Source organism: Convolutriloba macropyga, chromosome 5 (genome assembly GCF_964194025.1).
Source record: "Convolutriloba macropyga chromosome 5, txConMacr16.3, whole genome shotgun sequence".
Taxonomy (NCBI): domain Eukaryota; kingdom Metazoa; phylum Xenacoelomorpha; order Acoela; family Convolutidae; genus Convolutriloba; species Convolutriloba macropyga.
The window spans coordinates 73340322-73409909 of record NC_134472.1 but is presented as its reverse complement, the minus strand read 5'-3'; the positions used below and the strand labels follow the sequence as shown (position 1 = coordinate 73409909).

At 37.4% G+C, this 69588-nt stretch overlaps 3 protein-coding genes and 1 pseudogene across 3 annotated transcripts; 1 reads left to right on the top strand and 3 right to left on the bottom strand.

The window, feature by feature from the left end:
- Positions 1–18798: 18798 nt before the first annotated feature.
- On the bottom strand, positions 18799–25663 carry LOC142340497 (uncharacterized; annotated as a pseudogene).
- A 2821-nt stretch (positions 25664–28484) lies between these two features.
- Positions 28485–33417, bottom strand: LOC142340496 (uncharacterized). Its single transcript, XM_075391071.1, has 3 exons — positions 33310–33417; positions 32469–32573; positions 28485–28496 (listed from the first exon to the last, which is right to left on the bottom strand). The coding sequence occupies exons 1-3, from the start codon at positions 33415–33417 to the stop codon at positions 28485–28487; spliced, it is 225 nt and encodes a 74-aa protein (XP_075247186.1).
- Positions 33418–34797: 1380 nt separating this feature from the next.
- On the bottom strand, positions 34798–38968 carry LOC142340495 (uncharacterized; the record flags this gene model as incomplete). Its single annotated transcript, XM_075391070.1, has 5 exons — positions 38903–38968; positions 38258–38362; positions 36429–36497; positions 35652–35701; positions 34798–34909 (listed from the first exon to the last, which is right to left on the bottom strand). Coding segments are annotated over exons 1-5 (402 nt in total), but the record flags the coding sequence as incomplete, so codon positions are not given.
- A 4002-nt stretch (positions 38969–42970) lies between these two features.
- LOC142339629 (uncharacterized) lies at positions 42971–48549 on the top strand. The gene is made up of 7 exons (XM_075389811.1): positions 42971–43128; positions 43646–43845; positions 44535–44713; positions 45387–46497; positions 46688–47170; positions 47342–47844; positions 48024–48549. Exons 1-7 carry the CDS (start codon positions 43077–43079, stop codon positions 48433–48435), a joined length of 2940 nt encoding a protein of 979 aa, XP_075245926.1. The 5' UTR covers positions 42971–43076; the 3' UTR covers positions 48436–48549.
- Positions 48550–69588: the final 21039 nt, after the last annotated feature.

Genomic DNA, 69588 nt, shown 5'->3' with positions numbered 1-69588 from the left:
GTTCAGACAACTATTAGTGTCTAGTTTTGGTACAATCTCTATATTTACCGCACGTACAGTAAGGCATGTGAACAGACAACACCAACGCTTTTCGTTTTTTCGACCAATCTTTACTGTGAACGGTCCGAAATAGTCTACGCCCACATTCGAGAACACTGTTGATGCCACTGATCGTTCTTCAGGTAGATTTGCCATTACTGGTGCCTTTGTTTGGGCTCTTCCTTTTCGACATCTAATGCATTTGTTTTTTATCGATCTCAAAGCTTTTCGTATGCCTAGGATCCAGAATTTCTGCTGAACTATGTTTCTGACATGTTCAGTACCTTCGTGATGACTATTCTTATGTTCATTTTGCAAGAATAATTCAATTAAATGGTGCTTCCAATGAAACAGTATTGGATGCTTGGTTTCGAAGTTCAATTGACTTTTACCTATTCTGCCTTGGGCACGAATAAGTCCTTGCTGGTCTATGAATGGTGAAAACTGGAGGATTTTGCTGTTTTTTGGAATTTCCGTTTCAACGTTGAGAGATTTCATCTCTTCAACAAACTCTTCCCTCTCTTTCTTCAACACTTAGTGTTTTTGTTGCCGGTTTGGGTTTTTTGAACACTTGCTGCACGTATGCCATTGTATTTACTAGTCGATTGTAATTGCTGAATCGTTCCCACTGAATCATCCGCTTTTTCTCCTCAACCTTAGCTGAAAAGACCATTTGGTCGTTTTGTTTGTCTGAAGCAAACGTTAAATTCACCTGCTCAGGCCATTCGTTCTCTCGTTGTTTCAACCAGGCCGGCCCAGTGAGCCATTCACTTCTCTTGAGTTCGTCAACCTTGATCGCTCGTTTTCCTTTGTCAGCTGGATTGTTAATACCACTCACATGATTCCACAGTGAAACATTAGTTGTATCCAAAATCTCAGCTACTCTGTTTGCAACAAACACCTGTTGCTTACGGTGGGAGCTACGAATCCATTGCAGAACAGTAATGGAGTCTGTCCAAAAGTTACATCTGTGAATCTTCGTTTCGTGTTCCTTCACTATCTGTTCTTTAAGTCTCACCGCCATCACTGCTGCTTGTAGTTCCAAGCGTGGTATGGAAAGGTGTTGCATTGGTGCAACTCTGCACTTTCCGATTACAAATGCTAAGTCTGCTGAGTATTCTTTGGGCTTTGAACAAAGGTATGCCACTGCGCACATTGTATCTTCAGATGCGTCGGCAAACACATGAAGTTCCCATTTTTCCTTGGCTGTGCTTAAGTATCTTCTATCAACGCTGGTTTCTGCTACTTCTGGAAGCTGCGCCTTCCACTTCAGAAACTCTTCTTCTTCGTTAGGTTCTACTGAGTTGTCCCAATGTTGTCCATTTTTGATCCAGATGCTCTTCAGCAGTCGTCTCATATGGACACTGAATGGTGCAAACAGTCCAAGAGGATCAAACACTGAAGAAACTAGAGATAAGATCTTCCTTTGAGTGATTGGGGTCTCAACTTCTTTGCTTGTACCTCTACAAACCTGTAGACTATCATCGGTAATTGTCCACTGAAGCCCAAGCACGGATGAACCTTCCTTGCTGGGTTCAACTTCAACCTGCTTTGTGTTACTGATTGATCTCAAGTCCTCTGGGATGGCGTTGATTACCGCGTCGCTGTTGGTGATCAACTTCTTCAGTTCAAATCCATGTTTTGAGAGAAGAGGTTGCAATTGTTTGAAAACCTTGATTGCTTCTTCAGGTGTTTCGACTGACTTAATGAAATCGTCCATGTAGAAGTTGCTTTGGATTGTTTTTGCTGCAATTGGGAACTTGTCCTCGTTATCAATCGCTACTCGCTTCAGAGCGTAGTTGGCACATAATGATGAACTATTTGCTCCGAAAACATGACGTTGATACCCGTAAATTTGCACAGGTTCGTTCATTGTTGGTCTCCACAAGAATCTCAAGCAGCTTTTATCCGGTTCAGGAACTTGCACTTGCAGAAACATTGATTCAATATCTGCGGTTAGGGCAATTGGTCCTTCTCGAAATCTGAATATGGTTCCGATCAACCCGTGTAGTAGATCGGGTCCGGCCAAAAACTTGTCATTTAGGCATATATCCTTGTATATTGCTGCAACGTTGCAAACACGGCGACCTTTACCCGGTTTGTTGGGGTTTAGTACTGGATGGTATGGCAAATACCATTCCTTTCCGAAAGTGCCTTTGACTTCCGATTTACCAAGGATCTTCACAAATCCTTTTTCAACAACTGTATCAATTGACTGTTGATACAATTCTTTTAAACTTGGGTCCCGTTGGAATCTTCGTTCCAGTGAGAAGAGCTGACCAAGGGCCGAGCCGTAGTTGTTTGGAAAATTGGGTTCTGGTTCACTCCAGAGCATGCCCACTTCGTACCGCTCGCCCGCAAAATTTGTTGTGCTCTCTAAAACTTCTGAGCTTGCTGTTGTTTTTTTGATTGAATTACAACATTTATTTTGGATGCATAAATTTCTATGTCCCACCATGATTGTATATTTTCGGCCACTTTCACATCTTCTGTGGAGGCGAAATGACAAACACTTTGACCTTTCTTGCCTGTCATGGGACCACTGACTACCCATCCTAATTCTGTTAGGACGGCGAAAGGCTCACTTCGTGTACCAATCTTATAGTCCAATGGACGTTGAATTTCGCAAGCATCTTGTCCAAGTTTGATGCCTACTTCCATCAAGTTGAATGTTCTGTTACTGAGAACATTTAGATGTCTGAATTTGTTCTTCAGTTCCTTGTAATCATATGTGGCGTTTCCTAATGAGAATGATGGGTATGCAAACGCTTCAATTGAACGCGCCTTTGAATGTAGTCCCTTTATTGTGATAGAAACCTTCTCTGTCCTCAAATCTTGCGTCCCATGAATGCCAGCTATGTTCAGGGTAACGTCCGTGCCTTTGGCTTGTAGTTGATCCTTAACACTTTGATCGATGAATGATACTGTTGAACAACTATCGGGGAAAGCGTAGGTAGTCAAACTGTTACCACCACTCTGAACCAATACCGGAACTTTTTGAATAAAACTAGTAACTTGGTTACTCTGGTTGATTGTTGCTGCGCGTACGTTAACTGCGTGACTACCCTCGTCCGTTTGGTTTACTGAGTGTAGCAGTCTGTTGTGCTTTTAGGTACATCCATTTATACCGCACGGGTGGACTTTACAATCTTTGACTGCATGCCCTTTCCCCAGACATCCATAACATAAGCGCTCTTTTCTCACTGCCGCATAGCGATCGGTGACATTCATACTCTTAAATATTGGACAGTTCCATATTTCATGAGTGCCATCCACTAGTGGACAGTTGTTGTTATGCATTTGCTTCGTTTCGTTCGCATTCGAGCTGGCACTAACATTTGACGATTATAGGAATCGTTTTTCCTTGTTAGCTTTTGGTCGATCATCTTCCTTTCGTTCGCATTTGGTTGATGGCATTCCTTTATGGACAAAAGCCACTCGAGCTAACCACTTTTCAAGGAGAATGAGGTCGGGTCTATCTTCTTGGCACTCGTCAACGAAGAAAAACCACTTTTCCTTCAAGTTTGGAGGCAGTTTTTTAGTTGCCACTTGCAGTGTTGAACTTGAACGCAGGTCGCCCTCATAATTGTATTGCTTCAGTACAATAACTAGGTTGCTGATTGTTATTGAGTAACTAATTATAGCCGCTGAGTCGTGCATTCGAATTGGTTGTTGTTTGCGCAATGTGTTAAGCTGAGCGTCGACAATTAAGTAAGGTCGCCCAAACTTCCGTCCCAGGAGTTCCCACGCTTGAGTGTAAAACTCTCCCGAATAGCCCATTCCTGTTACAGCTGACTTTGATTTAACTGTCAACAAGGTTTTCAAGTGGCTCATTTTTTCTGAGTCAGATATATCGCGATGGTGAACCGTTGCTTTGTACATATTCGACCACTCCGGCCACTCTAGGGGGTTTCCGTCGAATGAACTCAACTTCAACTTAGGTAGCTGACTACTACTGCTTGTATTATTACGCTTAAACTTGTCTTGTTCCCGGGCTAAGCTGGCACGCTCTCCACTTGGTGACCGTGACTTAAATACACCTTCGCGATTGAAGCTTACCCTGGGATAATTGTTGTCGGTCCTGGTTTTCGCACGCTCGAAACTATAATCGTGCAAGTTGGAGAATTTATCCGAGTTATCGAGCCAAACGGAAACATCTTCAATCTTCGGGGTTTCCCAGTTGAATGGTGATCTACTTCGAATACTAGGGGCTGCACTATCATCAGAATCTGGTGCTCTTGCGTCAAGAGCTTCTTTCTCGTATTCCAGTTTCAGTGCACCTTCTTCTTCAAAAAGTTGCATCTCCATTTCAAGCTCCTTCCTTTTCAATTCGAATTCAATTTTCTTCAACCTCATTTTTGACGCAAAGTCTTTCTCTAGAGCCGCAAGCTTTTCTGCCTTTTTAGCTCGTTTATCAGAGGAGGCCTTCGAATTGTTGTCTTTGTTTTGGTTTCCATTTTCAACAGTTTTTTGAGAAACTCCTACAACACACTGTGAAGACTTAGCGGTAGTTGGTTCTGCATCGCTTGTCAGTTGTGTGGTTTGATTCTGTTGATACGTCATGTTTGTTTCTCCGTGAATGTATGGTAACCAATCTGCGTTTATTGTTTGTGGGAATTTTAGTTGTTCGGCTTCGTAACGTTCAAACAATTCAGAATCACAAAAAAATTTGTTCGCTTTCGGTAAAGAATGCAAAGAGAGTCGTCCAGTTTCAGTACCTGTTTATAGATGGTCTTGAATTTGCTTGATCTATCGTTGTTTCTGATTAGCTCCTGGCCCTCCTGAATTTCTGCTTCGATTTGTTTTTTGGAGTTACTAACCTGTCTATGCAAAATGTCTTGACTCTGTGACGGAGTCACTGCGTTTGTACTTTGGGACTACAGCTTGAATCTCTACAGTGCCTTTTGTTTATTTGCTTTAATTATGCCTTGCTATTCAACTTCTAATGCACTTTGCCTAATTGGCTTTGCGTCGTTGAATTGCCTGTTGAGTTTTGTCTTATTCGTTGATGCCTTTGGCACTTCACTTGTGAGTTGGACAGCAGTTTATTCCACTGTCCGGGTCGGCGGACCAAATGTAATGGCTGCTCTCCTTGGGTTTCACAAAGAAAGTTTTACACCGCCCAGTTCGTTCTGAGTGGTTACAAAATCTGTCCGGATACTTCGTTTATGCAGTTTGCTTTTGTAACTGTATATGCGTTCTGCTGTACTTACCGTTGCATTAACTAATTCATTTAGTAACTATTGGCTAATCTTAGTTTTTTCAACTATCAATTTGAACTGGATTGCTACAGATCACACAATACAGGATCTCTTTATGTATACCAGTTCAATCCGATAGAAAAAACAAATCGAAGACAAAGATATTTGTCTAAGACCTGTTTGTGCAAAAAATAATTAAGCTTAGACTTAAGTTGGCTTTTGCTGTTTGTACTCACAATTTGAGAATGCCAGAATTTGGGGTTGTAACAGTTGAATTTCAGCTCCAATAATTCGTAGGTACAAGACACAATAACAGAATTTACTGCTCAAGAATAATATTTTGAATACAAGACACAGTAACAATTTACTGCTCAGGAATATTTCTAGTTCAAGACACAGTAACACGTTTTTTACTGCTCTAGACAATTTGTTTTGCAATATTTTTCTGAGTTACACTTTAAGCCGTTTTCTGCGGCTGCTACGTTGAGTTCTGTGTGTTGCCTTTTGTTATTTCCCCCTTTTTCTCTTTTTTCTCACGTGACAAACTGTAACTAGAACTAGAACCATAACTATAACTATTAAAACACTAAGACAACAGAATGTGTTTTGTTTCTATTTTCCCCGCCTACGCAAGCTTAGCGAGCTCAGCTCCAACACTGTGAAAGTTTTGAATCCCGTCATGGTTGACGTTATTACTAAATCAGCTAATTTTGATTAAAATACAATCGTGAACAACCTGTTTTGATGACTACACCAATGGTCTCTTTTGGCATGAACAATGATGGCCTGGTTTATAACCTAGGGTCTATTTGGTTTGAAACCATTTGTCCGGAACTAAATTGCGTCTGATCAAAACTTATTGCGGGACGCAGCCGCATCCTGGGTAGCCCCAGTATGTGATCAACTCTGTCCGAGAAAACCAGAGCACTCCGGATTATGTTAACAGCAGACCGACATCGTTTGATCAATTATCTGCTTCAGAATGTACACAACTGAGTTAACTCAACTTGTCTCGGATGTGCTCCTCGCCAGCTCTCATCTATCTCAAAGTTTGTTTTTTTTTGCAAATAACTTCTATACAAGCTTTTTGATACGCAATTCTTGACCAATAGAATGAGTTTTCTTGTTTTCACGATCGCTTGAAAAATTTCTAAATCAATGAAGTGAGTCAACTTCATAATTATTTCTCAAACTCTGGTTTACATGAGAAAGAGAAAAAAGAAAAAGAGCGCAATATTTTCAAATGAATCACATCATAAACCAATTGCAAAATGGAGTAACCATAACAAACGAATGTAGAAAGATATTGCAATTCTACCTCTTTCATTTTCATTTTTTAAATGATCACCTAACGCAAAAAAATTGCAACTAGAAACCTTTTTTGATAAGCACGAACAATAGAAGGGAAAATGTTTAATTTTATACGCAAAGCTGATTTTTCGTAAGATCATTACTTCCTTCCAATGAACAATTGTATAAATACAATTAAAAAAATTCTCTTCAATTTGAACAAAAATTTTATTGAATTTGAACCAATAGATTTTTTCAAAAAGCATGAAAAATATTTGGCAAAGAAACAGCAAAAATTCATGGCTATCCTTCCTTCTTTTTTTATTTTTGGTCTCTTTTTTGTTCATTTTTATTTATTTTAAGTTTCACCCTTGCAACAATAACAAGTGTTTTAAATAAAGCAGCTGGGCCAAAAAAAATTGTAATCAACCATCGCTACATTTTTGCTTTTTTATCAAATTTTTGAGCAGAAGATTTAATTTTATTCGCCACACTTAGCACGCTGGATGTTTAAAAAAACTGGCGACTAAAAATCTTTTACACGACTGGCGAATAAAATTTCAATTATCAACCGGTAATAAAAAAAATTGATTATTCGATTTTTTTCTTGCATGTTTTCAAAGTTCACTATTTGAAAGCAGAGCGTCTTTTTTGCAAATGTTTGAAACCTTTCTTAGTTTATACCCCAATTTTCCAACTGTTCTCAAAAGAAGTTTCCCTCTATATTTATTCAAAATACCAAAATTGCAAACTGCATGCAAAATTTAAGATATTTTTGCAATTTCTATGACATCAACTTTTCGAGACCTTTTCATAAATTTTTGGACATATTTCACTACGGCTACTAACTTCAACTGAACTTCAATGGGGGACATTCATACTCTTAAATATTGGACAGTTCCATATTTTATGAGTGCCATCCACTAGTGGACAGTTGTTGTTTTGCATTTGCTTCGTTTCGTTCGCATTCGAGCTCGCACTAACATTTGACGATTTTGGGAATCGTTTTTCCTTGTTAGCTTTTAGTCGATCATCTTCCTTTCGTTCGCTTTTGGTTGATGGCATTCCTTCATGGACAAAAACCACTCGAGCTAACCACTTTTCAAGGAGAATGAGGTCGGGTCTATCTTCTTGGCACTCGTCAACGAAGAAAAACCACTTTTCCTTCAAGTTTGGAGGCACATTTTTAGTTGCCACTTGCAGTGTTGAACTTGAACGCAGGTCGCCCTCATAATTGTATTGCTTCAGTACAATAACTAGGTTGCTGACTGTTATTGAGTAACTAATTATAGCCGTTGAGTCGTGCATTCGAATTGGTTGTTGTTTGCGCAATGTGTTAAGCTGAGCGTCGACAATTAAGTAAGGTCGCCCAAATTTCCGTCCCATGAGTTCCCACGCTTGAGTGTAAAACTCTCCCGAATAGCCCATTCCTGATACAGCTGACTTTGCTTTACCTGTCAACAAGGTTTTCAAGTGGCTCATTTTCTCTGAGTCAGGTATATTGCGATGGTGAACCGTTGCTTTGTACATATTCGACCACTCCGGCCACTCTAGGGGGTTTCCGTCGGATGAACTCAACTTCAACTTAGGTAGCTGACTACTACTGCTTGGATTATTACGCTTAAACTTGTCTTGTTCCCGGGCTAAGCTGGCACGCTCTCCACTTGGTGACCGTGACTTAAATACACCTTCGCGATTGAAGCTTACCCTGGGATAATTGTTGTCGGTCCTGGTTTTCGCACGCTCGAAACTATAATCGTGCAAGTTGGAGAATTTATCCGAGTTGTCGAGCCAAACGGAAACATCTTCATTCTTCGGGGTTTCCCAGTTGAATGGTGATCTACTTCGAATACTAGGGGCTGCACTATCATCAGAATCTGGTGCTCTTGCGTCAAGAGCTTCTTTCTCGTATTCCAGTTTCAGTGCACCTTCTTCTTCAAAAATTTGCATCTGCATTTCAAGCTCCTTCCTTTTCAATTCGAATTCAATTTTCTTCAACTTTATTTTTGATGCAAAGTCTTTCTCTGGAGCCGCAAGCTTTTCTGCCTTTTTAGCTCGTTTATCAGAGGAGGCCTTCGAATTGCTGTCTTTGTTTTGGTTTCCATTTTCAACAGTTCTTTGAGAAACTCCTACAACAGACTGTGAAGACTTAGCGGCAGTTGGTTCTGCATCGCTTGTCAATTGTGTGGTTTGATTCTGTTGATCCGTCATGTTTGTTTCTCCGTGAATGTATGGTAACCAATCTGCGTTTATTGTTTGTAAGAATTTTAGTCGTTCGGCTTCGTAAAGTTCAAACAATTCAGAATCACAAAGAAAATTTGCTCGCTTTCGGTAAAGAATGCAAAGAGAGTCGTTAAGTTTCAGCACCTGTTTATAGATGGTCGTGAATTTGCTTGATCTATCGTTGTTTCTGATTAGCTCCTGGCCCTCCTGAATTTTTGCTTCGATTTGTTATTTGGAGTTGCTAATCTGTCTATGCAAAATGTCTTGACTCTGTGACGGTGTCACTGCGTTTGTACTTGGGACTGCAGCTTGAATCTCTACAGTACCTTTTGCTTATTTGCTTTAATTATGCCTTGCTATTCAACTTCTAATGCACTTTGCCTAATTGGCTTTGCGTCGTTGAATTGCCTGTTGAGTTTTGTCGTATTCGTTGATACCTTTGGCACTTCACTTGTGAGTTGGACAGCAGTTTATTCCACTGTCCGGGTCGGCGGATCAAATGTAACGGCTGCTCTGCTTGTGTTTCACAAAGAAAGTTTTACACCGCCCAGTTCGTTCTGAGCCGTTACAAAATCTGTCCGGATACTTCGTTTATGCAGTTTGCTTTTGCAACTGTATATCCGTTCTGCTGTACTTACCGTTGCATTAACTAATTCAGTTCTCAACTATTGGTTAATCCTAGTTTTTTCAACTATCAATTTGAACTGGATCGCTACAGATCACACAATACAGGATCTCTTTATGTATACCAGTTCAATCCGATAGAAAAAACAAATTGAAGACAAAGAAATATGTCTAAGACCTGTTTGTGCAAAAAATATTTAAGCTCAGACTTAAGTTGGCTTTTGCTGTTTGTACTCACAATTTGAGAATGCCAGAATTTGGGGTTGTAACAGTTGAATTTCAGCTCCAATAGTTCGTAGGTACAAGACACAGTAACAGAATTTACTGCTCAAGAATAATATTTTGAATACAAGACACAGTAACAATTTACTGCTCAGGAATATTTCTAGTTCAAGACACAGTAACACGTTATTTACTGCTCTAGACAATTTGTTTTGCAATATTTTTCTGAGTTACACTTTGAGCCGTTTTCTGCGGCTGCTACGTTGAGTTCTGTGTGTTGCCTTTTGTTATTTCCCCCTTTTTCTCTTTTTTCTCACGTGACAAACTGTAACTAGAACTATAACTATAACTATAACTATTAAATGACTAAGACAACAGAAAGTGTTTTGTTTCTATTTTCCCCGCCTACGCAAGCTTAGCGAGCTCAGCTCCAACACTGTGAAAGTTTTGAATCCCGTCATGGTTGACGTTATTACTAAATCAGCTAATTTTGATTAAAATACAATCGTGAACAACCTGTTTTGATGACTACACCAATGGTCTCTTTTGGCATGAACAATGATGGCCTGGTTTATAACCTAGGGTCTATTTGGTTTGAAACCATTTGTCCGGAACTAAATTGCGTCTGATCAAAACTTATTGCGGGACGCAGCCGCATCCTGGGTAGCCCCAGTATGTGATCAACTCTGTCCGAGAAAACCAGAGCACTCCGGATTATGTTAACAGCAGACCGACATCGTTTGATCAATTATCTGCTTCAGAATGTACACAACTGAGTTAACTCAACTTGTCTCGGATGTGCTCCTCGCCAGCTCTCATCTATCTCAAAGTTTGTTTTTTTTTGCAAATAACTTCTATACAAGCTTTTTGATACGCAATTCTTGACCAATAGAATGAGTTTTCTCGTTTTCACGATCGCTTGGAAAATTTCGAAATCAATGAAGCGAATCAACTTCATAGTTATTTCTCAAACTCTGGTTTACATGAGAAAGAGAAAAAAAGAGAGCAATATTTAATTTCAAATGAATCACATCATTAACCAATTTTAAAATGGGGTAACCATACCAAACGGATGTAGAAAGATACTGCAATTCTACCTCTTTCATTTTCATTTTTTTTTAAATAATCACCTAACACAAAAAGTTTGCGACTAGATAACTTCTTTTATAATTACGCACAATAGAAGTGAAAAAGTTTAAATTTTATGCGCAAAGCTGATTTTTTGTAAGAGTATTACTGCCTTCCAGTGATCAATTTTGTAATCAAATGCATTTTAAAAAATCCTCTTCAATTTGAACACAATTTTTTTTTAATTTGACCCAACAAATTTTTTCTAAAAGCATGAAAAATACTTGGCACAGAAACAGCAAAAATTCAAATCCATGCTTCCTTATTTTTACATTTTGTTGTCTTTTTTACTCATTTTTATTTATTTTAAGTTTCACCCTTACAACAATAACAAGTGTTTTAAATAAAGCAGCTGGGCCATAAAAAAGTGTAATCAACCATCGCTGCTTTTTTGGATTTTTATAAAATTTTTGAGCAGAAGATTTAATTTTATCCGCCGCACTGGGAACTTTGGATGTTAAAAAAACTAGGGACTAAAAATCTTTAACACGACTGGCTATTAAAGTTTCAATTAATTACCGATAACAAATAAATTTGATTTTTCGATTCCTTGTTCTTGCATGTTTTCAAAACTCACTGTTTGAAAGCAGAGCGTCTTTTTTGCAAATGTTCGAAACTTTTTTAGCGTATGCCCCAATTTGCCAAATGTTCTCAAAAAGAGTTTTCCTCTATGTCTATTCAAAATATTAAAATCGCAAAACTGCATGCAAAATTTAAGATATTTTTGCAATTTCTATGACATCAACTTTTCGAGACCTTTTCACAAATTTCTGGACATATTTCACTACGGCTACTAACTTCATCTGAACCTCTATGCTGAACATTTGTTGTAGAATCTCCTCATCGAAAAGTTAAAATGAACACTTACGATACATTGATAGTTAAAAAAGTTATTTTCAGCGTCAAATTCTCTTTTTTAATCAACAGCTTTTGCTTTAGAAGATTTCACTGTACTGCAATGAAAAATTTTATTGAACGAGCAACGAATAGAAATCAAATCTTTGTTGGAAAAACTCTGAAAACAAGCGCAATCTGAGCAAAGGATGAGTCAAAACTGGATCTTAAACTGAAATCTGTGCCGTTTCAGCACATGATTTGAGTTCAACGCCAATTTTTTTGAAATGCTATTAGCATCTGATCATGCCCTGAAAACAGATAAAACCCATCACTTCTCCTTTTCACAATTACAATGTATATTTATGTACGCTGTTCCTATCGCGTTTCGTTCATTTTTCGTATATCAGCAAATTTGCACAAAATTACCGACCAAATTAGCATTCCTTCGTTGCTAATTCCAGTAGCAATTTCTAGCAACAGGAGCACAGCAAAAATTGACCATTAATACCCCAAAATCAAAGGATTAGATTAAAATCGGCGGCGAGATCAGAAAACTGGAGTCAACTACACTTGTCGCTAGTTTTCGCACACTATAAAAGGCAATTACTAGCTACCTATATGCCAAAACTGGTGCGTGTCAGACTTCTTCGTCCTTGCTTACTTTCCTGACCGTTATACATGTGCGTAAAAAGACGCATAAAACAGCGATTTGCCGAGTGCGTATACTCGAGCAAATGTGCTTTCTGCGATGTATTGGATAATTTTGTGTTTTTCTGAGAGTTATTGAGGTGCGCAGCTTTGTGAAAATTGAATGGATTTTCACTTATTGAGAAAATGGATCTTGTGCCTCCCCCTCCCCCAGCGTAATGGGTGCAAATTTTTTGTACCTTTCAGACGCACGTGCCATTATTTAACAAAAAGCTTTACTATGTATTGGAACGTGCTCTGTCAAGATCCGAGTGTTGTCCAGTGTTGAATTTTGTTAAAAAGCTATTGGTTTTCTTCTGAAAGGATCTGATTGTTTTAGAATGTGTTTTTGTTCGTTTTTTTTTAATTACAATCCGATTTTTTTGCATTTGCAAAAATTGTCCGAGACCTTTCGACCTATAGCGTACACCTCGCACTCAATCCTGAGAATGCCTCAAATAACCAATAAACAGGTACAAGCATTTTAATCAAAAATTTCAATCTTAGTGCTTGGGAACCCAGAAAAAACCTTTCCAAGTTTGTGCAAGTTGTCAGCATCCTATGTGAGATCTTGCAAGTCTTGTCGTGGATCATGGAAGATCTTGGAAATTTGTGCCTGGTTTTTTCGCACTGGGAACAAATTCTGAAAACTGTGGTAAGAATTCTTTTTTTACTAGTTTCTTTTTCTGTCAGATACCGCAGATAAGTTCTACAGAGTTCAACCACTAGAAAACTACTGCAACAAGTCCATCAAAAAGATATATGTTTGTTGCGGGTCAGAGCAAGACGTTTGGTTCACTTCCAAATCCATTTGGGCGTATTCAAAATACAAGGAGCAGTTGGGCAGCCGTCGGAAAATTAACACAGACCTCTCAACTCTCAAATAAAGTAGACAATCTATTGGTCTCCTGTGATTCCAGTCAGTTGAATAGCTCATATTTTTTATCTTTTTTTCCTTTTCGTTTGTTTTTTTCTCTTTCGTCTCTCTTTCTTGCATTCTCCTCTGTCTTTCGTTTCTGTCGTTCTTTTCTCCCTCCTGTTTTTTTCTCTTTCTTTTCGCTTTTTTCTGTTTTCTTCTGTCTGTCTGTTCTCTTCTTTTTTTTCTCTCTTTCGTTTATCTCTTGCTATTCTCTCTTGTTTTTCTCTCTCTTTTCTGTATTTCCTGTCTGCCCTTTCTGTCTTTCGTTTGTCTCTCTTTATTCTCTTTCCTCAATTTTTCTGTCTTTCTTTTCTGCCTTTCTTTTCTTTCGTTTCTTTCTTTTCTCTCTCGCTTTTCGCTCTTTCTTTTCTCTCTTGCTTTTCTTTTTCTTTTCTGTCTTTCGTCTCTTTTTTCTGTTCTTCTTCTTTGCTTTTTTTTGCTTCCGTTTTTTCTTTTCTCTCGGTATTTTCTCTCTTTCTTGTCTTCTTTTCTGTCTTTCCGTTTGTCTGTCTTTTTTTTTCTTTCGTTTCTGTCTTTTCTCTCTCTTTTATCTGTCTTTTTTCTTTGCTTCTGTTGAATCTTTCTTTTCTGTCTTTCTTTTCTCTTTCTTTTTTCTCTCCTTTTTTCTGCATTTTTCTTTCTTTCTTTTTTCTCTTGCTTTGCTCTTTCTTTTCTGTCTTTCTCTTCCTTCTGTTTCTTTCTGTTCTCTTTTGTTTTTTTTCTGTTTTCGTCTGTCGGTCTATTGTCTTCTTTCTTTTCCCTTTCGATTATCTCTTGCTTTTCTCTAGTGCTTTTCTATTTTTGTTTTTCCTGTCTGTCTTTTTTGTCTTTTTTTCCTTTTCGTTTCTTTTTTTCTCTTTCGTCTCTCTTTCTTGCATTCTCCTCTGTCTTTGGTTTCTGTCGTTTTTTTCTCCCTCCTGTTTTTTCTCTTTCTTTTCGCTTTTTTTCTGTTTTCTTCTGTCTGTCTGTTCTCTTCTCTCATTTCTCTCTTTCGTTTATCGCTTGCTTTTCTCTCTTGTTTCTCTCTCTCTTTTCTGTATTTCCTGTCTGCCCTTCCTTTATCTCTCTTTATTCTCTTTCCTCAATTTTTCTGTCTTTCTTTTCTGCCTTTCTTTTCTTTGACTTTTTTCTCTCTTGCTTTTCGCTCTTTCTTTTCTGTCTTGCTTTTCTTTTTCTTTTCTGTCTTTCGTCTCTTTCGTCTTTTTTCTTTGTTTCTGTTGTATCTTTTTGTTTTCTCTCTTTCTTTTCTCTTTCTTCTTTCTCTCCTTTTTCTGCTTTTTTCTTTCTTTCTTCTTTCACTTTTCTCTTTTTTTGTATTTTTCTGTATATATTTTCTCTCTTTCCGTTTTTCTTTTTTCTGTATATCTTTTCTCTCTTTCGCTCTTTTCTCTCCCCCTTTCTCTTTAGTTTTTTTTTCTGTATTTCCTGTCTTCTAATTTTTTGTCTTTTTCTTTTCTATATTTCGCTGTTGTCTTTCTTTTCTTCCTTCCTTTTCTTTCTTTTCTCCAATTCTTTTTTTTCTAGATTTCTTCTGTCTGTCTTTTCTCTTCTATCTTTTCTCTCTTTCACTTATCTCTTGCTTTTCTGTCTTGCTTCTCTCTCTTTACAGTATTTCCTGTCTGTCTTTTTTTGCCTTTGTTTTGTCTTTTTCTCCTCCGTCTTTCTTTTCTCGCTTTCTTTTCTCTTCTTTTTTCTGCCTTTCTGATTCCTTTCGCGCTCTTTTGCTCTTCTCTCTCGTTTCTCTCTTCAGTTTCCCGTTCCTTCTCATTTTTCTCCCTTCACTCTCGCTGTTCTTTCTCTTTTTTCTGTCTTTCTTTGCTGTATTTTTTGCTTTCTTGTTTTTCCTGTTCTTCTTTTCTGCCTTTTCTTCGTTTCTTTCTTTTCTCTTTTGTTTTTCTCTTTCTAATCTCTCTTGATTTTCTCTCTCAATGATTGTCTTTCTTTCCTGTATTTTGTTTTTTTTTCTATTCTCTCTTTCTCTTCCTCTAACTTTCTTTTATCTCTCTTGGTTTTTCTTGCTCTCATTTCTGTTTTTCTATTCTTTGTGCCTTCCTTCTGCTTTTTATTTTCTTGCTTTTTTCTTCTTTATCTTTCGTTTCTTCTTCTTTTCTCTGTTTTGTTTCTTTTTCACTACTTTTTTTCTGGATTTTTCTCTCTCCATTTAAATCCTGATTTTCTCTTCATTTTTCCCTTCCTTTCTGATTTGCTTTTCGCGCTTTCTTTTCTCTCCTGATCTTCTTTTTTAGTTTCTTTCTTTTCTCTCTTTTCTGTCTCTTTCTCCTCTCTCGTTCCTTTCTTTCCTTTCTGTCTCTCTTTTCTGTCTTTGTCTTTTCTTTCTTTCGTTTCTCTGTCTTTTCTCTATTTTTCAGTCTTTTTCTCTCTTTCTTTTGTCTGTTTCTTTCTGTCTTTCCTTTTCTCATTCTTTTTTCTCTTTGTTCCTCTTCTGCTTCCCTTTAGTTACTCGTATCTTTTTTCTTTTCTGTTTTCTCTTTCGCTTCTTTTCTTTTCTCTCGGTCCGTTCTCTGTTTTTTTTCTGTCTTTCCTTTTTCTCTTGCTTTGCTCTTTCTTTTCTGTCTTTCTCTTTCTTCTGTTTCTTTCTTTTCTCTTTTGTTTTTTTTTCTGTTTTCGTCTGTCGGTCTATTTTCTTCTTTCTTTTCCCTTTCGATTATCTCTTGCTTTTCTCTTTTGCTTTTCTATTTTTGTTTTTCCTGTCTGTCTTTTCTGTCTTTTTTTCCTTTTCGTTTGTTTTTTTTTCTCTTTGGTCTCTCTTTCTTGCATTCTCCTCTGTCTTTCGTTTCTGTCGTTCTTTTCTCCCTCCTGTTTTTTTTCTCTTTCTTTTCGCTTTTTTCTGTTTTCTTCTGTCTGTCTGTTCTCTTGTTTTTTTTTCTCTCTTTCGTTTATCTCTTGCTATTCTCTCTTGTTTTTCTCTCTCTTTTCTGTATTTCCTGTCTGCCCTTTCTGTCTTTCGTTTGTCTCTCTTTATTCTCTTTCCTCAATTTTTCTGTCTTTCTTTTCTGCCTTTCTTTTCTTTCGTTTCTTTCTTTTCTCTCTCGCTTTTCGCTCTTTCTTTTCTCTCTTGCTTTTCTTTTTCTTTTCTGTCTTTCGTCTCTTTTTTCTGTTCTTCTTCTTTGCTTTTTTTTGCTTCCGTTTTTTCTTTTCTCTCGGTATTTTCTCTCTTTCTTGTCTTCTTTTCTGTCTTTCCGTTTGTCTGTCTTTTTTTTTCTTTCGTTTCTGTCTTTTTTCTCTCTTTTATCTGTCTTTTTTCTTTGTTTCTGTTGTATCTTTCTTTTCTGTCTTTCTTTTCTCTTTCTTTTTTCTCTCCTTTTTTCTGCTTTTTTCTTTCTTTCTTCTTTCTCTTTTCTCTTTTTTTGTATTTTTCTGTATATATTTTCTCTTTTTCCGTTTTTATTTTTTCTGCATCTCTTTTCTCTCTTTCGCTCTTTTCTCTCACCCTTTCTCTTTAGTTTTTATTTTTTTCTGTATTTCCTGTCTTCTAATTTTTGTCTTTTTCTTTTCTATATTTCTTCTTTCTTTTGTGCTCTTTTTATCTGTCCTTCTTTTTCTCATTCTTTTTTCTCTTTCGTTCATCTTTAGCTACTCTTTATTTTCTCGTTTCTTTTTTCCCTTCTTTTCTTTCTTGCTTTCTTCCCTGTTGTCTTTCTTTTCTTCCTTCTTTTTCTTTCTTTTCTCCTATTCATTTTTTCTAGATATCTTCTGTCTGTCTTTTCTCTTCTATCTTTTCTCTCTTTCACTTATCTCTTGCTTTCCTGTCTTACTTCTCTTTCTTTTCAATATTTCCTGACTGCCTTTCTTTTGCCTTTGTTTTGTCTTTTTCTCCTCCGTCTTTCTTTTCTCGCTTTCTTTTCTCTTCTTTTTTCTGCCTTTCTGATTCCTTTCGCGCTCTTTTGCTCTTCTCTCTCGTTTCTCACTTCAGTTTCCCGTTCTTTCTCATTTTTCTCCCTTCACTCTCGCTGCTCTTTCTTTTTTTTCTGTCTTTCGTTGCTGTCTTTTTTTGCTATCTCGTTTTTCCTGTTCTTCTTTTCTGCCTTTTTATCGTTTCTTTCTTTTCTCTCTTGTTTTTCTCTTTCTATTCTCTCTTGGTTTTCTCTCTCGATTTTCTTTCTTCTCTGTATTTTGTTTCTTTTTACTATTCCCTTATTCTCTTCCTCTAATTTTCATTATCTCTCTTGGTTTTTCTCTCTCTCATTTCTGTTTTTCTATTTTTGTGCCTTCCTTCAGCTTTTTCTTTCTTACTTTTCTCTTCTTTATCTTTCGTTTTTTTTTCTTTTCTTTGTTTTGTTTCTTTTTCTCAATTTTTTCTGGATTTTTCTCTCTCCAATTGTAACCTGCTTTTCTCTTCTTTTTTCCCTTCTTTTCTGATTTGCTTTTCTTGCTTTCTTTTCTCTCCTGGTCTTCTTTTTTAGTTTCTGTCTTTTCTCTCTTTTCTGTCTTTTTCTCTATTTTTTCTCCTCTCTCGTTCCTTTCTTTCCTTTCTGTCTCTCTTCTCTTTCACTTCTTTCTTTCTTTTCGCTTCAATTTCTCTTTCCTTTCTGTCTATCTCTTTATTTCTTTCTTTTCTCTTCCTCTCTTTTCTCTATTGTTTTCTCTTTTTTGTTTCTTTTCTGCCTTTCTTCTCCCTTTTGTTTCTTTGTTTTTTCGTTGTGTTCTTTTTTCTATTCTTTGCCTTTCCTTCTAATCCTTCTCTCTAGTTCTTCTCTTTCGTTTTTTTCAGTTTTTCGTTCTTTTCGGTTTCCTCTCCATTTTTTTCTCTTGCTTTTCTCTTTCTGTTCGGACTATCTTCTGCCTTTTCTACTATCTTTTGTTTCTGTCTTTTTTCTCTGTATCCTTTTTTTTCTCTTCATTTTCTATCTTTCTTTTCTCTCTTTTTTTTCTTTTCTCTTGCTGTTCTCTTTTCTTCTCGTTTTCTCCTCTCAGTTTTTTCTCATCTTATTTTTCTCTCTTTCGCTTATCTCTTGCTTTTCTGTCTTGCTTTTCGCTTTTCTGTATTTCCTGTCTGTCTTTCTTTTGTCTTTGTTTTCTCTTTTTCTCTTCCGTCATTGTTTTCTCGGTTTCTTTTCTGTTCTTTTATCTGTCTTTCTCATTCTTTTTGCCCTCTTTTGTTCTTATCTCTCTTTTGTCGCTTCATTTTTTCGTTTTTTCTCATTTTTCTCTCTTTTCTCTCGCTGCTTTCATTTTTCTGTCTTTCGTTGCTGTCTTTCTTCTGCTTTCTTTTTTCCTGACCTTCATTTCTGCCTTTCCTTTCTTTCGTTTCTTGCTTTTCTATCATGCGTTCCTCTATTTCTAATCTTTCTTGCTTTTCTCTCTCGCTTTTCTTTTTTTTGTGTCTTTTGTCTCATTTTTTTGTTCTCTTTTTTCTCTTCTTCCGCTTTTTTTTATCTCTTTCTTCTTTTTTCCTCGCTCTCATTTCTGTTTTTTGCCTTCCTTCTGCTTTTTTTCTTGCTTTTCTCTTCTGTATCTTTCGTTACTTACTCTTTTCTATGTATTGTTTTTTTTTCTCAATTTTTTCTGGATCTTTCTCTCTCTAATTGTATCCTGCTTTTCTCTTCTTTTTTCCCCTTCTTTTCTGATTTGCTTTTCCTGCTTTCTTTTCTCTCCTGGTCTTCTGTTTTAGTTTCTGTCTTTTCTCTCTTTTCTGTCTTTTTCTCTATTTTTTCTCCTCTCTCGTTCCTTTCTTTCCTTTCTGTCTCTCTTCTCTTTCACTTCTTTCTTTCTTTTCGCTTCAATTTCTCTCTCCTTTCTGTCTATCTCTTTATTTCTTTCTTTTCTCTTCCTCTCTTTTCTCTATTGTTTTCTCTTTTTGTTTCTTTTCTGCCTTTCTTCTCCCTTTTGTTTCTTTGTTTTTTCGTTGTGTTCTTTTTTCTATTCTTTGCCTTTCCTTCTAATCCTTCTCTCTAGTTCTTCTCTTTCGTTTTTTTCAGTTTTTCGTTCTTTTCGGTTTCCTCTCCATTTTTTTCTCTTGCTTTTCTCTTTCTGTTCGGACTATCTTCTGCCTTTTCTACTATCTTTTGTTTCTGTCTTTTTTCTCTGTATCCTTTTTTTCTCTTCATTTTCTATCCTTCTTTTCTCTCTTTTTTTTCTTTTCTCTTGCTGTTCTCTTTTCTTCTCGTTTTCTCCTCTCAGTTTTTTCTCATCTTATTTTTCTCTCTTTCGCTTATCTCTTGCTTTTCTGTCTTGCTTTTCGCTTTTCTGTATTTCCTGTCTGTCTTTCTTTTGTCTTTGTTTTCTCTTTTTCTCTTCCGTCATTGTTTTCTCGGTTTCTTTTCTGTTCTTTTATCTGCCTTTCTCATTCTTTTTGCCCTCTTTTGTTCTTATCTCTCTTTTGTCGCTTCAGTTTTTCGTTCTTTCTCATTTTTCTCTCTTTTCTCTCGCTGCTTTCATTTTTCTGTCTTTCGTTGCCGTCTTTCTTCTGCTTTTTTTTCCTGACCTTCATTTCTGCCTTTCCTTTCTTTCGTTTCTTGCTTTTCTCTCATGCGTTCCTCTATTTCTAATCTTTCTTGCTTTTCTCTCTCGCTTTTCTTTTTTTTGTGTCTTTTGTCTCATTTTTTTTGTTCTCTTTTTTCTCTTCTTCCGCTTTTTTTTTATCTCTTTCTTCTTTTTTTCTCGCTCTCATTTCTGTTTTTTGCCTTCCTTCTGCTTTTTTTCTTGCTTTTCTCTTCTGTATCTTTCGTTACTTACTCTTTTCTATGTATTGTTTCTTTTTCGCTTTCTTTTGTCTTCTTTCTCTCCATTTTTATCCTGCTTTTCTCTTCGTTTTTTTCTCTTTTTCTGATTTCCTTTTCTCGCTTTGTTTTCTCTACCTTCTTTGAATTTTTTTAGTTTCTGTCTTCTCTCTTTTCTTTTTTTTTCTCTCCTCTCTCTCTCTCTCTTTCTTTTCTCATTCTTTTCTGTCTCTATTCTCTTTCGCGTCTTTCTTTCTTTTTGCTTTCTTTTTTCTTTCCGTTCTGTTTTTCTCTTGATATCTCTCTTTTCTCTTCTTTTCTTTTCTCTTTTGTTTCTTTTCACTTTTCTGTTCCTCTTTCTGCCTTTCTTCTCTCTTTTGTTTCTTTGTTTTTTTTCTTTTTCTTCTATTCTTGTTTTCCATTTGTTTGCTTTTCTTTCTAATCCTTCTCTCTTTTGTTCTTCTCGTTCATTTTTTTCTTCAGTTTTTCTTTCTTTTCGCTTTCCTTTTCTGTTTTTTCTTTCTCTTGCTTTTCTCTTACTGTTCTGAGTGTCTTCTGCCTTTTCTTTCTTTTCTCTTTCTTCTTTCTCCATCTTCGTTTCTGTCTCTTTTCTCTGTATCGTTTCTTATTCTCTCTCTTTTCTCTCTTTTCTCTGTGCCTTTCTTTCTTGCTTTTCTACTTTTTCCATTCTCTATTCTCTTCTTTTCTGATTTGCTTTTCTGGCTTTCTTCACTCTCTTCACATTTATTTTCCTTCGCTGCTTTTCTGTATTTTCTGTCTTTTTCTCTCTCTTTTTCTTTTCGCTTTCTTTTCTCTTTCGTTTTTGCCTATCTTTTATCTTCTTCTTTGCTCTTTCTTTGCTATTTTCTTTTCTATTTCCTTTCTCTCTTGTTTTTCTCTCTCTTGTCTTTCGTTTCTGTATTTCTTTGCTCTTCCCTCTTTTTTGTGTTTTTTTCGCTTTGTCCTTTCTGCCTTTCTTCTTTTGCTGCTTTTCTTCTCTTTTGTTTGTTTACTTTCTCCTTTTTCACCTTCTATTCTCCGTTTTTCTGTTCTTTTCGTTTTTTATCTTTCTCTCCCATTCTTTTCTTTCGTTCCTCTTTCGTTTCTTTAGTTTTTTGTTATTTTCCCTTTCCTCTTTGTTTTTTCTATATCTTTCTTTTCTCTTTCTTGCCAGCCCTTCTTCTTTGTTTTTTCTTTTTCTTTTCTGCCTTGTTTTTCACTTTATTTTTTGTCCTTCGTTTCCGTCCTTCTTTTCTCTCTTTTCTTTTTTTCTTAAAAGTTTTTCTTTTTTCTATTGCATCCTTCTTTTCTCTCTATTTCCTTCTTTTCTGCCTTTCTTTTTCTTTTGTTTCTTTCATTTCTCTCCCGCTTGTCTCTCTTTGTTATTTTCTGAATTGCTTTTCGCTTTCATTTCTCCGTTTCTCTTCGTTTTTGTATTTTCTTTTTCATTTGTCTGCTTTTTATTTTCTGTCTTTTTCTTTTCCTTTTCTCTCTTGTTTTGTTCTTTCCTTTTGGTCTTTCTTTTCTCTTTTCTTTCCTTCTTTTTATCTCTTGCTTTTCTCTTGCTTTTCTTTCTTTCTTCTCTCATTTGCTTTTCTCTTTCTTCGCTTTTCCTTTTTGTGTCTTTTGTTTCTGTCTTCTCTTTTTTTCCTCTTTCTTTTCTGCTTTTTTCTCTTCCTTACTTTTCTCTTTCGATTCATCTTTTTTCTATTCTGTTTTCTGCCTTTCTCTTTTTTGTTTCTTTTTCTCATTTTTTTCAGTCTTTTCTCTTTTTCTCCTTTGTTCTTTTTGGCCTTTCTTTCTCATTCTTCTCTTTTCTGTTCCTCTCTTTGTTTCCTCTCTTTCGTTTTTTCTTTAGTTTTTTTTTTCTCTTTCCTTTCTGTTTTTCCTTTCTCGTGCCGTTTCTTTTTCTTTTCTGCCTTTCTTCTCTTTCTTTTCTCCCTCGGTTTCCTGTCTTCCTTTTCTCTTTGGTCTCTGTCGTTTTTGTCTCACTTGTCTTTCTCTTTCTTTCGGTTTTTTCTGTTCTTTTTTTCTGCTTTTCTTCTGTTGCTTCGTTTTTCTCTTTTTCTTTTCTCTTCTTTGTCTTCTGCCTTCCTTTTTCTTTCTTTCTTCTTTCTTTCCTTTTTTTCTCTTTTTCCTGTATGATATGAACGCTCTTTAAACATGCAGCCTAACGTAGAACATGAGTTCCACTATGCCAGCATGTAGAATAGCGTTATCTGTACAAGTCCTAGCGCTCTTTAAAACTGCAAAAAAGTAAAGCAGAAAACGTTGTTGGACAAAAAATTGTTGGCACATAGGGTAATATACTCAAACCAAACACATCGGTGACGAAACATAATACCTACTGCTTTTGAATTAGGGGCATAGGTTCCAGCCCCAGGTGGTGCAAAAAAACTGATTTTTAACCTTCTATCTTCTATATATTAATTCTAACTAGCATGCTATGTCACCATGTTTAAGCTCTTAATCTTCACATGTTTTAAAGCACCTTAAACATGCCGCTTAGCGTTTTGCATGCATTTTGAGCGCTGCAAGGTGGATTCAAACCGGGGTCTGTTGAGTTCGATCAGGGTATAAAAACTTTTGCAAACCACTAGGCTAAATCCCTTGCTGTTAAGCATCTATTAATTGAAATGACAGAAAAGCTACCTATGCCATAAAAGTCAATGAATGATTAGCCGTGGATGCAAAAATAGGTCATTGACCGAAAAGTTGCCATTATCCGAAAAGCTGGCTCTGCCGAAAAGGTCAACGACCGAAAAACTGCGGATGCAAAAAGAGGTCAATGACTGAAAAGCTACCTATGCCATAAAAGTCAATGAATGATTAGCCGTGGATGCAAAAATAGGTCATTGACCGAAACGCTGCCATTATCCGAAAAGCTGGCTGTGCCGAAAAAGTCAACGACCGAAAAACTGCAGATGCAAAAATAGGTCAATGACTGAAAACCTGCTTATAGAAAATTATTCCATCGCTGAAAAATTTGACACCCAAAAACAGTCCCTGAATGACATGTGCGATGCATCACAGATATTGACCGAATAGAGATTCTTTAAGTAAAAGTCCGAAGTGAAATCGAAGTTGAAAAATAGCTTTTTCATTGATTTCGAAATATTGATTTTAATTGATAAAAAAAGATAAAGAAATTTGAATCACCTAGGTAGAACTGTAACACGGTCAAGATTTTGTGTAGCGTTTTTAAATTCTCAACAAAGATTGTTGCGATTTCTTTATTTTTGTATTTCTTTTCTCTTTCGCTCTTTTTTATCCCCCCTCTCTTTTGTCTTTGTTTTCTCTTTTTCTCTTCCGTCATTGTTTTCTCGGTTTCTTTTCTGTTCTTTTATCTGCCTTTCTCATTCTTTTTGCCCTCTTTTGTTCTTATCTCTCTTTTGTCGCTTCAGTTTTTCGTTCTTTCTCATTTTTCTCTCTTCTCTCTCGCTGCTTTCTTTTTTTCTGTCTTTCGTTGCTGTCTTTCTTCTGCTTTCTCTTTTCCTGACCTTCATTTCTGCCTTTCCGCCTTTCCTTTCTTTCGTTTCTTTCTTTTCTCTCATGCGTTCCTCTATTTCTAATCTTTCTTGCTTTTCTCTCTTGCTTTTCTCTCTCGCTTTTCTTTTTTTTGTGTCTTTTGTCTCATTTTTTTGTTCTCTTTTTTCTCTTTTTCCGCTTTTTTTTTATCTCTTTCTTCTTTTTTTTCTCGCTTTTCTCTTTTTCTCCTTTGTTCTTTTTGGCCTTTCTTTCTCATTCTTCTCTTTTCTGTTCCTCTCTTTGTTTCCTCTCTTTCGTTTTTTCTTTAGTTTTTTTTTCTCTTTCCTTTCTGTTTTTCCTTTCTCGTGCCGTTTCTTTTTCTTTTCTGCCTTTCTTCTCTTTCTTTTCTCCCTCGGTTTCCTGTCTTCCTTTTCTCTTTGGTCTCTGTCGTTTTTGTCTCACTTGTCTTTCTCTTTCTTTCGGTTTTTTCTGTTCTTTTTTTCTGCTTTTCTTCTGTTGCTTCGTTTTTCTCTTTTTCTTTTCTCTTCTTTGTCTTCTGCCTTCCTTTTTCTTTCTTTCTTCTTTCTTTCCTTTTTTTCTCTTTTTCCTGTATCGTTTCTTTTTTGTTTTTCCTCTCTTTTTTCTCTCCTTTTTCTCTTGTTTGTTTATCTTTTTCCTGTTCTCTTTTTCTGTGTTCGCTTTTTCTCTTTTCTCTGTCTTTTCTCTTTCGTTTCTATCTTTTCTCTTTTCTTTTTCACAGGTTTAGCTCCATATCATCGCATGATATGAACGCTCTTTAAACATGCAGCCTAACGTAGAACATGAGTTCCACTATGCCAGCATGTAGAATAGCGTTATCTGTACAAGTCCTAGCGCTCTTTAAAACTGCAAAAAAGTAAAGCAGAAAACGTTGTTGGACAAAAAATTGTTGGCACATAGGGTAATATACTCAAACCAAACACATCGGTGACGAAACATAATACCTACTGCTTTTGAATTAGGGGCATAGGTTCCAGCCCCAGGTGGTGCAAAAAAACTGATTTTTAACCTTCTATCTTCTATATATTAATTCTAACTAGCAAGCTATGTCACCATGTTTAAGCTCTTAATCTTCACATGTTTTAAAGCACCTTAAACATGCCGCCTAGCGTTTTGCATGCATTTTGAGCGCTGCAAGGTGGATTCAAACCGGGGTCTGTTGAGTTCGATCAGGGTATAAAAACTTTTGCAAACCACTAGGCTAAATCCCTTGCTGTTAAGCATCTATTAATTGAAATGACAGAAAAGCTACCTATGCCATAAAAGTCAATGAATGATTAGCCGTGGATGCAAAAATAGGTCATTGACCGAAAAGTTGCCATTATCCGAAAAGCTGGCTCTGCCGAAAAGGTCAACGACCGAAAAACTGCGGATGCAAAAAGAGGTCAATGACTGAAAAGCTACCTATGCCATAAAAGTCAATGAATGATTAGCCGTGGATGCAAAAATAGGTCATTGACCGAAACGCTGCCATTATCCGAAAAACTGGCTGTGCCGAAAAAGTCAACGACCGAAAAACTGCAGATGCAAAAATAGGTCAATGACTGAAAACCTGCTTATAGAAAATTATTCCATCGCTGAAAAATTTGACATCCAAAAACAGTCCCTGAATGACATGTGCGATGCATCACAGATATTGACCGAATAGAGATTCTTTAAGTAAAAGTCCGAAGTGAAATCGAAGTTGAAAAATAGCTTTTTCATTGATTTCGAAATATTGATTTTAATTGATAAAAAAAGATAAAGAAATTTGAATCACCTAGGTAGAACTGTAACACGGTCAAGATTTTGTGTAGCGTTTTTAAATTCTCAACAAAGATTGTTGCGATTTCTTTATTTTTGTATTTCTTTTCTCTTTCGCTCTTTTTTATCCCCCCTCTCTTTTGTCTTTGTTTTCTCTTTTTCTCTTCCGTCATTGTTTTCTCGGTTTCTTTTCTGTTCTTTTATCTGCCTTTCTCATTCTTTTTGCCCTCTTTTGTTCTTATCTCTCTTTTGTCGCTTCAGTTTTTCGTTCTTTCTCATTTTTCTCTCTTCTCTCTCGCTGCTTTCTTTTTTTCTGTCTTTCGTTGCTGTCTTTCTTCTGCTTTCTCTTTTCCTGACCTTCATTTCTGCCTTTCCGCCTTTCCTTTCTTTCGTTTCTTTCTTTTCTCTCATGCGTTCCTCTATTTCTAATCTTTCTTGCTTTTCTCTCTTGCTTTTCTCTCTCGCTTTTCTTTTTTTTGTGTCTTTTGTCTCATTTTTTTGTTCTCTTTTTTCTCTTTTTCCGCTTTTTTTTATCTCTTTCTTCTTTTTTTTCTCGCTTTCATTTCTGTTTTTTGCCTTTCTTCTGCTTTTTTCTGGCTTTTCTCTTCTTTATCTTTCGTTACTTACTCTTTTCTATGTATTGTTTCTTTTTCGCTTTCTTTTGTCTTCTTTCTCTCCATTTTTATCCTGCTTTTCTCTTCGTTTTTTTCTCTTTTTCTGATTTCCTTTTCTCGCTTTGTTTTCTCTACCTTCTTTGAATTTTTTTAGTTTCTGTCTTCTCTCTTTTCTTTTTTTTCTCTCTTCTCTCTCTCTCTCTCTCTTTCTTTTCTCATTCTTTTCTGTCTCTATTCTTTTTCGCGTCTTTCTTTCTTTTTGCTTTCTTTTCTCTTTCCTTTCTGTTTTTCTCTTGATATCTCTCTTTTCTCTTCTTTTCTTTTCTCTTTTATTTCTTTTCATTTTTCTGTTCCTCTTTCTGCCTTTCTTCTCTCTTTTGTTTCTTTGTTTTTTTTCTTTTTCTTCTATTCTTGTTTTCCATTTGTTTGCCTTTCTTTCTAATCCTTCTCTCTTTTGTTCTTCTCGTTCATTTTTTTCTTCAGTTTTTCTTTCTTTTCGCTTTCCTTTCCGTTTTTTTCTTTCTCTTGCTTTTCTCTTACTGTTCTGAGTGTCTTCTGCCTTTTCTTTCTTTTCTCTTTCTTCTTTCTCCATCATCGTTTCTGTCTCTTTTCTCTGTATCGTTTCTTATTCTCTCTCTTTTCTGTCTTTTCTCTGTGCCTTTCTTTCTTGCTTTTCTATTTTTCCATTCTCTATTCTCTTCTTTTCTGATTTGCTTTTCTGGCTTTCTTCACTCTCTTCATATTTATTTTCCTTCGCTGCTTTTCTGTATTTTCTGTCTTTTTCTCTCTCTTTTTTTTCGCTTTCTTTTCTCTTTCGTTTTTGCCTATCTTTTATGTTCTTCTTTGCTCTTTCTTTGCTATTTTCTTTTCTATTTCCTTTCTCTCTTGGTTTTCTCTCTCTTGTCTTTCGTTTCTGTATTTCTTTGCTCTTCCCTCTTTTTTGTGTTTTTTTCGCTTTGTCCTTTCTGCCTTTCTTCTTTTGCTGCTTTTCTTCTCTTTTGTTTGTTTACTTTCTCCTTTTTTCACCTTCTGTTCTCCGTTTTTCTGTTCTTTCCGTTTTTTATCTTTCTCTCCCATTCTTTTCTTTCGTTCCTCTTTCGTTTCTTTAGTTTTTTGTTATTTTCTCTTTCCTCTCTGTTTTTTCTATATCTTTCTTTTCTCTTTCTTGCCAGCCCTTCTTCTTTGTTTTTTCTTTTCTTTTCTGCCTTGTTTTTCACTTTATTTTTTTGTCCTTCGTTTCCGTCCTTCTTTTCTCTCTTTTTTTCTTTTTTTCTTAAAAGTTTTTCTTTTTTCTATTGCATCCTTCTTTTCTCTCTATTTCCTTCTTTTCTGCCTGTCTTTTTCTTTTGTTTCTTTCATTTCTCTCCCGCTTGTCTCTCTTTGTTTTTTTCTGAATTGTTTTTCGCTTTCATTTCTCCGTTTCTCTTCGTTTTTGTATTTTCTTTTTCATTTGTCTGCTTTTTATTTTTTGTCTTTTTCTTTTCCTTTTCTCTCTTGTTTTGTTCTTTCCTTTTGGTCTTTCTTTTCTCTTTTCTTTCCTTCTTTTTATCTCTTGCTTTTCTCTTGCTTTTCTTTCTTTCTCCTCTCATTTGCTTTTCTCTTTCTTCGCTTTTCTCTGTTGTGTCTTTTGTTTCTGTCTTCTCTTTTTTTCCTCTTTCTTTTCTGCTTTTTTCTCTTCCTTACTTTTCTCTTTCGATTCATCTTTTTTCTATTCTGTTTTCTGCCTTTCTCTTTTTTGTTTCTTTTTCTCATTTTTTTTCAGTCTTTTCTCTTTTTCTCCTTTGTTCTTTTTGGCCTTTCTTTCTCATTCTTCTCTTTTCTGTTCCTCTCTTTGTTTACTCTCTTTCGTTTTTTCTTTAGTTTTTTTTTCTCTTTCCTTTCTGTTTTTCCTTTCTCGTGCCGTTTCTTTTTCTTTTCTGCCTTTCTTCTCTTTCTTTTCTCCCTCGGTTTCCTGTCTTCCTTTTCTCTTTGGTCTCTGTCGTTTTTGTCTCACTTGTCTTTCTCTTTCTTTCGGTTTTATCTGTTCTTTTTTTCTGCTTTTCTTCTGTTGCTTCGTTTTTCTCTTTTTCTTTTCTCTTCTTTGTCTTCTGCCTTCCTTTTTCTTTCTTTCTTCTTTCTTTCCTTTTTTTCTCTTTTTCCTGTATCGTTTCTTTTTTGTTTTTCCTCTCTTTTTTCTCTCCTTTTTCTCTTGTTTGTTTATCTTTTTCCTGTTCTCTTTTTCTGTGTTCGCTTTTTCTCTTTTCTCTGTCTTTTCTCTTTCGTTTCTATCTTTTCTCTTTTCTTTTTCACAGGTTTAGCTCCATATCATCGCATGATATGAACGCTCTTTAAACATGCAGCCTAACGTAGAACATGAGTTCCACTATGCCACCATGTAGAATAGCGTTATCTGTACAAGTCCTAGCGCTCTTTAAAACTGCAAAAAAGTAAAGCAGAAACCGTTGTTGGACAAAAAATTGTTGGCACATAGGGTAATATACTCAAACCAAACACATCGGTGACGAAACATAATACCTACTGCTTTTGAATGAGGGCATAGGTTCCAGCCCCAGGTGGTGCAAAAAAACTGATTTTTAACCTTCTACCTTCTATATATTAATTCTAACTAGCAAGCTATGTCACCATGTTTAAGCTCTTAATCTTCACATGTTTTAAAGCACCTTAAACATGCCGCCTAGCGTTTTGCATGCATTTTGAGCGCTGCAAGGTGGATTCAAACCGGGGTCTGTTGAGTTCGATCAGGGTATAAAAACTTTTGCAAACCACTAGGCTAAATCCCTTGCTGTTAAGCATCTATTAATTCAACGTCCACAAAGAGCTACTGAGCACTATGCGCCAAATCGTTTTGCATGCATGCTTGCCATTGACAGAATACTCTTTCATGGAAATGCTACCTATGCCGTAAATGTCAATGACTGCTTAGCTGTGGATGCAAAAATAAGTCATTGACCGAAAAGTTGCCATTATCCGAAAAGCTGGCTCTGCCGAAAAGGTCAACGACCGAAAAACTGCGGATGCAAAAAGAGGTCAATGACTGAAAAGCTACCTATGCCATAAAAGTCAATGAATGATTAGCCGTGGATGCAAAAATAGGTCATTGACCGAAAAGCTGCCATTATCCGAAAAGCTGGCTGTGCCGAAAAAGTCAACGACCGAAAAACTGCAGATGCAAAAATAGGTCAATGACTGAAAACCTGCTTATAAAAAATTATTCCATCGCTGAAAAATTTGACACCCAAAAACAGTCCCTGAATGACATGTGCGATGCATCACAGATATTGACAGAATAGAGATTCTTTAAGTAAAAGTCCGAAGTGAAATCGAAGTTGAAAAATAGCTTTTTCATTGATTTCGAAATATTGATTTTAATTGATAAAAAAGATAAAGAAATTTGAATCACATAGGTAGAACTGTAACACGGTCAAGATTTTGTGTAGCGTTTTTAAATTCTCAACAAAGATTGTTGCGATTTCTTTATTTTTGTATTTCTTTTCTCTTTCGCTCTTTTTTCTCCCCCCTCTCTTTCATTTTCTTTTCTTTCTTTTCTGCATTCCTTTTCTGTCTTTTCTCTATTTTGTATTTTTCTGTATCTTTTTTTTCTTTATTTATCTCTCTTTGTTTTCTGTTCTTTTTATCCGTCTTTCTTTTTCTCATTCTTTTTCTTTTTCGCTTGTCTTCAGTTTCTCTTCCGCTTGTCTTTAGTTTCTCGTATCCTTTTTTTCTTTCTGATCTTCCCTATTGTTTTTCCCTTTCTTTCCAGTCGTTCTTTTCGCTGCTGGTTTTTTTCTGTCTTTCTTTTCTCTCTCGTTTTCCCTCTTTTTTCTGTTTTTCCTTTCTGTCTTTTTCTCTCTTGTTTCTTTCTGTTCTCTTTCTATTCGATTGTTTTTGTTGTTTTCTTCTGTCTGTCTATTCTCTTGTTTCTTTTCTCTTGCAATTATCTCTTGCTTTTCATTCTCTTTTCTGTGTTTCCTGTCTGTCTTTTTTGTCTTTCTTTTCTCTTCTGTTTTTTTCTCTTCCTTCTTTTCTCGCTTTCGTTTCTCTTGTTTTTTTCTTTTCTGTATTTCCTGTCTGCCTTTCTGTCTTTTCATTTGTCTTTGTCTTTTCTCTCTTTCTTTTCTGTCTTTTTTCTCTTTTTCAGTCTTTTTTCTCTTTCTTTTGTCTGTTTCTTCTCTGTTTTTCTTTTTCCCATTCTTTGTTTCTCTTTTTCCTCTTCCGCTTCTCTTTAGTTGCTCGCATAATTTTTCCGTTCCGTTTATCTTTTTTGCTTTTTTCTTTCCCTTCTGTCGTGCTTTTTTCTGTTGCTTTTTTCTGTCTTTCTTCTCTTGCTTTTCTCATTTGTTTTTCTTTTTCTGTATTTCCTCTTTCGCCCTTTCTTTTCTCTTTGGCTTTTCTTTCTTTCTTTTCTGAATTCCTTTTCTTTGTTTTCTCTTTTGTTTTTCTTTCTGTCTTTCTCTTCATTCTTTTTTCTCTTTGTTTCTCTTCCGCTTCTCTTTAGTTTCTCGCATCTTTTTTCCTCTCTGTTTTTTGTTTTTTTTTGCTTCTCGCTTTCTTTTCGGTTGTTCTTTTCTCTGTTGCTTTTTTGTGTCTTTTTTTCTCTTGCTTTTCTCTTTCGTTTTTCCTCTTTCGCTCTTTTTTTCTCCCCCCCCCCCCTCTTTGGCTTTTCTTTCCTTTTTTTCTGTCTTTTCGTTTGTCTGTTTCGTTTCTATCTTTCTTTTCTATTTCTCCCTCTTTCTTTTCTGTTCTTTTTATCTGTCTTTCTTTTTCGAAATATTTTTTCTCTTTCTTCTTCTTCCGCTTCTCTTTAGTTTCTCGTATCTTTTTTCCTTTCTGCTTTTCTTCTCGTTTGCTTTTCTCCTTTTTTTGTAGTTTTTTTCTCTGTTTTTTTCTGTATTTCTTTTCTCTTTTGCTTTTCTCTCTCTTTTCTGTCTTTTTCTCCATTCCGTTTCTTTCTTTTCTCTACTCTTTTTTTTGTCTTTTCGTCGGTCTGTCTATTCCCTTTTTTCTCTTTCGATGATCTTTTGCTTTTCTCTATTACTTTTTTTCTCTTTTCTGTTTTTCCTGTCTGTCTTTTTTGTCTTTCTTTTCCTTTTTGTTTGTTTTTTTCTCTTCCGTCTTTCTTTTCTCGCATTTTTTTCTGTCATGCGTTTCCGTCTTTGTTTTCTCCCTTCTGTTTCTTTCTTTTCCCTTTCTAATTGCCTTTTTCTGTTTTCTTCTGTCTGTCTCTTTTCTTCTCTCTGTTCTCTCTTTCGTTTATCTCTTGCTTTTCTCTCTTGCTTTTCTTTTTCTTTTCTGTACATCCTGTCTGCCTTTCCTGTCTTTCGTCCGTCTTTCTTTATTCTTTTTCCTCTTTTCTGCCTTTCTCTTCTTTCGTTCTTCTTTTCTCTGTTGCTTTTCTCTCTTGCTTTTCTCTCTTTCTTTTCTGTCTTTCTTCTCTTTTTTCAGTTCTTCTTTTTTGCTTTTTTTCTATACCGTTTTTTTCTTTTCTCTCTTTATTTTCTCTCTTTTCTCTTTTTTTCTGTCTTTTCATTTGTCTTTCTTTTCTTTCTTTCGTTTCTGTCCTTTTTCTGTTTTTGTTTTCTGTTTTTTTTCTCTTTCTGTTTTCTCTCCTTTTTTTCTGCTTTTTTCTCTTTCTTTTCTCTCTTTCGCGTTTCTCATTCTTTTGTATTTTTCTGTATATCTTTTCTATCTTTCCATTTTTTTCTGTATCTTTATCTCTTTCGCTCGTTTCTCTCCCCTTTTCTCTTTAGTTTTTATTTCTTTTCTGTATTTCTTTTTTTGTATTTTTTTGTCTTTTTCTTTTCTAAGTTTCTTTCTTTTTTTCTTTTCTGTTTTTTATCTGTCTTTCTATTTTTTCATTTCCTTTTCTCTTTCGTTCTTGTTTAGGTACTACTCTTTAGATTCTCGTTTACTTTTTTTCTTCTCTTGGTTGCTTTCTCTGTTGTCTTTCTTTTCTCTCTTCTTTTTCCTTCTTTTCTCCTTCTATTCTTTTTTCCTGTTTTTTTGTCCGTCTTTTCTAGTCTTTTTTCGTTTACCTCTTGCTTTTTTGTCTTGCTTCCCTCTCTTCACAATTTCTTTTGTCTTTTTCTCTTCCGTCTTTCCTCAATTTATTTTCACTTATTTTTCTGCCTTTCTGATTTCTTTCGCCCTCTTTTGTTCTTCTCTCTCGTTTCTCTTTTCAGTTTCTTGCTCTTTCTCATTTTTCTCCCTTTTCTTTTGCTTCTCTCTTTCTTTTCAGTATTTCGTTTCCGTCTTTCATTTTCTCTCTCTTTTTTCTGTCCTTCTTTTCTGCCTTTCATTTTCGCGTTTCTTTGTTTTCTCTCTTGCTTTTGTCTTTTTTTTCTGTCTTTCGTCTCTTTTCTGTTCTCTTTTTTCTCTTCTTCTACCTTTCTTTTATCTCTCTTGTTTTTCCTTGCTCTCTTTCCATTTTTTCTTTTTTGTGCCTTTCTTCTGCTTCTTCTTTTCCTTTTTTTCTCTTTCTTCTTTATCTTTCGTTTCTTTTTGCTTTCTCTGTTTTGTTTCTTTTTCTCTTCTTTTTCTCTTTTCCTTCTTTTCTGATTTGCTGCTTTTCTCTTCCTTTTCTCTTTTCCGTCTTTTCTGATTTGCTTCGCTCGCTTTCTTTTCTCTCCTTATCTTCTTTTTTAGTTTCCGTCTTTAATCTCTTTACAGTATGTTTCTGTTTTTTTTCCTCCTCTCTCGTTCCTTTCTCTCTTTCTTTTCTGTTTCTCTTCTTCTTCGCTTCTTTCTTTCTTTTCGCTTTCTTTTCTCTTTCCATTATGTCTATCTCTTTATCCATTATGTCTATTTCTTTTCTCGTCCTCTTTTCTCTATTGATTCCTTTCTCTTTTCTGTTTCTTTTTCTGCCTTTCTTCTATCATTTGTTTCTTTGTTTTTTTTTCTTGTGTTCTTTTTTCTATTCTTTTTTACCTTTCTTTGGTTTTTTTTTCTTGTGTTCTTTTTTCTATTCTTTTTTACCTTTCTAATCATTGTCTCTTTTGTTCTTCTCTTTCGTTTCTTCGTCAGTTTTTCGTTCTTTTCGCTTTCCTCTCCATGTTTTCTTTCTCTTGCTTTTCTCTTCCTGATCGGACTATCTTCTGCCTATTGTTCCTTTTCTGTTTCTTCTTTCTCTATCGTTCGTTTCTGTCTCTTTTCTCTGTATCGTTTCTTTTTCCAATTATTTTCTGTTTTTTATTCCGCTCTTGTTGTTTTTTTCTCTTTCTATTCTCTGTTTTCCGGTTTTCTTCTGTCTGTTTTTTCCCTCTTTCGTTTATCTCTTGATTTCTCTTTTGCTTTTTTCTCTTTTCTGTATTTCCTGTCTGTCTTTCTTTTGTCTTTGATTTGTCTTTTTCCCTTCTGTCTTACTTTTCTCGCTTTCTTTTCTGTTCTTTTTTCTGCCTATCTCATTCTTTATGCCCTCTTTTGTTCTTCTCTTTCGTTTCCCGCTTTTGTTTCTCGTTCTTTCTCACTTTTCTTTCTCTCGCTTCTCTCTTTCTTTTCTGTCGTTCGTTGCTTTCTTTCTTTTACTTTCTTTTTTCCTGTCTTTCTTTTCTACCTTTCTTTTCTTTCGTTTCTTTCTTTCCCCTCTTTCTTTTCTCTCTTGCTTTTCCCCTTTCGTTTTTCTTTCTTTTGCGTCTTTTCTCTTTTTTCTGTTCTTTTTTCTCTTCTTCTGCCTTTCTTTTATCTCTTTCCTTTTTTCTCCCTCTCATTTCTGTTTTTCTCCTTCCTTCTGCTTTTTGTGTTCTTGCTTTTCTCTTCTTTTGTTTTTTTTCTTTTCTGTCTTGTTTTTCATTCTTTTTTCTCTTTGTTTGTCTTCCGCTTCTCTTTAGTTTCTCGCATCTTTTTTCCTCTCTGTTTTTCTTTTTTTGCCTTTCGCTTTCTTTTCGGTTGTTCTTTTCTCTGTTGCTTTTTATGTCTTTTTTTCTCTTGCTTTTCTCTTTCATTTTTCCTCTTTCGCTCTTTTTTCTCTCCCCCCCCCTCTCTTTGGCTTTTCTTTCCTTCTTTTCTGTCTTTTCTTTTGTCTGTTTCCTTTCTTCTATCTTTCTTTTCTCTTTTTCCCTCTTTCTTTTCTGTTCTTTTTAGCTGTCTTTCTTTTTCGCCATCTTTTTTCTCTTTGTTCTTCTTCCGCTTCTGTTTAGTTTCTCGTATCTTTTTTCCTTTCTGCTTTTCTCCTTTTTTGTCGTTTTTTTCTCTGTTTTTTTTCTGTAATTCTTTTCTCCTTTGCTTTTCTCTTTCTTTTCTGTGTTTTTTCTCCCTTCTGTTTCTTTCTTTTCTCTACTCTTTTTTTTCTGTTTTCGTCGCTCTGTCTATTCCTTTTTTTCTCGAGTATCTTTTGCTTTTCTCTATTGCTTTTTTTCTCTTTTCTGTTTTTCTTGTCTGTCTTTTTTGTCTCTCTTTTCTTTTTCGTTTGTTTTTGTCTCTTCCGTGTTTTTTTCTCGCATTTTTTTTCTGTCTTTCGTTTCCGTCTTTGTTTTCTCTCTTCTGTTTCTTTCTTTTCCCTTTCTATTCGTTTTTTTCCGTTTTCTTCTTTCTGTCTCTTTTTTCCAGTTTTTTGTCTGTCTTTTCTAGTCTTTTTTCGTTTACTTCTTGCTTTTTTGTCTGGCTTCCCTCTCTTCACTATTTCTTTTGTATTTTTCTCTTCCGTCTTTCCTCAATTTCTTTTCTCTTTTTTTCTGCCTTTCTGATTTCTTTCGCCCTCTTTTGTTCTTCTCTCTCGTTTCTCTTTTCAGTTTCTTGCTCTTTCTCTTTTTTCTCCCTTTTCTCTTGCTTCTCTCTTTCTTTTCTGTATTTCGTTTCCGTCTTTCATTTTCTCTCTCTTTTTTCTGTACTTCTTTTCTGCCTTTCATTTTTTCGTTTCTTTTTCTTTTCTCTCTTGCTTTTGTCTTTCTTTTCTGTCTTTCGTCTCTTTTCTGTTCTCTTTTTTCTCTTCTTCTGCCTTTCTTTTATCTCTCTTGTTTTTCCTTGCTCTCTTTTCTGGTTTTCTTATTTTGTGCCTTTCTTCTGCTTCTTCTTTTCCTTTTTTCACTTTCTTCTTTATCTTTCATTTCTTTTTGTTTTCTCTGTTTTGTTTCTTTTTCTCTTCTTTTTCTCTTTTCCTTCTTTTCTGATTTGCTGCTTTTCTCTTCTTTTTCTCTTTTCCGTCTTTTCTGATTTGCTTTGCTCGCTTTCTTTTCTCTCCTTATCTTCTTTTTTAGTTTCTGTCTTTAATCTCTTTACAGTATTTTTCTGTTTTTTTTCCTCCTCTCTCGTTCCTTTCTCTCTTTCTTTTCTGCTTCTCTTCTTCTTCGCTTCTTTCTTTCTTTTCGCTTTCTTTTCTCTTTCCTTTATGCCTATCTCTTTGTCTCTTTCTTTTCTCGTCCTCTTTTCTCTATTGATTCTTTTCTCTTTTCTGTTTCTTTTTCTGCCTTTCTTCTCTCATTTGTTTCTTTGTATTTTCTTGTGTTCTTTTTTCTATTCTTTTTTACCTTTCTTTCTAATCCTTGTCTCGTTTGTTCTTCTCTTTCGTTTTTTCGTAAGTTTTTCGTTCTTTTCGCTTTTCTCTCCATGTTTTCTTTCTCTTGCTTTTCTCTTCCTGATCAGACTATCTTCTGCCTTTTCTTCCTTTTCTCTTTCTTCTTTCTCTATCTTTCGTTTCTGTCTCTTTTCTATGTACCGTTTCTTTTTCCCATTATTTTCTGTTTTTTATTTCGCTCTTGTTGTTTTTTTCTCTTTCTATTCTCCGTTTTCCCGTTTTCTGTCTGTCTTCTCATCTATCTTTTCTCTCTTTCGTTTATCTCTTGATTTCTCTTTTGCTTTTTCTCTTTTCTGTGTTTCCTCTCTGTCTTTCTTTTGCCTTTGATTTGTCTTTTTCCCTTCTGTCTTACATTTCTCGCTTTCTATTCTGTTCTTTTTTTGCCCATCTCATTCTTTTTGCCCTCTTTTGTTCTTCTCTTTCGTTTCTCGCTTTTGTTTCTCGTTCTTTCTCATTTTTTTCTCTCTTGCTTCTCTCTTTCTTTTACTTTCTTATTTCCTGTCTTTCTTTTCTAACTTTCTTTTCTTTCGTTTCTTTCTTTTACCTCTTTCTTTTCTCTCTTGCTTTTCCCATTTCGCTTTTCTTTCTTTTGCGTCTTTTCTCTTTTTTCTGTTCTTTTTTCTCTTCTTCTGCCTTTCTTTTATGTCTTTCTTTTTCTCCCTCTCATTTCTGTTTTTCTCCTTCCTTCTGCTTTTTGTTTTCTTGCTTTTCTCTTCTTTCTCTATCTTTTCGTTTCTTTTTCTTTTCTTTATTGTTTCTTTTTCTCTTTCTTTTCTGTCCTTTTTCTCTCCCTTTGTATCCTGCCTTTCTCTTCGTTTTCTTTTCTCCTTTTCTGAATTGCTTTTCTCGCTTTTTTTCTACTTATCTTCATTGTATTTTCTTGTACGTTTCTCTCTTCGCTCTTTTTTTGTTTTTTTTCTGTTTTTTTCCTCTCCTCTCTCCCTCTCATTCCTTTCTCTTTCTTTTTTGTCTCTCTTCTCTTTCGCTGCTTCCTTTCTTTCTGCTTTCTTTTCTCTTTGCTTTCTGTCTTTCTCTTGATCTCTCTTTTCTCTTCTTTTTTCTCTTTTGTTTTCTCTTTTCTGTTCTTCTTCTGCCTTTCTTCTCTCTTTTGTTTCTGTGTTTTTTTCTTATTCTGTTCTTTTTTCTATTTTTGTGCCTTTCTTTCTGATCCTGCTCTTTTTTTCTTCTCTTTCGTTTTTTTCTTCATTTTTTTTGTTGTTTTCGCTTTCCTTTCCGTTTTTCTCTCTCTTGCTTTTCTTTTTCTGTTCTGAGTTTCTTCTGCCTTTTCTTTCTTTTCTCTTTTTCTCTTTCTTTCTTTCTTATCGTTTCTTTTTCTCTTTCTTTTCTGTCTTCTCTCTCTCTCTCTCTCTCTCTGGCTTTCTCTCGTGCTTTTCTCTCTTTCCTCTCTTTTCTTTATTGTTTTTCTTAGTTTTCTGTCTTTTGTGTCTTTTTCTTTGCTCTCTCTCTCGTTCGTTTCTCTTTCTTTTCTGTCTCTCTTCTCATTTGCTTCTTTCTTTCTCTTCGCGTTCTTTTCTCTGTTTCTCTTTCCTTTCTGGCTTTGTCTTTATCTTTCTTTTTGTTTTTTTCTCTTTTCTGTTCTTTTTCTGCCCTCCTTCTCTCTTTTGTTTCTCTGTTTTTTTCCATTTTATATTTTTTTGCCTTCCTTTCTAGTCCTTCTCTCCTTTGTTCTTCTTTCTTTTTTTCAGTTTTTCGTTCTTTTCGTTTTCTTTACCGTTTTTTCTTTCTCTTGCTTTTCTCTTTCTGTTCTGAGTTTCTTCTGCCTTTTCTTTCTTTTCGCTTTCTTCTTTCTCTATCTTTCGTTTCAGTCTTTTCTCTGTGTCGTTTCTTTTTCTCTTTCTTTTCTGTCTGTTCTCTGTGCTTTTCTCTCTTGCTTTTTTCTTTCTTCTTTCTCTTTTCTCTTCATTTCTCATTTGCTTTTCTTGCTTTCTTTACTATCTTTATCTTTATTCTTTCGTTTCGCTGCCTTTCTATATTTTCTGTCTTTTTCTCTCCTTTTCGCTTTCTATTCTCTCTCGTTTTCGGCTATCTTTTTATCTTGTTCTTTGCTCTTTCTTTACTGTCTTTCTTTTCTATTGGTTTTCTCTCTCTTGTCTTTCGTTTCTGTATTTCTTTGCTCTTCCCTCTTTATTTTGTGTTCTTCTTTTGGCTTTTTTTCTTTTTCTTTTTCTGCCTTTCTTCACTCTCTTCATGTTTATTTTCCTTCGCTGCTTTTCTGTATTTTCTGTCTTTTTCTCTCTTTTTTATCGCTTTCTTTTCTCTTTCGTTTTTGCCTATCTTTTATCTTCTTCTTTGCTCTTTCTTTGCTATTTTCTTTTCTATTTCCTTTCTCTCTTGGTTTTCTCTCTCTTGTCTTTCGTTTCTATATTTCTTTGCTCTTCACTCTTTTTTGTGTTTTTTTTCGCCTTGTCCTTTCTGCAATTCTTCTTTCACCTTCTATTCTCCGTTTTTATGTTCTTTTCGTTTTTTTTACCTTTCTCTCCCATTCTTCTCTTTCGTTCCAATATTAGGTTTTTTCTTTAGTTCTTTGTTTTTTCTTTTTCCTTGCTGTTTTTTCTTTAACTCCTGCTTTCTGTTTCGTGTCAGCCCTTTTTCTTCGTTTTCTCTCTTTCTTTTCTGTCTTGCCTTTCACTTCTGTCCTTCGTTTCCGTCAATCTTTTCTCTTTTTTTCTTTTTTGTTCTTTTAAGCCTTTTTTTTCTATTGTTTCCTTCTTTGCTGTCTATCTCCTTCTTTTCTGCCATTCTTTATCTTTTCTTTCTTTCATTTCTCTCCTGCTTTTCTCTTTTCTTTTCTTTTCTGAATTGCTTTTCGCTTTCATTTCTCAGTTTGTCTTCATTTTTGTCTTTTCCTTTTCATTATCTGCCTTTTCTTTTCTGTCTTTTTTTCTTTGCTTTTCTTTCTTGTTTTTTTCTTTTTCCTTTTGGTCTTTCTTTTCAGTCTCTTTTGTTTTTCTCCTTCCCTTCGCTTTCTTTTCTCTTTTCCTTCCTTCTTTTTCTCTCTTGCTTTTCTTTCCTTTCTGTCTTTCTTCTCTCATTTGCCTTTCTCTTTCTTCGGTTTTCTCTTTTTGTCTTTTGTTTAGTTTCTCTCTTCTCTTTTTTCCCCTCTCTCTTTTCTGCTCTTTTCTCTTCTTACTTTTTTGTTTCGTTTTTTCCCCTTTTTTCTATTCTTTTTTCTGCCTTTCTCTTTTTTGTATATTTTTCTCATTTTTTTTCATTCTTTTCTCTTTTTCTCCTTTGTTATTTTTTTGCCTTTCTCATTCTTCTCTCTTTTGTTCCTCTCGTTGGTTCCTCTCTTTTGTTTTTTCTTTAGCTTTTGTTATTTTATCTTTCCTTTCTGTTTTTCCTTTTTCTTGCGTTTCTTTTTCTTTTCTGCCTTTCTTCTCTTTCTTTTCTCCCTCTGTTTTCTTTCTTCCTTTTCTCTCTTTTCCCTCTATCATTTTGGTCGCTCTTGTTTCTCTCTTTCTTTCCTCTTTTTTCTGTTCTTCTTTTCTGCTTTTCTTTTTTATGTTGTTTTTTTCTCTTTTTTTCTCTTAATTTTCTTCTATTCTTGTTTTCCATTTGTTTGCCTTTCTTTCTAATCCTTCTCTCTTTTGTTCTTCTCGTTCATTTTTTTCTTCAGTTTTTCTTTCTTTTCGCTTTCCTTTCCGTTTTTTTCTTTCTCTTGCTTTTCTCTTACTGTTCTGAGTGTCTTCTGCCTTTTCTTTCTTTTCTCTTTCTTCTTTCTCCATCATCGTTTCTGTCTCTTTTCTCTGTATCGTTTCTTATTCTCTCTCTTTTCTGTCTTTTCTCTGTGCCTTTCTTTCTTGCTTTTCTATTTTTCCATTCTCTATTCTCTTCTTTTCTGATTTGCTTTTCTGGCTTTCTTCACTCTCTTCATATTTATTTTCCTTCGCTGCTTTTCTGTATTTTCTGTCTTTTTCTCTCTCTTTTTTTTCGCTTTCTTTTCTCTTTCGTTTTTGCCTATCTTTTATGTTCTTCTTTGCTCTTTCTTTGCTATTTTCTTTTCTATTTCCTTTCTCTCTTGGTTTTCTCTCTCTTGTCTTTCGTTTCTGTATTTCTTTGCTCTTCCCTCTTTTTTGTGTTTTTTTCGCTTTGTCCTTTCTGCCTTTCTTCTTTTGCTGCTTTTCTTCTCTTTTGTTTGTTTACTTTCTCCTTTTTTCACCTTCTGTTCTCCGTTTTTCTGTTCTTTCCGTTTTTTATCTTTCTCTCCCATTCTTTTCTTTCGTTCCTCTTTCGTTTCTTTAGTTTTTTGTTATTTTCTCTTTCCTCTCTGTTTTTTCTATATCTTTCTTTTCTCTTTCTTGCCAGCCCTTCTTCTTTGTTTTTTCTTTTCTTTTCTGCCTTGTTTTTCACTTTATTTTTTTGTCCTTCGTTTCCGTCCTTCTTTTCTCTCTTTTTTTCTTTTTTTCTTAAAAGTTTTTCTTTTTTCTATTGCATCCTTCTTTTCTCTCTATTTCCTTCTTTTCTGCCTTTCTTTTTCTTTTGTTTCTTTCATTTCTCTCCCGCTTGTCTCTCTTTGTTTTTTTCTGAATTGTTTTTCGCTTTCATTTCTCCGTTTCTCTTCGTTTTTGTATTTTCTTTTTCATTTGTCTGCTTTTTATTTTTTGTCTTTTTCTTTTCCTTTTCTCTCTTGTTTTGTTCTTTCCTTTTGGTCTTTCTTTTCTCTTTTCCTTCCTTCTTTTTCTCTCTTGCTTTTCTTTCCTTTCTGTCTTTCTTCTCTCATTTGCCTTTCTCTTTCTTCGGTTTTCTCTTTTTGTCTTTTGTTTAGTTTCTCTCTTCTCTTTTTTCCCCTCTCTCTTTTCTGCTCTTTTCTCTTCTTACTTTTTTGTTTCGTTTTTTCCCCTTTTTTCTATTCTTTTTTCTGCCTTTCTCTTTTTTGTATATTTTTCTCATTTTTTTTCATTCTTTTCTCTTTTTCTCCTTTGTTATTTTTTTGCCTTTCTCATTCTTCTCTCTTTTGTTCCTCTCGTTGGTTCCTCTCTTTTGTTTTTTCTTTAGCTTTTGTTATTTTATCTTTCCTTTCTGTTTTTCCTTTTTCTTGCGTTTCTTTTTCTTTTCTGCCTTTCTTCTCTTTCTTTTCTCCCTCTGTTTTCTTTCTTCCTTTTCTCTCTTTTCCCTCTATCATTTTGGTCTCTCTTGTTTCTCTCTTTCTTTCCTCTTTTTTCTGTTCTTCTTTTCTGCTTTTCTTTTTTATGTTGTTTTTTTCTCTTTTTTTCTCTTAATTTTCTTCTGCCTTCCTTTTTCTTTCTTTCTTCTTGCTTTGGTTTCTTTCTCTTTTTTCTGTAACGTTTCTTTTCTGGTTTTTTCCTGTCTTTTTCTTTCCTGTTTTCTCTTTCTTCTCTCTTCTTTTCATTGCTTTTCTTTTCTTTTTTTGCTTTTCTCTGTGTCTTTTCTCTTTTTTGTTTTTCTATCTCTTTTCCCTCTTTTTTCCTGTTCTTTTTCTGCATTCCTTTTTGTCTGTCTTCTCTCCTTTTCTCTATTTTCTCTTTTGCTTTTCTCTTTTTTTGATTTTCTTTTCTTTCATTTCTCTCTTTCGTTTCTCGAGTTCATTTCTCTTTTTCTTTTCTGTCTTGGTTTTTTTTTCGTTTCTTTTTCTCTTCCCACTTTTATTTGTCTTTTTTGTTTTTCGTTACTCTGTCTTTTCTCTTCTGTTCTGCTTTTTTTCTTTTTTCTCTCCTTTAATGTTTTTGGTTTATCTATTTCTTGTTCTTTTTTCTGCGTTCGGTTTCTCTTTTTCCCCTGTCCTTTCTCTTCTCATGTTTAAGCTCCATATCATTGCATGTTATAAACGCTCCTTAAACATGCAGCCTAACATAGAACTTGAGTTACACTATGCCACCATGTAGAAGATCAGTATCTGTACAAGTCTTAGCGCTCCTTAAATATGCAAAATGGTAAAGCAGAAAACGTGGTTGACAAAAAATTTTTGGCAGATAACGTAATATACTCAAACCAAACACATCGAAGACGAAACGTAATACCTATTGCTTTTGAACGAGGGTCATAGGTTCCAGCCCCAGGTGCTGCAAAAAAATCTGAGTTTTTAACCTTGTAGCTTTTCTTTTAAAAAAATGATTTTTTTGTGCTGCTTTTGCGGGCCTGCCAATTTCTTTTAAATGATTTTCTTGTTATGTTTTTGCGGGCCTGCTAGTAATCATTAAACATTGAATTTTAGATCAAGCTAAACCAAGATTATTCAATTTTGGGGATCACACAGGGTGTCATTTACTCCCGAAGACTTCAAAAAAAGTTTCAGCAGTGTTGATAAATAATGTTAGATAATTTACAGTTTTCGAGCGTTGATTTTACATAATTGTGCTTCAAATTCGTTCGAAAAAGTTTCAATCCAGGACTGACTTATACCACTTTTAGATTTTATTAGTTGCACATTTTTCAACTACAATCGGCAAATTGAAAGTTTGTTCATTGATTGATCAAATTAATTGATCTTGACACGTTGTTAGCAATTATATTAAAAACCGCTTATGCTTAGTTTTGCTCGACCGTTGACTTAGCTAGAACATACTGTGGTTTTAGCGATTGTTTTGAAGTTGACATTCCGTCTACAAAAACGGGATGGATTAGCTAAGCCCGAGGACACCGTGTCGGAGCGCATCTCAGAGCTAAAGGCTCAAAGCGAACGGCTCAAAGCTACCAAAACTTGACGGCTTGAAGTGAAATTTTGAATTGATGTATGTTTGATACCTTTCCTTCAGCAAACACCCCCCCCCCCCGCTTCTGGGAGTATGGTTATCTACGTTATCTACGACCAAACACTCAACCCGTCCCCGCTTTCGCGAGCACTTCGTCCGATGGTAGTTTTTTTGCGCTCATCTACTGAAAATATGCCGCTGCCGTTTCGTTTGTTGAATACAAAAGGCTTTTTAAAATAGCTTCGCAGTATAGTCAGTACTGATTCTCCTGTACCTCCGTTAACAAAGTTAACTCCGTAACCTTTTCAAACAGTTTTTAATTGTCAATAGCTTAAGAGCAAATAATAAAATTGAGAACGTTCAAAATATAGTCTGGCCCATAAATTTGACGTTCGAAAACGTCAAACAGGCAATTGAGCATCAAATTGGTCATTTGAATGTCAACGTTTTTTCCATTAAGCTTATATTCATCAACTTTTTACATGTTTTAAATTTGACTTTGACCTTTGAACTCTAACCTGTGACTTTTGAAACGTTCGCTTATTTCAACTTTGTGGGACACGCTATTCCTGTACACTCTGCTAATCATGCTTGCGTTGAAAACTTTTTGAAAACGTGAATTTGCACTGCAACTTTATGGGAATAACCTTTCCAGTTTCATAACCCTACGGAACACTCTGGGCATGCATATGTACAACAATTTAACTATTTTTGCATGTTTTAAATTGAAACTTTGACCTTTGAAACGCTCGATCCGGTTTCAACTCTATACTACGGACATATCAGCGTTTGGATATTCGTTTTCATGTCTGGCATTTTCAATCGTTTGCTGGCATTCCAACTTTGAGACTGCCAGTATAGTCAGTCCCATAAAGTTGCAGCGCCATATCGAACGTTTCAAAGGTCAAAGTTCACAATCAAAACATTTAGAGATCAGTTATTCGTTGTCCAGTTGCATGTCAAGAGTTTTTTGAACGTTCGCTTACGTTGCAACTTTATGGGAATTACTATACCATTCGCAATAAAAGAAACAACGTACAGACAAAAGACCTGCCAGGTTAATTGACCTAGATTGTGAAATTTTGGCACTGAGTTTGTTCGTTATCATTGCAGACGTTAACATTTTGAAACTGAGATCTGAGAATTGAGTGAAAGAAGTGCGTAGGCGTGTTATTGTGCTGTAACCATGTGGAATACCTGGATTATATTGCTGCTCCTAGGCGTAGCTGCGTTAGCAAGTACGTAAAGTAAATATCCAAAACCCTACTGACACCCCCCCCCCACCCCCACCTAAACATACACAAATAACGCACACATACACACACGCACGCAAATCACACGACTCTCACACATTCTTGGGTTAGAACTTAGGCAGCGAAATTGGTAAATATGGTTTAATATTGGGCAAATACGGTTCAAAACATGGCAAATACCGTCATTCACATGCATGCCCCGAGTTTTCCGAACGTTGGGTTGAGTATCAATCAAATTTATAAAACTTCCCAAATTATTCCCGCATAAAATTGCAATGCATGTGATCGTTGAGAAATTTTGATTAAATTACATACAAGTGAACAAAGTGCAATTAATAAGGGTTTAATATGGTTTAAAATGTTAAATATTGGAAAAAACATTGTGAGATATGGGGAAAATGTGGGTTATGGGAAGAGTACAGTTTGTATTTCGCATTATCACTCGATGGGCATTCCTAGTCACTGCTTTATTATTATCCATATCTTAAGTGTATATTAACAGTTGATGATTCTGCGACCAAGAGAAAGATCAACTTCGAATCTCAGACACGCTGGGCTGCAAAGAAATTGTACCAAGATGCCACTATTATCACGAACAGACACAAGCGAGCCATGAACACTCCCGAGGGAATCCGAGGGTTTCCCAAACGAGTGCTGGAGCCAGAACAGAACGTCTCTATGCCTCGAACATACCAAGGAGAGGTAGATAGATACTATTCTATTATAGCTAGGGAAGGGAAAATCCGCGAAATTTTGGCATCTTGAAAAACCCCAAATCGATTTTCGGCGCAGCAGACACTTTGCGCAATGCTTATACATCCTTGAACTGTAGGTTTGGGAGGTGGATACTTAAGTGTTGAGAAAAGGGCCTGAAGAAACAAAGTGAAATTAGCGGAGGTTAACTGAGAGGAGCAAAAGAGCATTAGCAATTGCGAGTCAGTTCATTTCGACTCCACAGAAATTTAATTTAGCCTTTCAAAAAGTTGAAGTAATCGAAAGTTTTGGAAACTGTCCACATTTTTGATTTCCTTGCTACGCTAAATAGAAATTTTTTTGGCAATTTTGATTATTCCAATTTTGCGTGACAACTATAATTGAGCGTATACGTTTGTATTTCTCATTTGGCGATATGTAGCTCAGTTCAAATTTAAACTTGGCTGCTTATTTGCAAAGCGGGGGGGGGGGGGGGTTGCACGTTCGCTTGCGTTGCCACTTAATGGGACTGACTATTGTCCTATGAAGTTGAATCGAACGCTTCCAAAACGCAAATTGAACTTGAAAATGAGCAACGCAATGCGAACATTTCGAAACGTTCAATTATGAACTTTAATTTTGGGACACGCTACCTAACTCTGGCGCATGATTTCCTGAGTTCATGTTATGCTTTTTAGATTGGGAAAAGATTGGGAACGGGTAATGGAGGCAACTGTGCCGCACATCAATTTGGATGTGACTCTGGTGATTGTATCTCGTACCAATGGCTGTGCGACGGAGTCCAGAACTGTCCGGACAACTCAGATGAAGCAGCTTGTGAATGTAATGTTGACCAGTTCGAATGTGCAAATGGAAGGTTTGTGCGTAGATTGTCAGTCCCATAAAGTTGCAACGCTATCGAACGTTTGAAAGGTCAAAGTTCAAATTTAAAACAACATGCAGAGATGTGTGCTTTGTTGTTATCTTTTGCACGTTGAAAGTTTATCAACGTTCGCTTGCGTTGCAACTTTATGGGACTTTAAAGTTGCAACGCTATCGAACGTTTGAAAGGTCAAAGTTCAAATTCAAAACATGCAGATATCTAGCAAAACTGCATGCCCCGAGCTTTTCGAACGTTCGCTTGCGTTGCAACTTAATGAGATTTATAGCGTGTCCCATAAAGTTGAAATCAGCGAACGTTCCAAACGCCACTGGACTGATTTCAAAGGTCAAAGTTCAAATTTAAAACATGTTAAAAAAAATTGAATACAAGCTTAATGGAAAAAACGTTGACATTAAAATGACCAACTTGATACTCAATTGCCTGTTTTTGACGTTTTCGAACGTTCGCTTCAACTTTATGGGACAGACTATATAAAATTAATCAGGAAGCGTTTCATGACATGGTCCGGGGGGGGGGTAAATTCTTTCGATTAATCGGAAAAAGCGTATTTATGGGTATTGAAGGTCTTCGTTGTACAAGGGGAAGGGGAGAATGTCTGTACTGAACTGCTCCGACGATTCCATGAATCTACCTGCATTACTTTAAGGTGTATCTTGGGAATTTACGTGTGCGATCAATTTAACAACTGCGGAGACTTCAGCGACGAATCAAACTGCTGGATCTGTCCACCTGGTGAGTTCACGTGTTTGAATGGAGCTTGCATTGATGAAGACATGGTGTGCGATGGAGACAACGACTGCCATGATTGGTCAGATGAACTGTTCTGCGAGGCTTGTTCCTACAACCAGTACCAGTGCCCTGGATCCAACGTCTGTATTCCTGGCGAATGGCTCTGCGATGGTGAAACTGATTGCCCAGCTGTTCAGAACTTCGTGTTTGACGAAGAGGATAAATGTTTCTGCGACATCGATGACTTCGTATGTGCGAATGACAGATGTGAAGATTTCGAGGATATTTGCGATGGAATTAACCAGTGCGGTGATGGATCCGACGAGATCTTTTGCTGGTGTGGAGATGGACAGTTTACATGCAGAAATGGAAGATGTCTTCCGGATTACCTGCAGTGTAACAACTTGAACGATTGCGGTGATTTCTCGGACGAGGTCCACTGTTTTTGTGATGCGGACGAGGACTTCCAATGCACCAATGGTCGATGTGTTCACGATATGACAAGGTGTGACGGTGTCAATGATTGTGGCGATTTCTCAGATGAAGTTGACTGTACTTGTAGTTACGGCAAGTGGATGTGTTCAGACTTGTCCATTTGTGTGGACACTGAATTGATCTGCGACGGTGCTCCCGACTGTCCAGATGGCTCAGATGAGTACCACTGTTCTTGCACAATTCATACCTTCCTATGTGCCAATGGATTCTGTCTGAGCGAATACGTTCGATGCAATGGCGTGAACGACTGCGGTGATAATTCGGACGAAGCTCTTTGCTTTTGCCCATCCCACGAGTTCCAATGTTCGAACGGTCAATGTATTGCCGACTACCTCCAATGCAATGGGTTCAATGACTGCGGTGACCATTCGGATGAGCGGGATTGCGGATGTCCTGATGACTTCTTTACCTGTATCAACAGAGCCTGTGTGCCTGAGGAAGCAACTTGTAATGGAATCGACGACTGCGGGGATTTCTCGGACGAAGCTGATTGTCGATGTGACCAAACGGAATTCGAATGTGACAATGGTCAGGTAAGAACTCTGGGGTATTTAAAACAAGGAACATAGAGGGAGGAGAGGAGGGGAAGAGATGTTTGAAGGGTACTCAGAACAGGCAAAGGTCCCAAAATTGTGAGCCAAACTTGGGCTTACTATTAAACAACTGGATTTATTAAAGCTACTAACTCGGATCTGCCAGTGAACCAAATTTCTCTTGTTTTAGTGCATCCTGCGATCATTGAGGTGCAATAGCATCAATAACTGCGGTGACAGATCTGACGAGAAGGAATGTGCAGGTATGTCGGAGTTTGGAACTAGCAACTCCGGAGGATCACTTCCAGCCAACATCCAATCACCAGGATACGGAGTCTGTTACTCAGATGAATGGCAGTGTTCGAATGGTCAATGCATCAGAAGCACCCGACAATGCAATGGGAACCTGGACTGCGTAGACGGATCCGATGAAATGGATTGCACCTTCCAACCTCAGCCCGGAGGACAGATGCCGGGAGCAAATGGAGGGGGTATTCAATACCAACCAGGGCAGATTAACATGGGCGGCAGTTCTGGGGTCATGGCATGCAGAGCTGGGGAATATGCATGTGAATTCAGCCGAAAGTGCATCACCGAAAACAGACGATGCGACAACTATCCAGACTGTGAATTCGGAGAGGATGAAGCCAATTGTCAAGTCCAGCAAACAGTGGTGAGTTGAAATTTACAAACCCTTTCCCTCCCCTTGGAGGAAAGACCACACCCTTGATCAAGGTAAACTGGTCAAACTCGACTCTGCCTGCCCTGACTATCAAGTAGAACAGATGGGTCTATCCATAGGGGTAGAGGGCGTTGAAATTTGATTGGGTAATTTTGTTTTTAGTCCCTGAACACTTGCCGACTGAACGAGTTCGAGTGTTCACCCGATGTCTGCATCCACGAGTCATGGGTTTGCGACGGACGAGATGACTGCAGAGACGGCAAAGATGAAGCTTCTTGTGGAACTTGCCGACCTGATACAGAATTCCAGTGCAGATCCGGACAGTGCATTGATGCCCGATTCCTGTGCGACCAGAGACCAGATTGTCTGGATGGATCGGATGAGTTTGCAGAGTTGTGTATCCAGCAGACACTTTGTCCACCCGGACACTTCCAGTGCGATGGAACCAATTGCATTCCAGATGACAGGGTATGCAACAGCTTCGTGGACTGTCTGGACCAGACAGACGAATTCCAGTGCAATGATTTGCAGAGGTGTAACTATGATCAGTTCCAGTGTGACGATGGCGAGTGCATTCCAAGTATTTACAAATGCGACAACTTCAATGACTGCGACAGAGGAGAGGACGAGCGTGTTTGCGTTGTTACCGAATTAGTTCCACCGCCGTAAGTGATTGGTGGCAAACCAAAATATGAGCAAAGACTTGATTCAAAAGGGTTTAACGTTATAAATTATCGAAAATCAAGTGATCGAACTTTTGGAGCTTTGATCTCTCGAAAGGTACTTGCTTGAATCTTTGAATCGATTGATTTCAGATTTGCTAGAAACGATGCTTTGGTTTCAGGAATACTGTTCGACCTCCGCCTCCCCCAGAGATAAACGAGTGCGACTTCCAGTGTTGGGACCAAACTTGCCAGCCGTGGTCAGCAAGGTGTAATGGCAGAGAAGAGTGCAGACAGGGAGAGGACGAACTGCAATGCGGCAACGGCGGAAATGGCGGAGGAATGCAGCACAGCATGGGAGGAGGTGGGTCCAGTTACCCCAACCCATGGCCTTACCCTGGACAGCAACAGCAAGGAGCCGCTCCGGCTCCCATCCAACAGGGATCCGGTGGATCGTGTAGATATGGAGAGCACCAGTGTCAAGACGGTTACTGTTTGCCAGGTGACAAGAAGTGCAACAGAGTGTACGATTGCTGTTTGCACTCCGGAACCAATCCGTGCAATGACTGGTCCGACGAGTTGGCTTGTCCATGAGGGCATGGGAAGATGTAGAACATAGCGCTGGCGCTTTGTAATATTTAAACTCTTCAAGTTTAAATTGTAAATTTGAGCACCAAGATTCAAAAAACTAATAGATCTTTTCTTAAATTCTTTTTACTTAGTACTGGAACGAAATGTACAAAACGCAGAGAAGGACAACAAATTAGACAAATTAAGTAACGACAGGCAACAAATTGCCCTGGTTTAAAATTGCGCGGATATTTCGTATCTTTTGAATTTCAGTTGTACGAAAAGTACATTGAAGGAAAGTATCTCATGCTGTGGGCGAAAGGCAGAATGAAAAATTATATCTAACAATCTGCTTTGAAGAAAAGTACCTATTAGGAGGGTGAAACAACAGATTCTTCCGTTCCGTTAGTACACATCCGTACCCTGTGAGTCAGAACCAGAGTGAACCTTAATTTTGGGCTGCCCATATCCCGGAAGCAAATCTCAACCATTCGAACGAAAGATTGTGAAACTATTCATATATCGAAGAGAATGTGCAGGCAGTACAAACTGCTTGGCTTGCTGTATTGGAAAATTGAAATGCAGTGATAATGCAGTGCTAGAAACCTGAAAATTGGGAAGCTTCCAAACTTGCAAAAGAAATAAGTTTGTTTAATTCTTTTGCAAGTTTGGAAGCTTCCCAATTTTCAGGTTTCTAGCACTGCATTATCACTGCATTTCAATTTTCCAATACAGCAAGCCAAGCAAAGCAGTGTATTGCCGGCACATTCTCTTCGATATATGAATAGTGATTGCGGTATGAGTAAGCTTTTCTGTAGATTTTAAACGGTATTTTAGATTAACACCACGTAGTCAATAATTGCGACCTTTTTGACAATTCAACTACCAGAATCCCTCGGAAAACAGGCGGGCACAAAAAAATAAAAATTAACGTCTGGAAAATAATAGTTCAACGCATTGTTAAGCAAATTTAACAAACACGTGAGAGCTAGATAAGGACAAAATTTTTGCATGTTTAGGGAGAGGGTCCTTTCAAAACGCATATTTCACACATTATCGAGAGAGGCCATTGACCTAAAAGGCTCGAAGTAGATGGGTGAGAACACCACACCCCGGTCAAAAGAGCGTTAGTCAGGTGCGGTTACCACGAGGCTATGAAAGTTTTAATGTATTTTTGCCCAGAGGGACGATTTACTGTCACATGTACTAAATGTAAATTGCTCTCGAATGAAGTTTGAAGCATTTTTTTTAAAAAAAATTAGCGTTACAAAATCTGCGATTTTCTAGTAGTAGCAGTAGTAGTAGTAGTAAAAGACTTCAATTGACCAATTTATGGAATTTAATACAACACATCAGAAAGATCTATGCATATGGTACAAACAAGAATATTTATCTATAGCTATTACAACTATGGAGAAAAAATTAATTACAAAAATTAAGAACGGCAAAACGCACAACGGCATTTAATGGACCAACTACAGGTCACGTCCGGATTAAACTTTGAGTCACGCAGTGAGCAGAAAAAAGTTTTCAGTAAAACTTTGTAGTTGGCTGGTGGCCTCAGGATGTTGAAGTTACCAGTTTCGCTGAAATCATTCACATAAATTTGTACCCGCTTAAAAAATGATTTAGCTGTCAGCTGCTTTTTCGTGGGGCTCACTACAATATGATCATGAGAATTAGTTCGAAGCATTTCAGAAAATGTCTTGATAGAGAAAAAGTCCTCAAATTTTATGCACGTATTGCCCAAAACAATGGAAATAAAGAAGCGAAGATCGCGTTCAATCAGTTGATAGCATATCGGAGTTTTATTTGACGCACGAAGAAGTGTGTTGTAGTCATTCCTTCCATAGCACCAGCGTACCCCCTTCCAATAAAAATTTTCTAATATCTAAGATGGCTGATATCAGCAAACCACGCTTGAGAACCATAAAGCAGAATTGACAGAACACAGGCAGAATATAAATTATACTTGACGCTGTTCGGTAAGCTGTAAGGCACATTATGTATAAGATAATTAAAACTTCTCTGAGCTTTCGCTAGCTTGGTCCTAACATGAATACTCCACTTTAAGTTAATTGAGATTTCTATGCCTAAGTCACTTGTTTTTTCAACTTTTCGTATCAAATTGGACCCAATACTCAAACCACTTTTCAGATACTTGAAGATACACACATTTGTCAACGTTGAAGGTAAGATCATTATCGGCAGCCCAAGTAAATAGCTTATCGAGGTCTTTCTGGCATTTGTTAAACATGTCATCTACCGCACACGCCAACTTTGTGTCGTCTGCAAAGCAGAAACAGCTTGAGAATTCCGGTACGGACAGCATGTCGTCAATATACACAAGAAACAGCAACAGTCCTAAGAGACTACCTTGAGGAACTCCACTAGTAACCATGATTTCATCCGATAAAGTCCCATTGACACTTACTCGTTGCTATCTATAACTTAAGTAGGAAAAAATAAGTTTTAAAAAATTGTTATCAAGGCCATATAAAGCTAACTTGTCAAGCAAAATAGCATGGTTAACGGTGTCAAAAGCCTTAGCAAAGTCCAGGTAAATTAGGACTTGCTCGACGTTATCGTCAAAATTGGAATACAGCTCGTCCAAGTAAATAATCAATTGAGTTATTGTTGAATGCCCTCTTCGGAATCCATGCTGACAACTGTTCCATTTGTATCGTAGTCGCGAGTAAAGAAAATCAAAAATAAGCTTTTCCAACACCAGGGATAATCGGGGTAACAACGATATTGGTCTGTAGTTTTCGATATTGTTTCGGGACTCTTTTTTATGAATCGGCGTCACAAATGCACATTTCCAGAGCCGAGGCCATTTGCAGGTAAGAATTATACGGGAGAACAATGAGTGAATTAAGGGCCCAAGAGAAGCAGAGCAGTACTTCAGTACAAAGGGCGGAATTCCATCCGCTACGGCATTTGAGCTCATAGGCAATGTTTCAAGTAGTTTGACGGTCTCCGAGATGGAAAAAACTAAATCACCGAGGTGAATATTGGCACTTGGGGTACCGATGGGAGCTACAGAGAGAGAGAGAGGATTTCTTATACACCGAATGGAAGAAAAGATTGAATAGATTGGCTTTTTCAATATCAGATCCAGCAAGCCGATCCTGATAAATCATTTCGTTAGGAAAAGAGCTGCGTCCACTTAGACTTTTCAACATTTTAAAAGCATCGTTTGTGCTGAATGTTTTTGTTGACTGAAGAAAAGACACTTTATCGAGCTCAACAAAATCCATCACCTCTTTTTTCAGCTTATCTAATTTGTGCTTCGAACTCAATTGTCGTTTAGCGGTCTCTAGTTTATTAATAGAGTGCACCGTCAGCGAACTGTAATAAAAAGGAAACAATTTCAATTTGCGCTTTTTGCGTTTTCGAACAAGACCTGGAGGTTACATCTACTAATGTCTCCAATAAGAACTCACTAGTATTTTGCAGACTAGATACTGCCTCAAAGTCAATTAAATCGATCTTGCTTTCTAACATATTTTGGTTGAAGCAACTCGCTGAGAATTCGGAAGAGAACGGAGCCACGAAGCATGGTGAATAATCGTAACTAATAATGAGGGGATAGTGATCTGAAAAAGATGCCGGCAGCACTTCATAGTCAAAAGCATCAGGTTGAGATACGAAAACCAGATCTAGTATATTACCGATCTTGTGCGTAGGAGATTTAATAATCTGTTCTAAAAGCAACTCCTGTGTCATCGAGTCAAGTAAAGACTGATCAACAGAGATCGCGGTGGCGTTACTTTCCCAATTTACATTAGGCAGATTAAAATCACCCATAACCACAAAATTCTACTCTTGAGACGATGCATCCGTCTCTTTAAAATTATTGTACAGATCGTACACGCCGCTATTAAAAAAAATCACCAATTTTCAAACTCGTAATTCTGAAGAACTCCAAAAAAAGAATCATGCGCGGCAAGCAAAATACCTCCGTCTTTTCCTTGGTTTCGGTCACTTCTAGCAACAACGGTGTAAGGCATTCCACAAAATACGACTGAATCTCGTATTGAATCATCTATCCACGTTTCAACGAGGCAGTCTAAGTCTGGGCATTCTTGTGAGAGCAGTTGATATAAATTGAGACGTCGTTCTAAACTAAGGATGCTTTGCACGTTGAGAAGTAAATACTTCAGCATTTTTTTGACAGGCTGTGTCAGGTAACGCGGTAGTCAAACCCGTTTTTCAATTGCTCGCCCTTTTCTTATTACGAAAGCTTTGTCAGAGTATTTATTTTCAAGTGAGCGTTTCTCAAGTCTAAGCTGATATTGAGCTTCACGTTCCGACTTTGTAAGATCAAGATCGACAAATACTGTTGAATAATCACTGGTATCTTTCAGTTTGGCCGAATTACGAAGAGATTCTTTTCGTTTCAATAGGCACTTGAATTTGACCAGGAGAAGCTGCCGACCAATGATTTCACTGGATTTGCCGATTCTCTTCGTTTCAATTTGATTGCTCTAAATATCAACATCGACAGATCGGGCAATTTTAGTAACAACTTCATGATCATTGATTGAGCTGATAGGAGTAGTTCCTTTGATAATTAAGTTTTTGATTTTTTGCTTTCTTGTTCATGCTGTTCTTGGCGTATGTCTCTCGCAATGCATGACAGCGCCTTGTTATATTTTGTTACGTTGTCTAAAAGCACATTTGAGTAACTTTTTGGCTCCTGCTGCCTACTGGAGCAGAAACCACAAATGAAAGTCTTGCTGCAGTCGAAATTTTTCGGTAGAATAACTTTGGTTAGAACGGGACATGCTTCAGTACTACATGCCATTTCTTTCTCCATGGAGCAATCTTTCGACAGCTGACCTCTCGTTGGCATTCTCAAAACAAAAACTAATCCTAGGTCTAATAAACACACAACACCACTGTAACAGTGCAACTCAATTAATGAAAAACAAAATGTCACTGAACCACTGCAAGTAGATGAGTGTCTATGGAACCAATACTGGCACCGCCGACAAAGAAAGGAAAAGAGCTGATGGAAAATAAAAACCAAGAGTTAAGGAGCCTATGGAACCAATGCTGGCACCGACGGCAAGCTTAAAAAATGATTTTATTTAATAATTAGCCTGTGGAGCCAATACTGGCACCGGCGGCAAAAGTCGCATCTAGGAATAAACAGCAAGAGAAAGTGCCCGTCAAGCTAGGAACTACGGGTCTTTGCAGTATAATCCTGTGGAACTAATGCTGGCACCGGCGGATATGCTTTGTTTAAGTCCCTAGCTCAAATTGATCTATTTAATCACAACAATTAGAACAATCAGTTTTCAAGTAATTTTTCGCGCTTTGCTTTTTCTTTTTGATCGCCCAGAGGGAGGATTCACTGTCCCAGTTAGTAAATGTTAATTGCTCTCGAAGGAAATTTGAAGAATTTTTTTTGGAAAATTTTAACGGTACAGAATCTGCGCTTTCCTAGAACAATCGTCTTTCAGGTATTTTTTCGCGCTTTACTTTTGCGTGATCCCAAATGCTTTCAATCTGAAATAGGTTCTTAAAAAAACCAGAAGGTGATTGACGCCTGGCGGTTCTAATCTACACCATGGCACCTGGCATTCGAAAGCAATTCATGCAACGTGAGTCTATTTATGTTCCTGTGTGTGTGTGTGTTTGAGGGATTATAATTGGGTCTTTGTAGCAATTCTTATTTCAAGTCTGTCTTTTTTTCAATTTTTTTGGTTGGTGATTTTTTTTGGTAACGACCAATGAATTTTTCCCCGTTATTTTTGTTGCTCCGAAACAAATTTTTGAGCATTCATTTTTCACTCTTTCTTTCATTTCTTCGCTTCTTTCGTTCGTCTCTGTTGCATTCAATCTCTCTCTCTCTCTCTCTCTCTCTTTCTCTCAATCTATCTATCTCTGTCTCTCTCTCTCTCTCTCTCTCTCTCTCTCTCTCTCTCTCTTTCTCATTCTATACTTTTTTCTACATTGCTTGTCTCTTTCTGTCTCTCTGTTTTTCTTCTCTCGCTCTCGTTCATGTTATCTTTTTGATCTTTTTCTCTCACAATAATTCTCTCTCTCTCTCTCTCTCTCTCTCTCTCTCGCGTTCACTTTGTCTATCCTTTCCTCTGTTTCTTTCTCCTCTCTATCTTTTTTTTCCCTTCTTTCCGTTTCTCTCTCTCTCTCTTTTTCTTCGTTTCTTATTTTTCGCTCTCTCTTTCTCCCTCTATCTCTCTGTTTCTTCTCTAATTATTCCCTTCTCTGTCTCTCTCTAGGACTCTTTCTTGTAATCTTTGTCTCAAAACACTGTACGCTGAAATTATTGATTGCTCAATATTGACCGATCAAGAACGCCTCCACAGGTTACCCACAGATTGATCTTTACTTTATCGCTGTTGGTTTGCTTTTCTATTACTTCCACCCAAAAATTGGCCTTTATACTGTTTTGGACAGTTGTAGTCATCTCAGCAAATCTATTATATGAAGTATCAGTCGCACTTGGGAGGAATGGTTAAAAGCGCTCCTACCTCAGAAAGAATTTAGGATTTAGAAAACCTTAATCATGCGTCCCATCATAATAAATGCGTTTTAGAAGCGCAACTAACCTCCTTCCTAATCTTTACAATTAACAAAAACAAGCGAGACAAAATAGCCATTGCTGATTTACAAAGTATAATAAACAAGAGCAATAGGCATCAGTAGCATAAAGGATAAGACCTTGGGCTGACCACCGGGGGGGGGGCTCAGTTCGCCCGTCGAGTTGGAGCTACAAAGTTCATTGGCCAAAAACAGAGAAATGTTTTTAATTTACTCCTATCTGACGGCCTCTCTTTCTTTATTTCTTCGTCTTCAATTTGTTTATATTTTTTATGAATTTTCTCTTCCATTATTTAACGTTTAAGTCGCTCTTGGGCGCAGTGGTTGACAGCGCTCCTATTACGTTTTTAATATTCCATGAACATGTTGCCTAGTGCAACACAAACACACACACGTTTTGAGACTATCGTTACTGCCACATTTAAGCCCATAATCTTCTCCTGTTTTTGCTCCGATCAGGCATGCCGCGTAACAAGAAAAACCAGTGAAAAACCCATTGACAAAGTTTTATTTGAGCTTAATGGTTAACAAAGCTTTTGTGTTGCGCTATAGCGCCATTCTTAGGTTCCTAATCAGCACGTGTTTTGACCTCATTAAGCATGCTGCATAGCAAAAACTAGCGAGCCAAAAAGGCCATTGACTAAAAATTGGCGCATGTACAAAGTACAATAGACAATGCCAATAGATAGACAATGACAATAATAACAATAGGTAAAACGTTTGGCTGTTAAGTGAGTATCAGAGGTTCGCTGTCGAGTTGGTGCCAAAAAAATTCTTTAGTCTCGATCCAAAACATGGGTAATTGTTGTTTTTCATCCAATCCTCTCGCCTGTTTGTCTTGTCTTTTTTTCGATCTTTCTTCCATTCTATTTGATTCTTCTGTAAAACCTTACTTTTTGTTTTTCCTGTATAGTTAACAATAAACGTAAGTCGCAGTTGAGCACAAAGGTTAACAGGGCTCTAATCTTCACGTGTTTTAATGGTCCCCAAACATTGAGCCTAGAATCATATCTGCGCTTTGAGACGAGTTTTACTGCCACGTTTAAGATCGTAACCAGTAAATGATTTGCGCAAACCAAGTATGCGGTATTTTGTTATTTTTTGTTTTCCTGTTTAGCTGTTACAGTAAATATAAGTCCCAGTTGAGCGCAAGTGTTAACAGATTTTATCTTCACGTGTTTTAGTGGTCTCTATACATTGAGCCCAGCATCATATATGCGTTTTTAGATGAGCTATACTGCCACGTTCAAGCTCTGACCTCTCTAATTTCGGACCTCTCTAGGACTCTTTCTTTTAATCTTTGTCTCAAAACACTGTATGCTGAAATTATTGATTGCTCAATATTGACCGATCAAGAACGCCTCCAAAGGTTACCCACAGATTGATCTTTATTTTATCGCTGTTGGTTTGCTTTTCTATTACTTCCATCCAAAATTTGGCCTTTATACTGTTTTGGGCAGTTGAAGTCATCTCAGCAAATCTATTATATGAAGTATCAGTCGCACTTGGGAGGAATGGTTAAAAGCGCTCCTACCTTAGAAAGAATTTAGGATTTAGAAAACCTTAATCATGCGTCCCATCATAATAAATGCGTTTTAGAAGTGCTATACCGTCATAACTAATCTCCTAATCTTTACAATTAACAAACACAAGCGAGACAAAATAGCCATTGCTGATTTACAAAGTATAATAAACAAGAGCAATAGGCATCAGTAGCATAAAGGATAAGACCTTGGGCTGACAAACGGGGGGGGGCTCAGTTCGCCCGTCAAGTTGGAGCTGCAAAATTCCTTGGCCAAAAACAGGGAAATGTTTTAATTTACTCATGTCTGACGGCCTTTCTTTCTTTATTTCTTCGTCTTCAATTTGTTTACATTTTTTATGAATTTTCTCTTCCGTTATTTAACGTTTAAGTCGCTCTTGGGCGCAATGGTTGACAGCGCTCCTATTACGTTTTTTAATGCTCCATGAATATGCTGCCTAGTGTAACACACACACAACCACACGTTTTGAGACCATCGTTACTGCCATATTTAAGCCCATAATCTTTATCTTTTGCCCTCATCAGGCATGCCGCGTACCAAAACAAACCAGGGAAAACCCGTTGACAAAAAAGTTTTATTCGAGCGCAATGGATAACAACGCTTTTGTGTTGCGCTATAGCGCCATTTTTAGGTTCATAATCAGCACGTGTTTTGACCTCATTAAGCATGCTGCATAGCAAAAACTAGCGAGCCAAAGAGGCCATTGACTAAAATTTGGCGCATGTACAAGTACAATAGACAATGCCAATAGATAGACAATGAAAACAATAACAATAGGTAAAACCTTTGGCTGTTAAGTGAGTGTCAGAGGTTCGCTGTCGAGTTGGTGGCAAAAAAATCTTTAGTCTCGATCCAAAACATGGGTAATTGTTGTTTTTCATCCAATGCTCTCTGCCTGTTTGTCTTTTCTTTTTTCGATCTATCTTACATTCTATTTGATTGTTCTGTGAAACCTTATTTTTTTTCCTGTATAGCTAACAATAAACGTAAGTCGCAGTTGAGCACAAAGGTTAACAGGTCTCTATTCTTCACGTGTTTTAATGGTCCCCAAACATTGAGCCTAGAATCATATCTGCGCTTTGAGACGAGTTTTACTGCCACGTTTAAGATCGTAACCAGTAAATGATTTGCTCAAACCAAGTATGCGGTATTTTGTTATTTTCTGTTTTCCTGTTTAGCTCTTACAGTAAATATAAGTCCCAGTTGAGCGCAAGGGTTAACAAAGCTTTTATCTTCACGTGCTTTAGTGGTCTCTATACATTGAACCTGGCATCATATATGCGTTTTTAGATGAGCTATACTGCAACGTTTAAGCTCATAAACAGTATATGTTTTGCGCAAATCAAGTATGCGGTATAACAAAAAAAACAAGCAGTCAAAAAATTCAGTGATCAGAATTTTCTAATTTATAAAGTGCAAAGTACAATAGAAAAACGCATCTGTAGCTTAAGGGATTAGACCAATTTCTGTTCAGCAATGCGCATGGTTTCAGGCGCGAGTTGGTTCCGAAAAGGTTTGGTTTTGCTCCCTAAAATTGTTAATGTAGTTTTTAATCCATTCCTCTCTGTATTTCTTTTTAATTATTTAACCTTCGCATGTGGGAGATTTTTAAAATCTCCCACATGCGAAGGTGGGAGATTTTAAAAATCTCCCACCTTCGCATGCTTTAACGGTCCTTAAATATTGGATCTAGCGTAATATATCCGTTTTTAGACGGGCTATACCTCCACGTTTCAGCTCCTAATCTGAACACGTTTTGCGCACATCAAGCATGCGTTTTCCAGCGCGCATATTTTCACATGCGTTAACAGTACTTAAACACTGAGCCTGGTGGAATACATGTGTTTTCAGAAACGTCTTACTGCCATATTCAGTCCCCTGATCTGCCCATGGTTTTGCGCCTGCGACATTGTAAAAGAAGCGATTCACAAGGACCTTGTCAAAAAAATTTGCTGACGTAGAAAAGGCAAAATACAGTGAAATACGCATCGGTAGCGTATGAGATGATACCTGTTGTTGCAACGCGATGAGAATCAGTTTGCACCCCATTTACGTAGCGTAACGGAAAAGACCAATGGATGAATGGCGAGGGTTCACGGCCTAGTTGTTGCCAAAATTGCTAAAATTTGCTTGGCCCAAAAATAGGTAACTGTTTTCATTAATTCACTTCTGTCTGTCGGTCTTTCATTCATTTTGTCTTTCTGTTATAGTTTTTTTCGTTCCTTTGTATATCTATAAAATAAGGTTTAAGTCGTATTTGAGCACAATGGTTCAACAGCACTCCTATTATCACATGCTTATTGGTCCTAGCTTTATACTTGCCTTTTGAGACGCGCTGTACCGCCGTATTGAAGGTCCTAATCTGCACAATTTTTTTGCGTTCCTTGAGCATGCGGTATAGCAGAGTAAGCGAGTTACAAACACCACTGTCCAAAATTTATTTGATGTGTAAAGAGCAAAAGACAAGTGAAAAACGCATTGGTAGCGTAAGTGTTGATACATATGTCTGCTAAACGAGGGGCATGGGTTCGCGCTCGCGTTGGTGCGAAGCAGCAACCTTAACTTTTAACCTTCTCTTCGTGTAAATGGTTTTCTTTTGATGGCTTTGCGGGCCTGCTAGTCTCTAAGCATGCTCATGGCTATCCAGAAACCGTCGTGGCTGCGAACCAAATTGACAAATTCCTGGAGTCCTCAATCAATGCCTGCCCTGGTCTGCTTATTATGAATTAACCTAAAGTTCTTAAGGTCTACGAAAACGGGTAAAAATCCAGTTCAGTTAATTCTCAGAAAAACGTGTGTACAAATTGATAGACATGTTGCGTAAAATTTCTCATATCTATCCACCGAATATCAACTTTCAAGCAACCCTAGAGCGCAGTGGGTTGACGGACTTCAACAGATCTTTATCATCGTTTTTTTCCAACTCACTCGAGTGAAAAAGTATCAAAAACATACAAATATTCTGTTGTACAGCAGTTTATCAGAAAACAAAATTTGTTCATTTCTTCAGGGACCATAATCCCTAAGCATTCATACTCTGAGGTTATTGTCGTCTTTTTCAACCTCCGACGTGCAATTCAACCTCGGAAATCCGATTTCTTAAATGTCAATAAAAACAAGTTTCACTAGGTGATTGTAATTACATAATTTTATATACTGATCAGCAAAGCTTCAAATCAAATTTAAGTATTCTTCATGCAAACACATTGCTGGTTAACCTCCCTCGCCACATTGGGCAGTCAGCAGAGCCTGCTTTTGGAAAACGAGGCCTGGAAAAAGGAAACATCCAGGAAAAACTTAATTTCAAACCCCCGTTTAGTGTCAAAAAATTGAAGCGCAAGGCATACTTTGTTGAGATAAACCATAGAAGTTGTGTGATCAGAAAGCTGTATCGCTGTCATTTCTCAGTCTTAATGTGAAGACGCGAAGCAAACACAAGCTGACAACTTGAAGTTAGGAGAAAAAGAGGACAAGAGTGTACGGGATCTTTTTTCAAGCAAAGGTGCTCTACGGTAGGTGTTAAGAGAAAGGATATACTCTGAAAAGAGCATGGGCAGGGACTGTGAGATGGGATGTCGTCCTCTCAGCCTGTAACCAAAATCCTACATCCAAGTGGAACCACAATTAATTACGTTGCCCGAACTCGCACGGCACAAAAAAAATACAAATTTTTTCCTTCGATGAGCATCAAAAAATCCATGTCGTATAAGTAGAAAGCCTTGGAATATGGCACACGTGCGGAGCCTTTGGAAGATCTTGCCTCAACTGTGCCCTAAATAATCGCTTTACAAAGATGTGTCAAAAATCTAAAATCGTTTCTAACAAAACCGTGAAAAAAGGTAACTCAATAAGCTGAAAATAAGGAAGAACGAACAAACAAACCCTGACAAATTAAACACAATCCGTTGTAAACACGATCCCAAAACAACTCCAATTATTCAGATTCTGATGACAACCTTTGTATTAAATTATTCAATCAGACACAATCGATAGAACCGTTGAAACCAGAACCAATTTATGAAAGTCAGAAGAGAAGACATTTGACTCCAAGCTTGATAACAAAAAATTTAACAGATAGAATCTGTCAATATAGAATGTGAATATTTAGGGTGGAGGTTTTACCCTATTCAAAATTCCACAATTGTTCCTAGAATCTATCTTAGAGAAAACTACTGGACTGGATAGTAACTTCACAAAACCTACTACTCTTAACTAGACTGAAGGGTTATACCAGGCCCTCCGTTCAAGTCCTAAAGAAAGTATTTTCAGGCGCTATAGAACTGTAGTCAATTGCTAATAATAATGTTATTAAAATATGTTGCTAATGCCTTTCTATGTTATATGATATTTTAGCTTCTAAGAAATGCTTTACAAAATGAAATAAATTGGTGACTCTAAGATTGAGAATTATACCAGGTCCTCAATTCACTTTCTAATTAATCGATCAACCAATATACTTAAAACAAATAGTAGATGACGTCAAGAGCTCGTCGGTGTTCACTCCACAACCCAACCAGACGAGTATTAACCAACTTGATAGAACGTTAAGACATTGCCCATCAGGTACTTCAGGTTACTGCAGACCGTTTTAATTGTCTACTTGGTTCACCATTCCATACTACATGGGTTAACTTAACTTGCGAAGTCTTCTACGAGCAGGCAGGCCTACCCTCAGAGTGGCTTCACTATGTGGTCTCCTGGAAGGAGCTTGGCCGATTAGTACTCTGAGAAATCAATCGTCTTGATGTTGTCCTGGACTCGGTGCTGTCCTCCAGTCCGTTAACCTAACTTAACCTAATTATTGATTGGTTGATCACTACTTTATTAGTCACCAAACTAATTTGAATCCAATAAATTGAAGCTAGATTGAGTATGATTTCAGATCCTTAGAGATGTATTGTGAAGTTACTAAAGTTGTACAAGTACGCTTTTGATTAACAGAGAACCGAAAGAAACGATTAAATTTTACCCAGTCCTAATTATTACAAGACTATGGTTTCTTCAAAACAACTAGTTACAAATGCCTATGAGTGCCACGTTTAACAAATATCTACTAGATACCAGTTTAAACTCTACTAATTTATAAGAAAAGGTCCAAAAAGAGAAAGTAGTTGAAAATTTGCTAAGTTAAATTAACGAAAAGTATAATTACCAGGGTATACTGGTTTCAACAATTATTACAAGTTCAGTACCACGACAGAGATCTGTTAACTCACTCCGAAATTTCGATTATCACGACAATATAACTATTTTCAGACTGATTTTGGTTACAAAACTTGGCTAAAATTGAGCCGTATATATACTGCTAATCTATGTTTGGTTATGATAGTTTAGTCCTATTTTTACCAAATGTTCCGAATCTCTGTGAGAAAAATACCTTTTTGGGAAAAGTGTTCAGAAGGTCATTCATGACTTTGATAACTTAGGCCCCTAAATTGGGTTTCTAATCCAATATTACGTGGGTGAGAATTTTGGTGTTCAATCCATGATATAATCTTTATCAGAATCAATATTTACTTATTCAACCATTCTCATCAGTTTAAATTTCTTTACCATTATTATCTTTGTACAGTTTCAAATTTAGAATTCGCTTTTGTGTTGGGAATAATTCAAGGTCAGTATTAATTTGGTTATTTTCCGAAAAATTTTAAGTTTAACTTTCCATTCCTACATCCCACCCATCCGGACTAAACTATTCTCCTGAATAGTACAATAAAGTGAAATTAGAGTATAAGTATATAAAAGCACCATCACCATATTTTGGTACGACAGTCTTTTTTCTTTTAATCAGCGCTTGTCTCCTCATTTCGCGTTCTCTCAACTAAGTTTAATCTCTCCTCAAACTGCATGTCAGTTCCGATATCTCGTTGATCATCGTTGGGCAAATTATGAATATGTTTCGTAGTGTTCTTGGACTGGTAACACTTCTTCCCTGTCCAGACAGTCAGAAGGACAAAAGCAAGACACCATAAAGAGAAACCAAGCAGACCAGCCAGCTCTTTAAATGTATGCAGTGTTGACCCATGGCCAAAGGATTTGAAGTTGTTTTCGTCAGAAAGTTGTTGATGGATTTTGTCTACCATCTCACTGACTAATTCAGGCGTGACATCAAGCGTAGGGACATCCTTGAGTGCCGATCTGATCCTATGCAAGATCAAGTTCCGACTCTCTTCTGTAGGAGTGACCGCTGGAATGCTCGGGATGTCGAAAGCGGTATCCAGTAGTTCGGGAGTTGTGATTGTTGTTATTAGTCCACTGTGTTGAAGACAATATGCTGGATTGGGCAACATGACCAGTCCATTCTGCGGGTGAACCAGTTTTCCATTGCAGGGGGGATGCACTAGGCAACTTTTACAGGCTGGTACACGGTTTGAAAACTTTCTGCCCCCACTGTACGTTATGTTATAAAGAAATTGTTGATCGTCTGCCGCGTTGAGGAGGTACATAGAGTTCCCAAGGTAGATTGCTGTCGGTAAAATTGGCAATTCGGTTACTTCTCGTGTGCAAGTCTTCAAAGCAGCCACCTCGTGATTGTATAGGAGTGAAATCAAGCAGAGTTGATCTTGCGCGCTCACTAACGCTACTGGCTTAGTGCAAAGTCTAAGCAATTGGGTCCCCCAACAAGACAGATATTCCTCGCTCTTCATTTCGGCATAGCTTTCTTCTGGCCTTGATACGATCAAGTAGCTCCTTTCTAATTTTAGAGTTGCGGCCGTTGTTGTGTTCTTGATTGGTTGCGGCAGAGAGATTGCTTTGTAGGCATCGTGGATTGGTTCACCACTGTACACTGGCACCTCCATTGTGATTAACAGTCCGTGTGGATTGGAAAAAACATTTCTCACTAAGGGCAGGCTGTAAAGTAAACTTGATTGGTCGTATGGGATTGAACACTTTTTGTCTCCCAGCTTCGGAGTTGTAATTATTTTCCGTAAATCCTCGTAGGGTACTAGTGCGGTTGGCAGTGTTCCTTTGGATAGCACTCCAATGCTTGTAATAAACATGTTTCTCTGTTCCGTCAAATATAGTGTTTGTACCTGCAACTCACTGTGCATAGCATTGAGAGTCCACGATACGTTGTTAATTGCACTTTGGGCGCGAAAGGCATACATAAAAACGTCAGACCTTCGATGATCACAGGCTTGGGCTTGTTGTATTTCTTCCATTGTTTTTTGAAGCATCTCCAGGTTTGTTTGCAGAATCTCAAAGTTATTCTTTGAATAGTTTAGCACTTTTCGTGTGTCTTCATGAAGCTTCAAACTACTGCTGGCCATGACCTGAATAGACTCTTTTTCTTCGTTGGGCAGGTGAACCATTCTTGATTCCAAATAGTGCAACCGTCCTCCCAGTTGTTCCATCTTTCGCTTGGAGCTTTCACACAGACCAAAAATTGAGAGTAGCCTGCAGCCTGCTTTTTCCAGTAAGGGTTCCAAAGTTATCGCCGTCGCAGCTCCCATTGCAAACAGCAGTGGTGATCGTCTCTGTCGCTGAAGAGTGATAGTTTGGTTTACAAACGATGCTACTTCTTTGACAAGCTTTGTCCTTTCTTTCTCTGCTCTTTCGTATTCTGTCTGAATAGATGAGATTATTCCGTCAAAGTGGCGCTGTAATAGTGCGCTTATTTCTGGGTTGTTGCAAAACTGGGAGCTCTTCCATGTTTCTGTTCCAATTGCTGAAGATTTGAAGAGAATTTATAAATTGGTCGGAGATCCACGTTCAACAGCTTTGGAAGTGGGACTGCGATATCCACAGTCAGATATGAGTCAGCCAATGAAACTGGAGTTTGAGGTTGGAAGAGAACATGCGCAGTAGTTCGTGCACTCTCCGCTGTTTGCTGTCGTACCGCAAGTATTAATATAAATATCACAAAGTTGTACATCTAAACACTACTATGGTTAATTACTGCGCTAAACCAAGATAGCATTTTTTGTGTATTAGAAAGAGTGCTACATTCTACAAAAATTACCCCAAATTCCCTGAAATGTATTCGAGCTAATTAGTTCTTTTCATAATACCGGTGTTACAGTAACTTGCAAGATAGTTTTTTTTTTGATTTGGTGCTATTCAAATATGTTTTACGATTGCCCCCGTCGTTAATAGAAATTTCGGCTCATCTTTTGATCTTTACATTTTTTTAGGCAATGCTATATAGAGAAACTTAATCAAGTTTCTTTTTTTTTTAAAGACATAATATATATATATATATATAAATATATATTATTTTTTTTCATTCGTCGTCGATTCCGAATCGTTTTGGGTTTTTCACTGCGCGTCTTCTTCGGGTTTTAGCGATGGAGTTTACTGTTTCGTCAGTTTTGGTTCCCAAAAGTTCCGCAAATGTTTTTGGTTTGCACATTTCCCTTTTGGCGCTTGCAGGTGTTGACTGTATTTCACTGAGGTCCCTCAAGACATTTTTTGGCTTGTGTGGTCGTTGGGGCAGTGGTGTAGAGTCAATCTCTTTGGCTGGGGTTACAAAAGGAGTCTGGTCCTCTTGGGTTGTTGCTTGTTCCGGAGTGTTCGGTTCTGCTCCTATGTTAGTCTTAGTGGGCCTTTTAGTTGAATGTTCTCGCTCTGCAAAGAGATCGTATAAAAAATCTTCACCTTCGTCCATCCATTTGAAGGGACTCTCTTGTTTGGGTCGTTTTGATATAACTTCTGGAGTGAAAGTTTGATTGTTTACTTCAATGGGAACTTCCTGGTCATTTGTATTCTGGCGGCTGGGCCATTTCTCCTGATGTGATGATCTCGTTTCCATTCTGGGTAACTCGTCTTCCTCCTTCACAGGCTTCAATCGATTGTAGTGGACTATCTGCCATTTCTTTGCATTCGCATCCTTTGAAATTTTGTAATTGACCTCTGACGTCTTCTCAAAGATGTTGTACGGTCCGTCCCATGGAAGGAAGAATTTTTTTGATTTCGCTTTGTGGGGTGCAAAAAGCCAGACTCTCTCTCCCGGCTTCAATTCTTCTCCAAAAACGTTTTTCTGATACATATCTTTCTGTCTTTCTTGCTTGTAACCAAGTGTCTCTCTAGCATTCATATGTGCTTCTTTGAATTGCTCGTTGAGCCATCTTGCGAATTCGTATTTGGCAATTTCGTGACCAGGTGCTTTCGGGAGTAGCAGGTCAATCGGGTATTTGCATTCTTGTCCAAACACAAGGGAGAATGGAGTCTGTCCTGTTGTTTTGTGTACGGTCGTATTATAGACGAAGTTGAGATAGGGAATCATTTGATCCCAGCTACTTGGATTGTTTGCGCAATATTTGGAAATAACATCCGCAACAACTCTGTTGTGACGTTCTACCATACCATTTCCCTGCGGGTGATATGGAGATGTTCTTGTCTTCTTTATTCCAAAAATTTTGCACACTTCTAGTTGCAGTTCGCTGCAGAAGTTTGATCCTTGGTCGGTGTGTAGGCAATCAGGTGCTCCAGACGTCAAAACCCATTTCTCCACAATTGCTCTAGCAACATCTTCGGCCGTAGTTCTTTCTAAGGGAACGCAAACCACGTATTTTGTGAAATAGTCCGTCAACACGAGTATGTATTTTGCACCGCTTGTCTTCGCTCGGGTAACAGGACCTAGGATATCTGCTGCCACTTTGCTGAATCGGATCCCAACGTTGATGGTCTGGAGAGGGGCTATTCTTTTCTTTCCAGCGGTACTTCGTGCTTGACACAGGGTGCAGTTCTCACATTTTCGTTCAATGTCTTCTCATATTGGGCCACCAAAACCTTTGTCTTGTCCTGTCCAAGGTTTTTTGAAAAGCAAAATGGCCTCCACTGAGTTTTGAATCGTGAAGTTGTTCCAAAACTGTCTCTCTGAGTCCCTGCGGTACTACAAGTTGTTTTTGTGTTGTATTGCTTCCTTCTACATGCCACTTCCTGTACAGCACGCCATCAGTCAGTTCCATCTGGTCCCAAGGCCCCACATCGCTACTGCATCTTCTCCTTGTGCTATTGCGTTTGCCTTCTTGATTTTTAAGTCTCTCAGCGGATTTTGGTCTGGATGTTTCTCAGCGTTTGCCCATTGCAAGATGAGACGTAGGCAGGGATCGTTTCTTTGAGCCAGTCTAAGTGAGCTTACGTCTTCTTGAAATTGGATACTCATTGGTTCGTTCGTGTCCTCTGCTGTAACTAAATTAATTCTTCCGAGGGCGTCTTCCAAAGAGTTAGCTGATGGGCAATTTCCAAACATATCCAGTCTCTCAGCTTCAGTTAGCTCAGGTGTGATGCTGCACTGTCTTGACAGTCCATCTGCATTCCCGTGCTTGTCTCCTGGTCTATGTACTACTTGAAAATCAAACTCTTGCAGTCTTTGTAGCATCCTGAATATCATCCCGTCATTGTTTTGTCTAAATAACCACTGTAGCGATGCATGATCTGTTCTGAGCACAAATTGAGTTCCCCAAATGTAAAGCTTGAACCATTTCATCGCCTGAATGACTGCTAATGCTTCTCTTTTTGTTGTTGAGTAACGACATTCTGCTGGGGTCAAAACTCTGCTTGCGAAAGCCACTGGGTATTCTACTCCATCGACAATATTCGAGAGTACTGCCCCAAGACTGTTGTCACTTGCATCCGTGTCCACAATAAAAGGAGAGTTGTAGTCCGGATGCTTGAGTACTGAGCTATCAATCAAAGCCGCTTTCAGTTTTTCGAAAGCATTATGGCATTCAGGGTTCCAAGTGAAACGGCTGTTCTTTTTTGTTATCTGGTGAAGAGGTTTCGCTATCCCAGCGAAGTCTTTGATGAACCGTCTGTAGTAACTGCAAAATCCAAAAAAGACCTCACTTCGGTAACGTTTTCTGGTCGTTTCCAGTCCCGTACTGCAACGAGTTTGTTTTCATCTGGTGCAATTCCCTCTGGGCTCAGTTTGTATCCCAGATAGGTTACGGATTCTTGAAAGAGGCGGCATTTCTTGGGTTTGAGTTTAAGATTGGCCTGGCGAAGAGCGTGAAAAACGAGGCGCATGTGTTTTTCGTGTTCCTCCACATTCCTACTAAACACTAGAACGTCGTCCAAGAAGATGAGGACGAAGGAGAAGAGATATTCATTGAAGATGCTTGTCATAAGTCGCTGGAAGGTTCCCGGTGCATTGCAAAGTCCAAATGGAAGTCTGAGGTACTCATAGTGTCCACCATCGGGAGTGACGAACGCAGTTTTTGGTATAGCACTCTCAGCTAATGGGACCTGCCAATATCCAGAGGCTAGGTCGAGGCTTGAGAAAATCGTTGCTCCGTGAAGATGATCCAGTATCTGGTCAATTCGCGCAAGGGGAAAAGCGTCTTTCTTTGTTACTTCGTTTAGTCGTCTGAAGTCTGTGCACATTCGATTGCTCCCATCCTTTTTGGTAACGAGAACGATTGTTGCACTGTACGGGCTGTTTGATGGTCGGATAATGTTTCGTGCCAACGTGTCCTCAATCTCCTTCTTAACCACAGTGATCTTTCCAGGTGCAAGTCTATGGGGTGCAAGCTTGATGGGCAGCGTATCACCTGTGTCAATTTCATGCTGAACCAAGTGTGTCTGTCCAAGTTCGTTGTCGTTCATTGCAAACACATCTCTGAACTCTCGTAGCAGTGTTCTTCTGTCGTCTGTTTGTTGGTTTCTGTCTGGAATTGCTAAAGAACAAATCTGTTCCAACTCTTCATCGCATGATAGGGTTAGGTTTGTTTCTGCAGTTGCCCTGTGCTGTGTTTCTTCCATTGTTTCAATTTGATCAAGACCAGATTCTGCTTCCGTCTCACAAAGATGTACGTGCCTGGGGACTTCAGGTTTATAGGCAAATTGCAAATTTACAACATTGCTTTCTTTCTCCATCATGAACTGCTTAGAATGGAAGTCGATTGATACTTTATTCTCCTCCATCACCTGGGTTCCAAGTATCAAAGGCACGTCTGTGTTTGGGGTCACCAGGAGATCGGCTTTCACTTTAACCCCGGTGTCGAACGTTATTTCGCCAGTAAAAACGCCAAGTATTTCGAAAGGATCATTGGTGGCCGAAAGAACTTGTTCTCGGAAAGGTCTTAGTTTGGAACGCTGTTCGTACTGTGAGTAAGCTTTCTCTGATAGAATGTTCACATTGCTCCCAGTATCCACTAACGCTTTGTGTTTATGTCCGTCAAGATCAACCATCACGTAGACTGTAGGTCCAAAGACTGCTTCGGCTTGAACTTTGTTGATATTGCTCACTTGTTCTGGGTTCGCTCTCTGTAAAATGCTTTTTACGATTGGTTGTCTATCGGTGTCCAAGTTTGCGGGTAAACGAGGTTGTATTGTTCCTTTCTGTGGGCACTGATGGGACAAGTGCCCAAACTCGCGGCAATTATAGCACTGCATCGCAGACGTTCTGGGTCGAAAGCCTTCCGGCCTTCCCAGACTTCTACTCTGAAATCTGGGTTGACTTGATTCGGATAGAAATCTTGTTTGGGTCTCAAGAATCTTCTCCATGATCTGTGTATGTCGCTCTTGCTGCTCTAGCATCTTATTGAAGCTTCTGGTCTGAAACTCGATCATTTGATTGAAACCCGATGACAGACTGGTGTTGAGTGCTCTAAAGTCAGCTGCTACTGACTCATCATGATCCTGTTCACCCTTTGTCCATCTCACATGTCCGTTTCTTCGTCCTCGCAGTCGACTGGATTCCGCTTTACTGATGGCGTCTAGAGCAATGGCCCGTTGTGTAGCTGCATTGAAGCTTCCCGGTTCTTCCTTCAGGAGTGTGTATCTGATTTCGCTGTCCAACAGTCCGTCCACAAAAGCATCTCTGTTAGCTTCCTGTCGTCCCGCAACATCAGGATGAGCATTGGCTGCCTCTCTTAACTTACGAACTCGCCTTGAGAACTCTTGGATTGACTCTGATTCCAATTGTTGAAGATTTTTGAATTCGGTGCGTGCACTCCTTGCGTTGGGAAAGTCGCCAATTCTGTTGTTAAGAGCGTTCAGAACTCTCGCTATGGTCGGGGCTGGTTGTCCTTGCACTTAATGAAAGTAATGATTGGGGAGATTGTAATACTCATCTAACGCATAACTGTTCAAACACGTGGGCAGGACCTCGCGT

What these genes read in the sequence shown, in the direction of transcription:
- LOC142339629 (XM_075389811.1), top strand. Translation starts at nt 43,077, where the DNA reads ATGTGGAATACCTGGATTATATTGCTGCTCCTAGGCGTAGCTGCGTTA. An exon ending in TCGAATGTGACAATGGTCAG is followed by an intron (nt 46,498 to 46,687) that starts GTAAGAACTCTG and finishes CTCTTGTTTTAG; the next exon opens with TGCATCCTGCGATCATTGAG. An exon ending in ACCGAATTAGTTCCACCGCC is followed by an intron (nt 47,845 to 48,023) that starts GTAAGTGATTGG and finishes CTTTGGTTTCAG; the next exon opens with GAATACTGTTCGACCTCCGC.
- LOC142340496 (XM_075391071.1), bottom strand. Translation starts at nt 33,417, where the DNA reads ATGAGAGGGAGAAAAAAGGAAAGAGATAAAAGAAAGGCAGAAGAAGAG. An exon ending in AAAACGAAAGGGGAAAAGCA is followed by an intron (nt 32,574 to 33,309) that starts AGAGAGAAAAGA and finishes TAGAAGAAAGGC; the next exon opens with AGAAAAAGAAACAGAAAAGA.